This window comes from Salminus brasiliensis, chromosome 22 (assembly GCF_030463535.1).
Source record: "Salminus brasiliensis chromosome 22, fSalBra1.hap2, whole genome shotgun sequence".
Taxonomy (NCBI): domain Eukaryota; kingdom Metazoa; phylum Chordata; class Actinopteri; order Characiformes; family Bryconidae; genus Salminus; species Salminus brasiliensis.
In genome coordinates this window covers 6,638,526-6,710,614 of record NC_132899.1, presented here as the reverse complement: position 1 = coordinate 6,710,614, position 72,089 = coordinate 6,638,526, and the positions used below count along the sequence as shown (strand labels likewise).

The 72,089-nt window shown below is 41.8% G+C and overlaps 3 protein-coding genes across 21 annotated transcripts in view; 1 reads left to right on the top strand and 2 right to left on the bottom strand.

Annotated features, from left to right (window-relative positions):
• The window catches only part of jakmip3 (Janus kinase and microtubule interacting protein 3), an 82,006-nt gene extending 67,895 nt beyond the window's left edge, over positions 1-14,111 (bottom strand). For all 17 annotated transcript variants that reach the window (XM_072666857.1, XM_072666853.1, XM_072666854.1 and 14 more), the window contains exons 1-2: positions 13,697-14,111; positions 1,236-1,469 (exon numbers count right to left, since the gene is read on the bottom strand). In XM_072666857.1, the coding sequence (XP_072522958.1) occupies positions 1,236-1,364 (129 nt within the window). In that variant the 5' untranslated portion in view covers positions 1,365-1,469; positions 13,697-14,111. The remainder of the gene's footprint in view (positions 1-1,235; positions 1,470-13,696) is intronic.
• A 4,605-nt stretch (positions 14,112-18,716) lies between these two features.
• On the top strand, positions 18,717-45,257 carry ppp2r2d (protein phosphatase 2, regulatory subunit B, delta). Of its 3 annotated transcripts, none has more exons than XM_072667130.1 (10): positions 18,717-18,938; positions 19,282-19,356; positions 34,228-34,325; positions 35,300-35,465; positions 36,380-36,492; positions 38,156-38,333; positions 38,917-39,081; positions 40,914-41,083; positions 42,061-42,152; positions 42,335-45,257. In XM_072667130.1, the coding sequence occupies exons 1-10, from the start codon at positions 18,932-18,934 to the stop codon at positions 42,612-42,614; spliced, it is 1,344 nt and encodes a 447-aa protein (XP_072523231.1). In that variant the 5' UTR covers positions 18,717-18,931; the 3' UTR covers positions 42,615-45,257. The 3 variants fall into 3 exon arrangements, 2 of the variants coding, with proteins under 2 accessions (XP_072523231.1, XP_072523230.1); XR_011978202.1 differs by lacking the exon at positions 18,717-18,938 and having other exon boundaries at positions 18,974-19,356; positions 42,335-43,646; positions 43,769-45,257; XM_072667129.1 differs by lacking the exon at positions 18,717-18,938 and having other exon boundaries at positions 18,974-19,356.
• A 2,665-nt stretch (positions 45,258-47,922) lies between these two features.
• Positions 47,923-59,796, bottom strand: bnip3 (BCL2 interacting protein 3). Its single transcript, XM_072667566.1, has 6 exons — positions 59,558-59,796; positions 56,809-56,977; positions 55,058-55,136; positions 54,642-54,748; positions 53,251-53,400; positions 47,923-51,728 (listed from the first exon to the last, which is right to left on the bottom strand). Exons 1-6 carry the CDS (start codon positions 59,598-59,600, stop codon positions 51,683-51,685), a joined length of 594 nt encoding a protein of 197 aa, XP_072523667.1. The 5' UTR covers positions 59,601-59,796; the 3' UTR covers positions 47,923-51,682.
• Between the last annotated feature and the right edge of the window lie 12,293 nt (positions 59,797-72,089).

The window sequence follows — 72,089 nt, the reverse complement described above, 5'->3', positions numbered from 1 at the left end:
TCTTAGACATGTCACACTTAGCGTTCACTGCGACTCCAAATAGCGTCTTACTCCACTTCTGCCCGTCTCTGCTAGAGACACGAAATGCTCCAACATCCCTGCACCGTCCCCAAAGAAAACCCTTCACACATCTAGTGACAGAGACATGTATGTAATAGAGCGGGACAAACCAAAGCGCTCACTAGCTGTCAATCAGAATCCAGGCTGAAATGGAACCAGGCCAGAGTGCTTGTCTACAGGCTTTCCACCATGATCTAATAACTTCTGTCAATGCTAATGGATCACAGCAGTGGACTCATAGCAGCACAGTCCTTCAATCAAACACAGAAGGCCATAATATAGGAAGGAGTAATTAATAATCATGAGAAATCATAGAGAAATCAATCGCAGCGGTCAGGAAGGTTCTAAACATGAGTGAATGAGTTAATTCTATCTGATCGTAGTCAGATCTGGTCTGGTTACGGTCTGACGTATTGACTGATTCCTCTAGTTAAGCCCACTGCACTTGAGTTTAGGCTGTTTAGCTATCTGGTGGCTATTGAAATGGTAATACGGAAACATATGGCGGTATAAATTATCCACAGACCTTAAAGAGTAGAAAAAAATGCTGCCTTCACAGGCTAATCACATGCTAATCACATGCTAATCGGACAGTACTACTAACTCCTGGTGATGTTGATATTATGGGCACGTCACATTCAAGTGTTGTGGGAGCAATATGAAAAATGGCAGATGCAACATCAGCTAATATAATGTTAACTTGTGCAGCGCTAGCAGAGTAGCCAATTTGCTATGGATAGAATGGACACCTTGAAGGTCAACTTTAAGGTAAAATTATCCCAGAATTTCCCAAATCCACATTGGTGAAGTAAAAAGCATTGACAATCTGCTTCCAATAGCACCAATTCTTACTTGTCCTCCCTCTACTGGTGGAAATTGTAATTCACTTTTACTCCACTGCAGTAAATAACAAATTATGCACTGAGCACCCCCTTTTGGTATATGTGAAAGTTACAAGCTGAGAGACCCAGAAGCAGTGGCTGAAGGTAAAGCAGCATGTGGACTGAGGTGGTAGAGTAATACTACAGGATTTTACACTAATATGACTCGGGTTACGCAGTGTTTCACAGCAGATGTTCTGGAGAGAGGCCTCATCCCGCAGTTCCACCAAAGTTCAATAGTGCAGTTAGTAGCACCGGAGTGCCAATGACAGAGATGCCATTCTTTCTACCTACCTTGTTCTTCTCCTGCTGCAGTTCGATTTGAATGTCCGTAAGTTTAGCCCTCAGCTCCTCATTGGCTGCCTGCAGGGCTGCCATGGCATCAGGCCCTTTTCCCCGCCCACTGGGGGTCTTCTTAGACATGGTGGGTGGTGCTCCTTGGAACACGCCCTCCCCAGGAATGTCCTGAGCTTGTGAACGATCACGGTCTTCTTTCGCTCAGTGTCCAGCTACATCTTCCCAACTCACCTACAGTTCAGAGACAGGCAGAGGGTTTAGACAGGTCAGTAAAGGAAGGAATGCCCAAAGTTGCAGAGGACCCCACAGGACTGATCACCACAGAGCGGGTGTTATTTGGGTGGTGGGTCATTCTCAGCACTGCAGTGACACTGATTGACATGGTGGGGGTGGTGTGTTAGTAGTGTGTGTTGCGCTGGTGGTACGAGTGGATCAGACACAGCATTGATGCTAAAGTGGAGTTTAAACACTGTGTCCACTCAGTGTCCTTTTTTTAGATAATCCTTCATAATTGGTCACAGGACGGCGTCCTTTCTGATTGGTGGACTATCCTCAGTCCTGCAGTGACACTGAGGTGTTTAAAAACTCCAGCAGCACTGCTGTGTCTGATCCACTCATACCAGCGCAACACAGACTACGAACACACCACCCAAATAATGGGGTGAAAGGCAGCTAACAAAGTATGCAGAGAAGCAGATGGATACAGTCTGGAACTATACACCTACACAGTGCTCCTATGTGATAAGTGGAGCTGATAAAATGACGAGGGCAATGAGTGTAGAAGCAAGGAGGTGGTGTTAGTGTTATGGCTGATCGGTGTAGAAGTGTAGCTCTTCCACATTGGATAGTAAAGCTTTGGTTCCCCACTCCAGCATAAATCAAATCCACCCTAGTGTCTGAGAGGCAACTCTTGTGGAAATGCCTTGGAATCAGTGAGGCTCCAGAACACACACTTATCCCCCAACTAAACGCTGTACGGTTCAAGTGGTTCAGCTAAACAGAGCCAAGTCCTTCCTCCCTCAGCCACTAAATCTCTTTACACGCGTCCCTCTCTCTTGCCACACTGCTCTCAGTCATGTATTCATATCAACCAGGCTCAGATACTTCGATCATATACACATATGGACATTCACATAGAACCTTATGAGCCACCGCATTAGATCCCATAACCCAGTTCATGCAAGCTGTCTTGCTCAAATTTGGGCTGGAGTTCTGGGCAGCTGATGGGCCTTGAAGCCAGGCTAAGCTAAGGCTGAGCATGAGCTGGAAGAGGAGGAGGAGCTGGGGTGGTCTTGGGGTGCGAATTTTCATCACGAGAAGGTGAGGGAAGAGGAACGTTTTTATAGAGCATGTAATAATGGAGAGGCAAATGGGAAATGTGAGGCAACAGGTGCTAGCTATATAGAAGTTGAGTCTTTGGCTCAATCCTATATAATACTGGCATATTTAGATTGTATCTACATTGATTTGTGATAGTCTGGACAGCCAAAAACCACAACTGACATCTAATATTTGCAAATCGGATACAAACCACATTTGGAGGTGGTTTAAAATGGATTATAGTCGGATTTGGACGGATGCGTCTCAGTCTGGATGCTCTGGACGCTTAAACTGGATTTCAAAGTTTCTACTGAGTCACTTGCAATGCAGTAGACAACGACCACGTCAAACCCAGAGCGACCTCCATCTCTCCTACTTCTGTGTATGAAAGCAGCTCGTTAGCGCCTGCGTTGTTAGCCCAGCAACCCATTGAGATAGGTTTGCAATGTCCGGACACGCACAATCCGATCTGATCACTTGCAAATAACAGTGCAGACAGTCTTCTCGCCAGATCACCAGAGGTTTGCCTGCAGTCTGAAGATAGCTTTAAAGTCATTAAGAGGTTTACAGCCCATTCTTCTGTAGCTAACCTCCCTGGAAGTGGACGGAAAAGAAGACATTATTGCGAAGAATTTTATAACGAAGAATTCTTCATAGGGTGTGCTACCCACTATTAAGTGGAGTGTGCCAATACATTTGACCAGTCCATTTCTGCATGTGTGTGTGAAATGATATAGATTTTGTCCTCAGCTGTTTTGCTGAGAAATAAAGATGTGAATACTGCAGCCTTTGTAACTTCTGTTCTGGTAGAAGAGATTCACTTTCTAAAAAAAGAGAAGGAGAGCCAATCACTTTGCCCATGCCCATGTGTAGGCCACAAAATGCACTTATAACCTCAACACAAGATTGTACAATGCTTTAGACCTTCCATGTTACTTATGCATGGTATCCATTACAAAAAACAAGTCTCATTAAAGGCAACCATTAAAAACTACTAAAAGGACTCAAATTTCATGACATTTTCTTTCTATGTCTGCAATTATAAAGACATTACTGTCAATCACTCCATTAGAAACATCATGAACGTTTGCCTGGAAAAGTGATTTACCAGGCACTGCAAAGCAAGTCTTTGGCCATCAACATGGTTGAATTGCCAACTCTGTCTGCCTCCAGCATCATTCGCAGCAGGTACCGGACGTCAATTTGATGTCAGAAAGGACTCTAATGTGAAACAGACGTTTAATTTAAATCGAAAATAAAAATCAGGATTACATTAAAACACAACGTTCTACAAACTTTGAATTTTGGTTGGAAATCAAAGTCACATATCCATCAAAAACTAACACTGGGTTGCCATGAAGCTCAAATGTTAGACAGATGTTGAATTTTAGTTGGAAATCAAAGTCCCATATTCCAAAAAACAACAATAGTTTCACGTCAAGCTCTAACGTTAGACAGACATTGCATTTTATTCAAAAATCAAAATCACATTCGTCAAAACATAACATTGAGTTGACATTAAGCTCCAACGTTAGACAGATGTTACATTTTAGTTGGAAATCGAAGTCACATATCTATCATAAAACAACATTGGGTTGACATTAAGCTAAAACATTAGACAGACGTAAAATTTTTGATGGAAATCGAAGTCACATATCCGTCATAAAACAACATTGTGTTGACATCAAGCTCAAACATTAGACAGATGTTAAATTTTAGTTGGGAATCAATGTCACGTATCCATCATAAAACAACATTGGCTTGACATTAAGCTAAAACATTAGACAGACGTTAAATTCTAGTCCACATCTACATCCATTAAAAACTATATATTTTTACGTCAAGCTCCAACGTTAGACAGACATTGAATTATATTTGGAAATCAAAGTCACATATTCATCAAAAAACAACACGGGGTTGACACCAAGCTCCAACATTAGACAGATGTTAAATTTTATTAACCTAACACCATGACTTACCAACAACATATCAACGTCTGACTACATCACGTGTGTGGATGTTATGAAGTTTAGCAGACGTTGGCTTTTGGTTATCATACCTCACAACTAAAAGTTGGTATTTCACATAAATATGGCGTCAGCATGGGATGTTTGAAAGATGCTGATTTTTGGATACTTAACATCACAATGTAAAACCAACAAAAGATTAACGTCAGCTGTCGGCACTATTCTACGCCAAACTGATACTGGCATTAGAAGACTTCCTGACATTGAATTCTGGTCACCTGACGTCACAACCTACATCTAACCAGATAACAACCCGTCTACGTTGGTGGGCTGCCAGGATACACCATTAAATGATCAGCCCTGTGCTTGATGTAGGAACTCTCTTCAACAGGACCACGTCTGTAAATCATGTAATCTGTATGATCGAAGTTAAAGTCAAGCCAAGTTCAGATGGGAACATGGTGGAGAGAGAAGAAAGTATGTGAATAAGGGTGTGTATGTATGTGTGTGTGTGAGAGAGATTAATTGCATGTTCCAACAATACAAGTTGGTCTGAAATGCATTGTTCAGCACTGCACTATGTGAACAGTGGCTCATTAGTCTTGCCATATGGACAATACCCTGAAAACATGAAGGACTATTTATTATCTCAAAATGAGAATTAATTGCTGTTCACGTATTAATGGGACGTCTCACTGTTTAGCAAAAACATACTTTCTTTAGGTTAAGAAGTTATTACTGTAATGTGAAGCGTAGAAGGTGAATATCTAATATCTAATATCTGAAGCTAACATAACATCAGCATCAGTAAAGTTTCTTTGTGTTCAAGTGACTTCCCAAACAGCATGAAGCATATCGCCACTGTCCCGCCAAAACCTTGTATCTCCATTTTTGTATTTTCCATTTTTCACTTTTTGACATAATTTGTATCTGGCATCTGAATCTGCCAAAATGGCTTGGAATAAAATCTTTTCATATTGACCTCCATTGAAGGTTTAAAAGTTTTTTTTCCTTCTGTAAAGTTGCTGTTTTGGAGATATAAGGTTTTTGTGCTTGGTGTACTGGTCAACCAGCACCAAACATAAACCCACGATTTATGCTGGTATACGCCTTTTTCAGTAAGGTAAGAAGCAAACCGACATTGAAGAACTAGCACAAATTCCAAATGAGACTCACTGCTTGACTGGGAATAGTCCCCCAACCAGAAATACCCAGCAAACAGCTGTGGGGAGCATCCTGTGACCACTGTAGAAGAACTAGAGGATGAACCCACCAACAAAGGACCACGTCCAGGTACATGGCCAGAGTACATAAACAAATGACTACATTTTGGGAGGAGGAACATACCATCTCTACCTTGTTCACATGTCTACGACAGCTCTCCACATCCCTCCATCACCACCCAGCCATCTATCATTCCTGGCTCTACACAGGACTGGCTTCCTACCACAAAGCAGAAGCCACCCTAGCCCAAAGTCGTCTGAGTTCTCCCCCATCTCTTACAGTCTTCCCCCACATCACTGTGAGCTGAATACACAGCAACTTGGTTGTAGGTTCAACACTCAGGTCTGCTAAGCTGCCACTGTTGAGCCCTTAAGCAAGGGCCTGTTACCCTCTCTGCTCCAGAGGTGCTGTAGTATGGCTGACCCTGAGATCTGACCTTTCTAAAGCTGGGATATGCAAAACTCATCAATCATGTTTTTAATCATCAATCAGATTTGAAACAAATCTTTTACTTTGACTAATTTGCCTGTTCAGTGAAGTCAGTGAAGTCAGGAGGAGAACTGTTCTGCCGAAGCCGTTGGGGAGATATTCTGCACATTGCCCTGCCCCTCTCTGTCTGCTGTCATTTTGTGGTTGTAGTAGATGTGACTTCTCTCTTTCACACCCTAACCTCTGACAGTGTAAGAAAAGAGAGCTGTTTGCCAAACGTGAGCTGAATTTTAACCAGTCAGTCGGGGCATGCAGCCACGCAGCCACCCAGCCACCCGGTTCTGAGAAACACAGCCACATCACTATCCCCCCAGACATAACAGAGAGTGTCTGATTAAGGGAAATGCTTCTTTTTCAATAGGATGTAAAGTAGAGTGTCAGTAGCAGGTAATGCACACATTAAGCCTGGCCGTAGATTCAATTACACAATTAATGGGACTTGTTTTTCACTCATTTCCAAAGACCAGGCTTAACGTCTTCTAACTAACCTGGCTTTAGTCTTTAGTCTGCACCGGTGACTGTAGAAAACATGGACGCTGTGGTTCCATTTCCTTCCGTTCTATAGAAATCAAGCCAAAACTGTCCGCCATGTTGCCAGATTTGCAACCAGAGCCTGTGCAGTAAAACTAAATCTGCATCTTTAACACAAGCGGTTCTATCTTCCACCCTGTGCAAGGCACGTCGCGATGCTAAATGGATCTTCTACCCGGCCAACAGCTTATTTTCACACCTTCCGCCTGCCTCGTTTAAATAGCACCAGTGCTTGTGGATATATCTATGCCGATGGGCGTGGTGGTCTACAAATGAGGGCTGTTCAGGTCAATTTCTGGTGTATTGCTGCGTCTTGCCAACGAAAAACACAAGAGCTCCACTGAGCGAAAACAACCTAGGCAGACGTCAACAGTCAGACATTTGTTGCTATCTTGGTAGTGAATTGTCAACACAGGCGTGTGTCCAATGTGGGTTCACCCCCGCTTTGCCCCACTATAATAGAAATCCACCAAAGTCAGACCGCACCTGACTCTTAAAGGGAACGGTGAGTGACACGCCCAGCAATCCTACCACAGCGTTAGCATCAGTATCGTGCCATTAGCATCGCTACTGTGGCATTAGAATCACTACCGTGGCAGCTGCCAACCTTGCAAGCATTTTGTGTAGCAACCCCCTTACAACTACTAAGCAACTCCATAGCAACCACCTAGTGACTACTTAATAAAACTGTAGCAACCACCCGGGATACCACAGCAGCCCTCTAGCAACTACTAGCCATGCCATAGTATCCAGCTGTTATGTCATTGCAAATGCCATCAAATCAACCACCTAGCAACACCACAGCAAGCACATTAAAGCACTCATCAAGCAACTACTTAGCAACATCCATAGGAACCACCGGGTATATCATAGCAACTACCTAGCAACACCCTTACAACCACTATGCAACCCCATAGCAACCCCCTAACGGCCACTTAGCAAAACCACTGCAACCATTGTGAGCATTGCTATCGCCTCGGCCTCGCCCGGCATCACTACCGCAATGTTAGAAACGCTATCAAACTGCCAGCCTCGCCAACCATCGCTACTGTGACGTTAGTCACAAGCCATGTTAATGGGGTCCTGGGCTCTTCTATAAACTAGCAGATATGTGATCTACATGTAAAGGCTCTGAGGGCAAGGCTTACGTCCTTCATCAGGCAGGGCCACATGAAACCTAACAGAGGTCATTTTATGCCACAGAACCTTTTTCACAATGCCGAGCAGATATTTCAGTCCCAAACTCCACATTGTTGAAATGCCATTGACCATTTTATGCAGCCAGTGACAGTCCAGCAAAACTAGGCTGGCCTGGGTTTTCTTGTTTCTGAGCGAGAACAACTGTATTCTTCAGTGAACCTTTTAAGAGTAAAGAGATACGCTTTTTTAAAGTACTGCCCCTGACCAACTCACATTGCGGCTAGAGACTCCTGTTATTCCCATTACACCATTCATTCTCGCTCTCTGGGTGCAAATTACCACCACCACTTTGCTATAAAGCTCTATAAAACCTGGGTCTAATGGCAGCCTGACAGAGTCTAAGAGCACAAGGAGTCACTAATAACATGAAAATGACTATTGACTCACACCTTTACTGTAGCCACAGCCTTGATCCCTGGGCCAAAGCTGCTTGAATGGAGACACCAGTGCACGTAACCAGGAGCTGATTACTGCTTTAAGGGAACACCGCTAAGTGCTGGCTGAAGAGTCAGTAAAAGGGAACGGAGCTTTAGTGCAGCTGCCTCAGGCTGCTGATGGAACTGCCCCTGTTGTGTCTTTTTTGACGGTTCATGGTGTGTAACAAAAAGTACAGATCACTTCATGGAGCCGGCAGTGCGATGGAGCTGCTGTGAGAGGGGCTTTGTCTGCACCAGCATAAAGCATTCTGTCAAGTGCAAAACACACAACAGAGAGCTGTCATAGTATGCGCCTAACAGCTCAACAGCTCTGCAACTACGCCATTAGACCAGCATGCCATCGCTGACCTGCAAAATCCCCAAATCTCCATTGTTGTCATTTTTCACTTTTTGACATGATGTGAATCGGGCGGTTGTACTTTATACTGTGTCTGAATTTCATGATGAACGGACCAATAGAAATGCTCAAAAATGACTCTGAACAAAAGCTAACTCCATTGACTCCCATTGAAAGTTAAGAAGGTTTTTTCCTCCTCCTGTAAAGTTGCTATTTTGCAGATACCAGGTCTGTGTGAAACAATGGCAATACAAAGGCCTGCGCAGGTTTAGCCTAGTCTTGGGACACCACTGGAACCTATGTTGGCCACTAGCAACCACCATAGCATCTGCCTAGCAACCACCTAGCAACACCCTTACAACCATTAGGCAACTCCATAGCAACCACCTAGCAATTCTCTAGCCATGTCATGGCAGCAACCAGCTGTTGTACAATAGCAATGTCTAGTACCCACCTAGCAACACCACAGCAAGTAACACTATAACACCTGTCTAGCACACTAACCATCTGATATACCATAGAAACTACTTAGCAACACCCTTACAGCCACTAGGCAACTCCATTGCAACCACCTAGTGGCCAATTAGCAACTCACTTGCCATGCCATAGTGGCAACACGCTGTTACCATACCATAGCAAATGCCTAGCAACCACCTAGCAACACCCTTACAACCACTAGGCCACTCCATAGCAACCACCTGGGATACCATAGCAACCACCTAGCAATCATCTAGCCATGCCGTAGCAGCAACCAGCTGTTGTACAACATCAAATGCCTAGCGCCCACCTAGCAACACCACAGCAAGCAACACTACAGCACCTGTATAGTAACTACTTAGTAACATCATAGCAACCACCTGGTATACCATAGCAACCACCAAGAAACACCTTTACAACCATTAGGCAACTACATAGCAACCACCTAGCCATGGCATAGTGGCAACCAGCTGTTATACTATAGCAAATGCCTAGCACCCACCTAGCAACACCACAGCAAGTAACAACTTCGTGATATCATAGCAACCACCTGGTATACCATAGCAACCACCAAGAAACACCCTTACAACCACTAGGCAACTCCATAACAACCACCTAGTGCCCACTTAGCAACCCCCTAGCCATGGCATAGTGGCAACCAGCTGTTATACCATAGCAAATGCCTAGCACCCACCTAACACCACCCTAGCAAACAACACTATAGCACCTCCCTAGCAATTACTTCGCAAACATCACAGCAACCACCTATGCAACCACCCATGATTGTTATCATTCAATTTATTTATTTATTTATTTTATTATATTTATATTTTTACTGTATATAACTTTATTACGCTCTTTGTTGAAACAAAAGAAGCAATTCCCAGACGTCTGGAGAGAGTGCATCTACCCATCATCCCATCAGGCCATCTCACAGCAACAGTGACGAAGGACAGTCATCAGCTCCGCCCAATTGAACTGGATACATTTTGTGGGTCATTGGCTGAGATGAAGAGGAGATTCCTCCGGGCAGTTCAAAGACAGGTCTGGAGTACGACTCTATTACTTACAAGAGTCTGGAGTCATACCTCACTGAGCCTCTAGTAGACTTTAAGTACCAAATACAGACAAACAGAGGTCACTCCACATTAACTCCTGTCTGTACTGCGCTGTTAAGAGGACATTCATGACGGAAAGGGCTGCGTTGGTCAGAGGAGGCCTGAGAGTGCTCAATATACAAAATGAACCAAGAGCAACATCTGTACAGTGTCTCTGAATTATATTATTATTATTATTATTATTATTATTATTATTGTCATGTCTAGCCAAATAAATCCCACAGTGGTATGCATTCTAGGATCAGTGTTAGTCATCATCAGAGAATCTGGACACAGGGCTAAATTAACCCTTTAATCACGTCTATGCACTGTGACTCAGCATGTTTTGCTTTTGAGGCAAGGCAGGAGTGAGCTGAGTGTTTCCCATTTATAATTCAGATTGCAGTACAGTGAGTTACAGTTGTGAAACAGCATCATTAACAACCAATCATGCAAGGTTGCTCCAGGATGATCATCCCTGGGGGGCAGGCAATTGATTAGCTGGCACGGTTCCCCATTCAGATTCATTGATTATGATGAAGCAATGTGGGCATTCGCTGCTGCTGTGTGTTATATAAGAGGCAAACCTAGTGTTACTATGCATCCCAGTTCTAACATACCTGCCTCGAGGTAGTCTGACTCTACTTTTTAAAGACCATTTTGGCTGAACCTGGGTGTGTTCTGGTCAGGAAAGCTTTAAAACTGACCACTCACACTTATTAGTACAAATACACTAGCAACACCCAACCAACCATATGCGGTACCACAACAACCACCTAGGCACAATACCCTCCACATAGGACACTACAGCAACCACTGGGGATACCATACCAACTGTGTAGCAACCACAGCAACCATTTATCAACACCAAAGTAGCAACCTGAGTTACTATAGCAACCGTCTAGCAAGCCTATAGCCATCACCTGGGATACCATAGCAACTGCCAAGCAACCACCTAATGACACCCCTTGCAACCAGCTAGCAAAGGTACAACATCCGTCTACCAACCACTCAGCAACCCAATAAGAACCACCTGGGATATCATAGCAACTGCCTAGCAACCACCTAAAGACACCCTAGCAACTAACTAGCAACACTACAACATCTGTCTACCAACCACTCAGCAACCCCATAAGACCCACTCTGAGACCATAGCTCTTGCCAGACAACACTATAGCCACTATAGCAATAAAAACCACATAGCAACACCATATCACTCATCTAACATTCACTTGAGAACACAACACCATAAGAACGGCCTGGGATACCATATCAACCATCTAGTAACAGCTAAAGCAGTTTAAGACTGGCTTAAGCATTGCTGAGAAACCTGAGAGCTCCCTCAGTTTTAAGACACATGTGAAACAGGTACAGGCAGGAGACGGAAACATCTAAAGACACTAATCAACAGCACCACCCAAAATTATTCACATTTCCATCATAGCCTTTAGTGGAACCCAAACAAGCCTGTGACCTAACCAGAAGATTGAGAATTGAGGAGATTGAAAATCAGACATCAGCGAATCAGACGCCTTAAGCCTAACACAAGCAGGGCAAACCCAGGACACAGTCCTAAATCATGCAATGCCGCCCTGCTCTCAGAAACAGGAGGAAGCAACACGCAGGTCTGAGAGAAGAGAAGCCTGAGAGCGATTCCTGCAAACCTAATCATAAGCAACCATCTGGACACAGTAGCAACTACCTGAGATACCATAGCAACTGCCTAGCAACCACTTAGCAACACTAAAGCAATACTCTGGAATACTATAACAACTGCCTAGCAACCATTTAGCAACACCAAAGCAATCCTCTGGAATACCACATCAGCCACCTAGAAAGCCCATAGGAACCACCCAGGATACAATAGCAACTGTCTAGCAACACCCTAGCAATGCTATATCACTTATCTAGCAGCTGCTTAGTGACACCATAGCAACCACCTGGGAGACCAGAGCAGCCACATAGCAACCCCATAACAATCACCTGTGATAACATATGAACTGCCTAGCATCACCCTATCAACCCCATAAGAATCACTTGGAATACCATTAGCACCTGCCTAGCAACACCCTAGCAGGCCCACAAGAATCACCAGGGATTCCACAGCAACTGCCAAGCAGCCACCTAGAAACACTATATCATCCATCTAGCCACTGCTTAGCAACACCATAGCAACCACATGGAATACCAGAGTAACCACATCGCAACCCCATAAGAACCACCTCGGATTCCATAGAAACTTACTAGCAACCACCTAGCAACACCCTGGCAACCTTCTAAAAATAACCTGGGGTACCATATCAACTGCCTAGCAACACCCTAGCAACCCCAAAAGAATCACCTGGAATACCACAGCAACAGCCCAGCAACACGCTAGCAACACCACAGCAGCAACTGCAACACTATAACACTCATCTAGCACCTACTTAGCAACACTATAGCAACCACTTGGAATACCATAGCAACAGCCCAGCAACACGCTAGCAACACCACAGCAGCAACAGCAACACTATAACACTCATCTAGCACCTATTTAGCAACACTATAGCAACCACTTGGAATACCATAGCAACAGCCTAGCAGCCACCTAGCAACACCAAATCAACCCCCAGAGAGACCATAGCAACTGCCCAGCAACCACCTAGTAACACCAACGCAGTGTAAAACTTTAAGGATTGCTGTTGTAGGAGCTTTGTATTTAGAACAGAGCTGCTAGGTGTAATATGGGGGTTATACACTGTGATAAGCACAGCTCACAGTTTGCCTCATTTGCCTCATTTGCGGCAAATCTCCAGACATCACACTTAAACATCTAAAGGTACTAAGCACTAATAAGTATTACTAGAGGGCAGCCTAAACTTGCCCCAGACATGCCTACGACTAAACCTGAACTCTTATAAAGCTTATAAATGCATCTTCAGCCTGACACCTGCAGGACAGACCCAGGACGCAATCCTTGAGCATGGAATGCTGTCCCTCGGTTAGAGAAAGCAGGAAACAACACCAAGGACAGGTGAAGTGAACATGCCCCAGCTCTGCTCTCACTGTAATTAGAGTCTAAAAATAAGCCTGAATGATATTACTGCAAACCAAATCAGCAGGCAGGCTTAGTGCAAAACCGACATTTGACCACGATCTTCCCTTCTTGCCGGCATGCTGCCTCTCCTATTGACAAGTTGCTGACAAACAGCCCAGCAGGCCCTGACGGAGATCATTAGCAGGTAATCCCAGCCTCTCCAAACACACCGAACCCTTCCTGATCCCTCCTATCAGAGCCGGAGGGAAATGAGCAGCCCTGCTGAGGACCACTGATGGATGGATGGATGGATGGATGCAGGTTGGAATGGATGCAGAAGGGAAACAGAGGGATGAAACCAACCATAAGAGCACGATCCGGGGTAGTGCTGTGCTGCTGCTTCTTCTTATTCTGTATGTTGTTGCTGCTGCTGCTGCTGCTGCTTCAGTCTGCGTGCTGCGGCCGGGCGGCCGCCGGATCCTCCGTCATGCTGTGTGAGTCGTGGCACACGCTCTGAAATGAGAACGGATGTGCTGTCATGCCCAGTGTTTCATGCAGGCGACTGAGCATCTCCCCACCTCAGTCCTCCTCTCATCTCATGTCATCCCTGAAACGGTGGCGGATGGCAAGAAAAAACAGGGATCCGGCTTCAGCAGAGAGGCAGCCGGGAATGATTCATCAGAAACGGCAGCAGAGGGGAAAACAGGAGGACGGGAGAGATAGGAGCTCTGCTGGGAGAGCAGCAGTTTTAGAGGGCGAGGGAGGCTGTCAGAGAGAGAGAGGGAGAGAGGGAGAGAGAGAGAGAGAGAGAGAGAGAGGGAGAGAGAGAGAGAGAGGGAAGGGCTGGGTGCTTACCATGAACACACCCCCAACCCTGATGGAGCGAGGGATGAAGCTGGCAGCAGAGTGGAGGAGAGGAGAAGGGAGGAGGAGGAGGAGGAGGAGGAGGAAGAAGAGGCAGTCACAGCACACACACACACACACACACACACACACACACACATACACACACACAGGAGCTTAACAGTATGATGCGGAACTGGGATGCTCCGTGCTGTGAGCTTGGCTCCAGTCGTCTCTTGGGGCCGCCAATAAATATGTGTGTGCTTGTGATAGAGAGAGGTAGAGTGAGAGAGAGTGAGAGAGAGTGAGAGAGAAAGAGAGAGAGAGAGAGAACCTGTAGCTGTCCTGCCACCTGCTGGCCACCAGTCTGTAACTGCAGCTCCATCCCAGAGATGAAAACACATCACACACCAAATTCCTCCTTCATACAAAGGAGGAACAGTTAAAAAGACATGCCTCTAAAGCCCCACACGAGCAGGCCCATACCTGAAGCTGGAGGACATCTACAGTGCTAATGTGCTGCAGCTACCTCAGACAGGGTGGTGTCAGGACTCCCAAACTGTGTTGCAAAGCTGAGCAACATGAGATACATCAGTAAAACCCCCTCGGTACTCCTCCACTCCAGCAGGGGGGGTCATGAAAAGCTGAACTGAAACACAGGCATAACAGCATGTGAACCAAAGTGAACCAAACTGCATTTGTGTAGAAGTTTAAAGTGTTGATTTAATGAAATATGCATCAAAATCACCAGAAATCTGACTATTATGACCAAACTGCTGTGAAGGAAATGGGGTATTATGCTCAATTTATGGTTAGGACACAGTTTACAGTTGGGCAGTGTTCATAAGGCTGCCTCTACTGTACATGTACTGTACAAGCCTTTCATAACAGTTGACATAGTCCTTAATTAATACTTATTCCCCCAAAGGGTCATTTGCCATCTCAAAAAATCTTTTATACATTTTCAAAATTTGTTTAGAAATGTTTATTGTCCATTTTTGATGTTTTTCACTTTCACTTTTTAACTTCTACTAAAAGTTCTTAAAAGGTCTTAATCTTTACAATCTCCTGTGAGGTAGCAGGTTTGTGCATTTGGCAGGTGCTCTTTACACTGCATCAATACTTCCATGATAACTGGACCAATAGAAATGCTCCAAAATGGCTTGGAATGCAATCTTTTTTTACATTGACTTCCATTGAAAGCTAAGAAATAGCGATGATAACAGTCAAGCTAATACTAATGTGGGGCTCACATAGGTGGAACATGGGTTAAATGGGCTAGGTGGGTTCCAGGTGGGCATGGGCATGTTACTCAGACCCAATTAGGCTTCCCAAATGGGCCCCATTGTTACAGCCTACCTTAATCTCACACGGGTCTCATCTAGGCCTTAGGTGGACAACCCAATAGGGCCCATGTTTAACCCTTTCAGGTCCCACCATGGACTCTGGTGTGGCCAACATGGTTCCCAGGTGGGCTACCCATGCAGGTCCCACATGGGCAGGTTAACTGGGAAGTAGGTGCCATGTACCCTTACAGACACTGCCCTTACCTTATTACCTCATAGTTAATGAACAGTTACTTATAGGAAGGCTTTTTGTATGCCATGATGTCCCATTACTATTGCAATACAAGCATCAGACGAGAGCTCTGAGGTGGATGGTGTTTGGTGTTAGCTGTTAAGGGTAATTCTTCTGAATATCACACCACCTTAAACAGTGTAGAGTTACACTCCGCTGACGTACAGCCCCGTCTGAGCCCCTGATTGAACTGCTGCAGCTTTGCTTCATATATTACTTAGATATTACAGAGATAACAAAAATGACAATATTCAATATCTCTGATGTTGCTAGCTATAGGCAGGAACACTAAATGGACAAAAGTATTGGGACGTCTACATATGCATTGTTTCCTCTGAAATCAAGGGTATTAAAAAAGCTTGTTTTGTTGGAGGAACTGTCTCTACTGTCCAGAGAAGAAGGCTTTCTGCTAGATAGCACTCATCCAACATCTTCCCATTACTAATGCGTAGTGCTCTACATGCATGTATTAGAAGGGGTGTCCAGCAGGCAGCACTAAAATAATTGCAGTGTGTGCCGCACAGCTCCAGGGGCCTAAGGTTGCAGGTTCAGCCCTCGCTCTGGTCTCTGGAGTTTGGTGTGTTCTCTCTGTGGCCACACAGGCTTCCTCTGGGTATTCTGGCTTCTTTCCACCTCCTCAATACACACAGTAGATGAATACGCTATGCCAAATTCTAGGGTATGCTCTATGTGTACGTGTACGGATGTGTCAAGTCAAGTCAAGTGGGTTTTATTGTCATTTCAACTACATACAGAGTACACAGTGAAACGAAACAACGCTCCTCCAGGACCATGGTGCAACAGACAGTGCATACAAGACACAAGTGCAACACAAACAAACAAGTGCGTACAGACAACACAACACAGTACAGACCAGAGAATAATAAATAATTGCCGGTAGTGTGCAAATTGTGCAATGTGTAATAAATAGAGTCCAGTGAGGTAGTAAAGTAAAGTTATTAGTGCAATGCTTTGTGCAAAAATGCTTCCCCTTTTTTCCTGGGGTAAATGGTTGGAGAGAGAGAGAGAGAGAGAGAGAGAGAGAGAGAGAGAGAGAGAGAGAGAGAGTGAACATGTATCAGAAAGATATTAGTTCAGAAGTTGAGTTGTGTTGAAGAGTCTGATGGCTTGGTGGAAGAAGCTGTTGCAGAGTCTGGTCGTGTTGGTCGTGTGGTACCCTGCAATAGACTGGTGCCCTGTCCATTAAGCCTAATGATTCCAGGTAGGCCCTGGACTCATGATAACCCTGTCTGTACACAGCACCACTATGTCGTATTTACTGGTGGGAAACTCACTAAGCTGATAGATATATATGTAGTTTTTTTCTATGACCCCCGACTTTGACCTCAACCCTACAGAAAATATGTGGACTGTGTTTAAAAGTCTGGTCTGTTGCTCCTATTAAAGCAACAGTACATAAAATGTCCATAAAACCACATTTACTGCCATATTACAGGCATAATATGATACATGGCTCCGGTTCATTAGTTTGCTAGCTACTTACTTTACTTACTGGGTATTCTGAATAAGGGGAATTTAACCAGAGAACTGAGATTAACCCGAATGTTTGTCACTAGGGGGCGCTACCGAGCGAGCCCAGAGGAGTACGGGGAGTATGCACTAATTTAATAAATCTTTATTTCTTTATCGTAATAATGTACATGTTTAACATGAACGTGTATTTCCGCTCTAGATGCGCAAGATTACAACGTTGTCAGCGTTTAAATACCTCTCTAAGGCGGGGGATTACATTTTTACGAATTTCATCATTCAAAGAATACTGGGTGAAAAATAAGCTACGAAAAATAATTCGACTACAGGTACATTTAAAAAAGTGTAATTATAAATATGGTCACATTGCAGCTCAAAAAAGAGATCCCTACTCTTACTGTGTTCGTTTCTAATGGACTAAGCGAGCTTGTTTTCATGAGGTGCTGCTTTCGTTGACGCTCCTCATGACTTTTTCTTTCTCTTTTAATGACACACAGGGAGCTAGTCGAGTAACAGCGCCCCCATTGGAGTCGAATCTTCAGCTACATTTCCTGGCGTGCAGTAATAGGCATTTACTAATGGAAATATCAAATAACTTTACCGAGTCCATGTAGGTGCACAAGGTTGACCGCAGGACTCTTTATTGTGTTGCCTAAACCGTTCGTATGTGCAGTAATAGCATAAAATAAAAATTAAAAAAGAAAGAGAAATTAGTAAAACACAAATAACTATTATTTGTTTTATTTCCATAGTACTATTTTCATTTGCTTTTATTAATAATAATAATAAATTAATATCTAACTAGATTTTTCTGTTTTTTCCCACTGTCCTATTATTTTGCTTTCATCCTTAATATTATTTTTATAATTATTATTATTATTCATGTAATTTTCTTACTTAAGTTCATATTTTCAAATAATAATAATAATAATTATTATTATTATTATCTGATTATGTTTTTCTGTTTTTCCCACCGTCCTATTATCTTGCTTTCATCCTCTATTATTATTACTATTATTCATGTAATTTTCTTATTTAAGTTCATATTTTCATATAATAATAAAATTAATAATTATAGTAATTATTATTATCTGATTACATTTTTCTGTTTTTCCCACCGTCCTACTATTTTGCTTTCATCCTCTATTATTATTTTAATAATTATTATTATTATTCATGTAATTTTCTTACTTAAGTTCATATTTTCATATAATAATAATAATAATAATAATTATTATTATTATTATCTGATTACGTTTTTCTGTTTTTCCCACCGTCCTATTATCTTGCTTTCATCCTCTATTATTATTAATATTATTCATGTAATTTTCTTACTTCATATCTTAGTTCATATTTTCATATAATATAATAATAATAATAATAATAATAATAATAATTACAATTGTTATTAGTATTACGACGCTGCTCGCGCACCCCCCCCTTTCGGGTCGGGAGTGACGTCACGGCATCATGTCGACTGGCCGCGTGCGCCATCTTGAGAGGAATAAGAAATCTCGGGCGATGCGCGCGGCGCGCTGAGGCTGCGCTGATCGGACCCGACCGGACCGGAGCGGAGCGCTTCTCCACGGTTTGGGCCGCGCTGCGATTCCCCGATAAGGGCTGACAGGCGGTACTAGCGGGTCGGAGAGAGCCACGGCGACGGCGCATCTGCTGCGGAGCGACGCGATGGCAGGTTAGGGCTGCGAAAGTTTGTAGGCGGAGGGGAAGAGGAGGTGGAGAGGAGAGCGCGAGCAGAGGAGACAGGAGGGAGCGCGCGCGAGAGAGAGAGAGAGAGAGAGAGGGAGGAGGAGGAGAGCAAGTCACCGCTACCCTGCTGCCACCAGCGCGGCCTACCCGGGCTGCACTGCAACTTTACCCCGCCGGACCTCCCTCTCTCTCTCTCCCCGTTCAGCAAGCGCGCATGCACGCACGCATGCATGCACGCACGCACGCACAAACACACACAATCACCGTTTATAATCACAGTGCATTGAAATGTGACTCTTCTATCTCTCTCTTTGCGCCCCCCACCGCAGGGGTCGGAGGAGGGAACGATTTCCAGTGGTGTTTCTCCCAGGTGAAGGGGGCCATAGACGAGGATGTGGCGGAAGGTAAGCGCGTGCGTCTGCAACTAGCTAGCTAAGTGCGTGCTGGTTGCTTTTGTGCCGACTCCTCACGCGCGTGCTGCTTTAGCGTCAAAACCCCGGTGCAGGCATATGACTTAGCTTTAGCACGTCAGCTAACAGGGGAGCGAGCATGCTAGGCGGCTAACGGGCTAGCAAGCCGCTGCTGACTCGCGTGCCTGCCTAGCATTAGCTTAGCATGCGAGGGCGGCCAGGGGAAGTAGGGACGGTGCAGAGCTGTTTAGGCCATGCATGTTTGTTTTCCCGTCTTTCTTCTGCGCGAGCTGGAGTGTGAAATAACCCGCCCGGCTTGTTGAGCGAGTGCGCCTTTACGCACAGGCCGCCTTTACGCACGAGCCTAGCTCCAGCCTCAAGGGTGTGTGCGTGCAGGAGATCTGGAGGGAAAGGGAAGGGATGATTCAGTGCCCTGTTAGACTCACCGAGAGTCTTGCAGAGGGCTGTAGAGCAGCTGCAGTGATGAGGTGGAGAATTAGCTGAGGAGTTCATTGATGACTCGTGTTCAGGATGACTAGAAGTCAGGATTTGTTGCATTTATTGGTTTGTTTTGCACAGTAATGATGCAAATACTGTACCTCTATATTTGGGATGCATGCACACACATACACACACACACTGCCACGCAGACATGCACTCCTGTAGACCACTGGTTCTCCAGCTGTGGTACCACTGCTGCTGGTACATGAAGCAATCCTAGGTGGTACCTCAGATGACCTCAGAAAATTTGCTGCCTGAACTGAAACATGAGCAACAGACATCTGCAATGTTTTCACCTGTATTTGACAGTTTTTTAAAACAACATTATGGGATTTAGTGCTTAATAATATAGTGAAGGATAGGGGACACGTACTTCACCGCGTGGTCTCGCACGCTTACCGACCCGTGGTGATTTCGGAGCTTTCCGGGATGGCACAGAATTCAGTTTTCTTGGTGCCTTCTGTTCAGTGATGGAAACACTGGCAACGTAGTGAATCCAGGACAGAAAGCTGGATCTAAATAGTTCTGGGGATTATGATATTTGATCAAAATCGTGGTAAATTTGATAAGTGATGCAAGCGAGCGTATCGTGAATATCGTCACTGCTTAAGAAACACAGACCAACTGCAGGTTTCGTTACGGAGAGTGTAATTAGTGCTGCTGAATTAGATGAACTGCAGCCGAATTGGAGTAGAAGTCATTGTACTCGGTACAGGAGAGTATCTGAACAGCAGTTTTTTTTTTAAGAATTTGCTGCTCCTGATGCATTTTGTCCATATTTTAAAATATTCAAATAAAAAAGCTAAATATGCATCATGAAATTGTCTGAAATATCAAGATTATATCAGTAGTTTACCATATAATGTGTACACACATTTGTATACGCAAGGACCCATCCTCTAATGATGAGGCAGCTTATACGCAGCTCTAGAGCTGGCTAATTAATCTAAAAATGAATATTATTATTATTTTTTACATTCTGTTCATTCCCCCCCCCACTGTGTATTAATGTTCTCTTCCCTAAATACATACTACTGCGCGTGTAGTCACGGGACTCTTCCCATTGAGTTTACAACGTGGAAACAACGTGGAGGAGAAAGGTAAAATGTTAATTTAGCTGGGAAACTGATTAAAGGTCATTGTTTCCAGCATACACCCAGTCTATGATTTAGTTTAGGATTCTTTGTCTTATTCTTAAATAAAATTAAAACATTTTTCTTAATTAAATTTTCAGTCTGTGCTCTAAAAAGACTGCAGTAATGACGGATTGATCTATTTAAAGCGACATGTACCTTTTTTACCTTAAAATAACAGCTTCAGAGTTACGTTGATGCTCCACTGACCTGTAAAATGTTGAGGAGTGTCTCGGTCATTGCCAGTCCAGGCTTGGCTCGCTGCTAACTGCACTATGGAAGTTTGGTGGAGCTGCGTTAGACCTCCACCACCTGTAGCCCGAGTCCTGTTTGTGTAAAATCCCACCTCAGTCCACATGATTCTTTCACTTTCAGCGATTGTTCTGTGTCTCTCAGCTTGTCCAGAAAGGCATGTGTAAAGCATGTCCTCCTTGAGTGCAGATTACACTTCCTGATGTACAGTGAAGTGCCAGTTATCGCATACTGCTGCTTTAATGTTTTGGCCTAGTTCTCCTAGTTTACTGTGTTTAAACAAGCCACTGTTTTGTCTACAGGGATAGACGTAGTGTTTCCTAGTACATTGCACATTTTTTACAAAATATATCATTAATATTATACTAATATTAAGCTTTTCCGAGCATTTTCTGGAGGATAGGGTCAGTGCTTAAACAGCACTACTGAATGTTTCCTTACTAAGAGAGTAATTAGTCCTGTTTAATTGGACAGAGTGCATTCATTTAGAATAAGGGTGTGTTTATACACGTAGTTTGGTTCTAAGCAATAAATTGATACATTATTACTAATCAGTCCTGGTTTCCTTTGTATTCTTATTAATATATTTATCAAAAGGGACAGAAAGATGACGCATGACGCACATATAACCGACAGCTGCAAGTAGAGTAGAGCATCAAGTTAAAGGGTGTGTCTGCGGGTCCTGCGTGATCCAAGCAATAACTATCACTAGTGGAAACTAGTGGATCCATAAACCGGTCTTATTCAGTTCAGCTCGTCTCTCGATCGCTGAAAAGTGGCGGAAACAGCAAAGTCGTGGCTTTTAAAAGCGCTGCTGGTTAGATGGGGTAAGTAGTGTATTTGCTATGGTATGTGCACCATGTCTGTAGGTTACTCTGGGAATCGGGTTCAGTGAATGCAGCAGGTCCTGTGGATATCGGGATCAATATCTGGGCCTAGTTTCTGATTGGTCTGTCTCTATATATTATAATATATATAGTGTCTGTTTGAAAATCGAATATCAGTTCGCAGCATTGATTTTGAATTGGTAGTCGACGTTCAGGCTGCACAGTGCATCAGTATTCAGCATCATTGCAGAATGGGCATGCGCAGTGGTCACATTGCGGGACAAGCGATGCCATGTAGGGCAATTTTAATTAAATGTAAAGTTTTTATGCAGCTTAATGCAAAAGAAACCTCTGCCCTGTTCATTTTACATGACCTTTCTACAAGAGATTTTTTTTGTTGATAAAATCTATAAACTTTTAGATAGAGTTGGTTAAGACGAGTGATTAATCCAGGAATAACCAGTTTATACTGATGAGTTATACATATGCTGTTCCAAACCTGGTTAGTGCGCCCCCTAGAGGTACATAATTCAGAATAGCGAGGCTGGTTATCTGCCCAATATCTGTTAGATCACTGACTTCTGGTGAAGTCACCAGTAGTACCCCCAACCACCAATATCATTCAGCCCTAGAAAACATGTGAAGATGGGGAAAAGTGGTTTATTTTGTGGTGTTTAAACCCCTGACTGCTAGATGGCACTGTTACACTCAACAGATTCAAGAGTTCCATGACAGTTTTTCTCAAATTTGGTAAGAAACAAAAATATCGCCTTGCTTTTACAGTATGTATCGAATCAGAGCCCCTTTATTGTGATATTCATGGTATCGCCAGGTTCATACCAAATTCACAGCCCTGTTGCCTGTTGTTTTGAGCCTTTCCTGCTATTGTGTTGTGTTCTGTTCTGCTTGGCTGTGTTGTAATGTACTCATACAAAGTCATGTTACTGGCTTGAACTTCCACTTTTCAAGAAAACCCCATCACTGCTGTGTTTTACGCTGGGCTGAGTGTTGTAATCTGGCTGCTTAGGGCTGTTTAGTCATGGTATTACCAACAGCCAATGCGAAACACTGGTGCAGTAGCCTGTACTATATACTATATATACTGTGATCTGCTTGGGGCAAAAAAAGTTTTCTAAGGAACGTTGGGTCCGTTTTTCTGTTTTATGGATAAACGGTAAAGTGCCTGTTTTTTTTATTATAATTTTTTATTTGATAAAATCTATAAACTTTCAGACATTATCCTCAGAGTTGGGTTAAGACAAGTGTTTAATCCAGGAATACACATTTTATACGGATAAGTTCCACTTGGCTGTTCCAAATCTGGTTAGTGCGCCCCCTAGAGGTTAAAATTCACACAGTTCTGCTGTGTATGTAACTCCCTAACGCCTTGGAGAAGATCTTTCCCTCGGTTACGTGGTGGAGGGCAGCGACCGTCCCAGTGTTGAAACTACCACTGGTTGCAACAGTGATGTTTATAGCAGAACTGCCTCTGATTGGGTGCTTTGTGCCCTGCCCACTCCTCTTTAAGCCCCGCCTCCGATGCCTGTCTTTGGTCGGTCGGTCTGTGGGTAAAGCCATGGCAGTGTTTGCAGGTCTAATGCTGGGTGTGGATATTTGATTGTGTGATGGGTTGTTTAGTTTTATGTAAAATTTGATGTTTTATGCAGTAATTTTGTTGCTGTGAGACCTAAACGCTTAAGGCTTGTTTATGGAGGTCTCGTTGTTCAGCTCTAGTCCAGGACATTTGTGTTTGTTCAGTAGATTGTTGCGATCACAGCAACTTTACAGGAGAAGGAAATAACCTTTTTAACTTTCAATGGAAGTCAGTGTAAAAAGATTTGATTGTCATTTTGGAGCATTTCTATTGGTCCATTCATCATGAAATTTAGACACAATGTAAAGAACAACTGGCAGATTAACGTTAGATAACGTTTTTGCCCAGTAAAGTTTTTATTTATTTATTTATTTTTATATAAAGAGTGGCGGTTTGAGTGGCACCTGTTGAGAACCTCACTCCACTCTGGGCTGTGGGGGGCACCCATTGAGACCCTCTCTCACTCACACTGTGTGTGTTTGTATGGAGACACAGTTACTCAGTCTTCTCTCTCTTGCTCTGTAGGGTTGTCCTGTAAGGTCATTGCAGTGAGCCGTTGTTTGCATGCGTGTCTAGAGCTTCAGTTTAAACTAAAGTGTGAGGCTTTTATTGTGTCTAGCTGTGAGGTCATGAGGACAGCACGGAGTCGATACTGGGCCCAGACTGGTAGGAAAACTTGGGGGAAATTAGCCAGTTTTATTTTTAAGACTGGTTTGCTGCGAAATGCTCAGTTTTAGAGACATCTGTCGAGTCTAAGAGTTCTAAGAGTTTATTGCCTCTAAAAGCTCCATCGCTGAAAGTTGTCTGGTGTCTGAAACGTGCTGAACAATATCTTCAAGGGAAGATGGAGGGCTAGTTTATTTATAGGGGTATTTTTTTATCCATTCACAGCAGGACAGCTGTTCGGCGTTTTATGGCTGAGTAGTAGACTAAGGACAGACGTTTGTCTTGCAAAAACCTCACCAGATATTTTTTCCCTTTTGCAGGAAAAACTGCAAACCTTAAGTTTCAATGGAGGTGTGGTGAGGCAAGGTAGCCCATGACCAGTATGAATACGTATGAATAAGGTAGGAGGTATTACATGTAGTATTATTGTAAACAAGTTGCTTGTACATACCTTTAAATCCTGCTGCAGTGAGTGTTGGAGTTAAAAGGGAGGCAGAGGGAGCCAGGGCACCTTATCCTTTTTGGCCGGATCCACCTTCAGGGAGGGAGGGGGTTCTGGTGTCCGTCGAACCTGTGTGGCAGAAGGAAGGGAAGTAAATGCATGTGTAGAAATAAGTGATTGGTTATGTATTGACTAATGTAATAGCGGTGTGTGTGTCTCTGTGGTTTTAATATAACAGCAAAGGGCCGTCACCCCTCTAAGGAGGTATTGGTTTAGCTGGGGGCGGGGCTTAGCCTAAATGTTCAGCTAAATGTTCAGCAGGTGTGTTCAGTTGAGGTGTGTGGGTAAGAGAGAGAGAGCGCGAGAGAGAGAATGTTTGGTGAAGTGGTATATGTTACACACCAATACATGACGTCTGATTAAATGTGGTGAAATCTGGTGTTTGTCTGGTACGTTGTTGGTGGTACTTGGTGTATATTTTAGTTAGTTAGGGCTGGGCGATATGGTAAAAATACTGTATCACAATATTTATATATTTATATAAAAGACTTTCATGATCGCAGACTAAATACACTAGTGACAGATTCTTATAAACTACTATTCAGATTCTCTCCTGTACTGAATACAGTGATTTATACTCAACATCTGCTGAACTGCATCTAATTAAACCAGTCTAATCACACTGTTAGTAATGAAACCTGAAGCTGATCAGTGTTTATTAAGCCCAGTATCCTCCATATGCTTAGAAAAACTTATGACGATAACTTATCACAGTACTATGTTGCCCAGCTCTAAGCACAGTATATATTGCAGGGGAAAAAATGTTCAAAATAACTTGAATTTTGGAAATAACAAAATAACACACAAAAAAACAATGATATATATGTATATATATATATTTTTAAATAATACATTTAATACGTATATTTTTTGCTTTTTTCTTTTAAATAAATTATTTATATATATATATATATATATATGTATTTTTTTTGTTGTTTTTTAGTTGTTTTTGGTGTAGTGTGGCCCTAATTTCAAGTCATTTTACACACAATGTACACTTTTGTACAGCACAAAAGTACAGAACAAATACCAGATTATGTCAATGTGGAAAATTATAGGACATGGTGCGTACTTCACTTTGTATTCAGTGTGTTTTGTTGTTGGGTTTTTTTTGTGTTTTTATTTATTTATTTATTTTTATTTATTTATTTATTTAAATCAACACAGGGGTATATAAAGACATGTAGGTGACACTTAAAGCTCAGGGCCCGGCACTTTCCTCAGTGTGTGATCGGCTGACTGCTGATCTATGCTGATCCAGCCTGCGTTGAACCGGCACCCTTCAGTTTGACCTGTTGACCTTCAGATCACTGCCTGAAGTGTTTGTGTACATATCGCAGTGCCTGGCAGGCCTGTAGTTTAGGGTAAAGCTGTGCTGAGCAGATGTTCAGGGAAGGCTTCCCTGTGATCCAGTGTTTCTAAGCTGTTTTCTGTTAAACAGGGTTTCAACAGGGTGCTGATGTGTTACGCAGGCTGTCTCACTGTTGGTGCTTCATTGCGTTCTTTGCATGTAAACATCATGTGGTGCTGGGCTGAGCGATACATACACACGTGAATCTGGATTCATTGTAGGTTCGCCACTTGTTCTTTCCGATACCAGATTTTGAGTTAATTAGCTGATTAGAGTGTGGCACCAGGTGTCTTCAATATTTAACATTTTCACAATATTATAATTTTGAGATACTGAATTTGAGGTTTTCATTAGTTGTCAGTTATAACCATCAAAATTAAAAAAGAAATAACACCTGAAATATCAGTCTGTGTGTAATAAATGGATATAATATACAACTTTCACTTTTAGAATGGAATTACTGAAATAAATCAACTTTTTCATGATATTGTAATTTTATTTTTATCGGGGTTGTTTTGGTAACCCTCCACCCCACTGTTGGCATGCCTACCCGTTTTTGCATGTTTTCCTGAGTCCTGCAGTATCCCCAGTAGTAAGCCCTGCAGTGGAAGCGCTCTTTCAGAGGCACACTGTAGCCCGGAAACCAAGCCTCACGATTTGATTGGTGAAGAATTACAGCCCTTCATCAAAGCTGGAGCGTGTTCGTCTTTCCCATGGCTCGAAAAGTGGAAGTGAGAGAAACTGCTGCTGGTGGGCGGCCAAGCTGTTTCCAAAGCGGTTTTCCCTGCAAACCGAGTTTCTGAGCACAGACTTCCGGTTTCCTCTCTTTCTTTAGTTTTGGAGGCGCTGGTGGCTTTTTAAAAAAAAAAAATTATTGACCTTTTCTTGCTGGTTTTAGGTATTGGTGCTGAAACCAGTGCATTTCATAACAGAAACCCTCTATTTATTTATTTATTTATTTATTTATAAAATTGTAAAGAACATCACACTTCCAATAAAATTAGATGCGTTTTTTTTCTTTCTTTTTTTTTTTTATAGGAGTGTTTACGGCTTCAGCGGTTATGTGGTTGACTGTCTGTTGGCAGTCTACGTCTGTGCTTAACCCTCTGGAGTCTGCAAACGTGCCGGTGTTTCAACTCTAACTGACGTTTCTGTTCATATCTGTGTGATAATCCTGCTCAGAAAGACCGCTCAGGCGTTTACTGGAGCTGTAGACTCCGCCCTTTCTACTGCACCTCATCGCCGTATCATACGCGGTGTCTCTCTTCCGGAGTTATGAGGCTGTTAAGACGAGTCGAGATACGGGTCTCTGCCTCTGTGTCTTAACTAGTGGATTTGTGCGTGTCCTCTGCCTCTCATCTGTAACTGGTGGACTTGCGTGTCCCTCAGTGGGTTTGTGTGAAACGTACCAATGGGACCAGCGGCCTCTTGCCGTTCGCACACCAGTTCATTCGGACATGGCACTGCTTTTGTGAGGCTCGGACTCGGTAAATCTTTCAAGCACGCTGAAACAGTTTGTCCACATGAGTCTGTTTTTACAAGTTTAGGGTCAGAGATCTCTTCACACGCTGCTCTAGGTCGCATGAGGTCTCCTTATGTAAGGAGCTGAGATTGTTCTGAGCATGTTGATATAAAACATGTGGGGCTCATCTTATATGCAGGTGTCTTAAACGGCCAATTTAAGAAGATGTGCACTAAAACTGAGAGAATGTCCTTATAGACTTCAGAGGGATAAACTTATTCGGGGGGGCACGATATAAAGCTTCAATGTCCATGTAAGTCCTTCCAGCAGATACTGTGCACTTAAAAGTTGCACTCGGGTATTTTTGGATGCTTTGTTGCGCATTAAATGGGTCCCATTAAAGTCTCATTATACAGGATGTGATGTCCCCCCAGATAGATTAAATTCCATGTCTGAATCATGTTTGCATCCAGGTTAAAATCTATTATTAATGTTTTGCAGAACAGCTCAGATTCCTGGAAATAAGGAGTAAACTGCCAAAAAAAAGTTTGTGGACATCCCTTCTAATATATGCATTGTGCAAATGTACACATACACAGCTTGTCTAGTCCCTGTAGAGAAGTACTGCCAACAGAATAGGATTCGCCAGGCGTGGGCTAGAGGGGTATAAAATCCCCCAGCATGGGATGAGGTGAAGTGGGGATCATCCGATATCACTGATGCTTTTTCACTAAATGCCATCAAATCCTCACAGCAGTGCTCCAGAATGTAGAAGAAAGCCTATAATAGTGAATAAGGAGGTGTCCCAATACTTTTGTCCGGATAACGTACTAGGCGTTGACCTGTTAAATATCAGCTGGTATACCATTGCTATTGCTCAAAAATCTCATATCTTCAAAAATGGAAATTTGACAGAACTTTGGAGCATTTCTATTGGTCCAAACTGCCAGATTTACATAATGTACAAAAGAAAATGAATAAAATTGTCGGCCATGTAAAGCTGAACCATTGCTTCTGCCCCCTCTAACATTGTTGGTGGTGTCACTCACCACTCCCACTAGTGCTGGGTTGTTTACATCGGCAGGAAAGTGCTGCTGTCAATCATGGCGCAGTCAGACACGCCCCCACACAGCAGCTCTGAATCCCTGCAGCCTCTTTACCCTTATTAATTCTATTAATCTACATACAGACTCTTCTGCAGCTCATTCTCACCAATGCAACAGCCCTAGATGTTTTCTGTTGTCGTCCTCTGCCACACCCCCAGCACTCTCGCGCACACCCTGTCCCTCGCTCTGTCTCTTTCGCGCGTGCGCTCTCCTCTTCTCTCTCTTCTAGTATCTATATTTATAGCTCTGTTGACGTTGGCGTAATGTCACTGTAGCCACTGCAGATCCCTCCGAGGGGGGTCTCCTCGTCTCTCGCTCACGTGGGGGGGGGGTCCCCTCCTACCTGTCCAACATGGCCGAGCGTCTCTCCTCTCGCGCGCTCGCCTCTGCAGACGAGACGGGGCTTCTGCTGCTGCTGCGACTTCTTCTCCCAGGCACTTAAATCTCCCCCTGCTGCTGCTGACAGCCACAGGCTTTAAAGCCAGCTATAATGGCCTCTCGCTGCGCTTCAGGATGGGTACGTCTCCGTTTCTCAGCCTCCCTTTCCAGCCTAGTGGAGGTGGGCATGGTTTGTGTGTTTGTGTGGTGGGAGATTATTAATTTAGGTGCCCCCTCTCCCTTCTCCATGTGGGGCGTCACATGATAACCTCTCGCTCGTGTTTGGAGGGATGCTCTAAATTTAACTCCACGCAGGAGGAGATATCAGTGATGTAACGTAGGGATCGGTGTATGTAGAGCGCCTTCGAGCGGAGCACTAGCCCGTGCTGGGGCGGGTCATCCGTCTTTGCCTTGGCAGCGCTCTGCAGGCTAGTAACCTTCAGTGCCACTGGATTCACTGCCTGTGGTGTTTGTGATGCAGTGCTGTGCTGTAATGTGGGCTTGCCTCAGGTCTACAGTTTCTTTCTTTTTTTTTTTTTTTATAAATATCCCTCTGAATCCCCCCTCCTCCGTCTGAGAGTTGTGCTGACATGGCAGAACGGGAAAGATCGGGTTGGTTAATGACTACACCACTCTGTTCGCGGTTTGCTTAGTCATTAAATTAAACATTGGCACTGAGGAGCGACCGCCACGCGCCAGGTGGTCCCATTCGTCTGCATCGGTCAGAAAGCAGGAGACGAGAGGCAGCAGCAGTAATTGGGCGACTTGCAGGTTTGCAGACCCTCCCGTCAAAACACTGTGACGCAAGTGACTGCCAGAGCCTGCGAGACTGCTAGAATAATGGCATCACTACGCTCTCCAGCATGGGTATGTGCACGGTCCATTCAGCGGAGTCGGGGGTTTGTAGGGGTGGGTGTAGGGGTAGGAAGTAGTTGCGGTTTGATGGATTTGCACTTTTTTAGGTTGTTTTTAATGGCTATACTACTGTTCAAGCCCTCAGGCGGTCTCTGATCTGATCCGATCTCGGTGTGTGTATAAATAATCCAGTCCCACAGTTTAGATCAGATGAGCTGCTGATTAATGGGTTCAGTGAAGTCCCTTTATGTAAAGCATCAGTTTCTATAATCAGACATTCTGGCTAGCAGCATGACCAGGATTCGAACCAGCGATCCTCTGATCATAGAGACAGTGCCTTAGTCCGCTGGACTGCTCGGGCCCCCAGTCGGTATGTTCATAGATCAGACGAGCTGCTGATTAATGGGTTCAGTAAAATCCCTTTATTTTAGTATCAGTTTCTATAATCAGACTTTCTGGACTGACTGATTTAGTTTAGTCGAGACTTTTCTTAAAATGATGTTTTATAGTGTTTAATATCTGATAATCCAGACTGACTCTCCTCCCTGACCAATCAGCTCCCAGCTCCTTTACATCACTGCAGTCTAATCACCTCCTGTGTGTGTGTGTGTGTGTGTGTGTGTGTGTGTGTGTGTGTGTGTGTGTGTGTGTGTGTGTGTGGTGGTACACACTCTGGACTGGTATCTGTAGTTGTTGGTCTACTGGTGTCTAATGACTGGTGTATAGTGGGTGAATGTGCTGTAAGTTTAGGGTTTCTATAGTGTGTGTGTGTATTAGCATTAGTGTTAGCCTCCACTCGGTTCTGAATGGGCTCTTCAATGCTGGTTTATGAACAGAGAATGGCGAGTGAGCGGTTCTCTGGTTCTCCCGCTGGTAAAACAGAGCGTTTCAGTGAGTTTTATAAAGGATCAGATATTCTGATCTGTTCTCATGTTCCACTGTAAAATAGCTCCACCCTCAGTCTCTGAGCTCCGTTCACTGAGCAGTCAGCAGCGTGGTGCGGCAGACATGCAGGGTCACACATGTTTTGAACTTCAACCATGGTGAACTAGCCACGTTGGAGGAACTTCCAGACGTGGTAACCGCCCTCCTGTTGGCTGCACTGAAGCCCACTGAAGAATTTTGAGGAAAACTGAAGGCCCAGTGAGCGCTCTGTTAAACGGTGCTAGTGGTGCCTGGAGTATTGGTAGTAATGGGGGAGCTACGAATGGGGGTGGGTTGACTGTACCAAGTATAGAGAAAAAGGGAAAAATGCGACAAATTATTATTCAATTAATAATTAAGAAATGGTAAATATCTAAATTCACCTTTTTTTTATTTTTTATTTATTTATTTTTTTTTATTGGACAAACCTGAAATTTTATTGAATATTTTTGTGCCAATTTGACCACATTTATCTCTAACTGGCATCTGTTAACTCCACCTGTAGGGTAAGTTGGGACGTTTGCACTCATGTTGCTTTCAGACGAGTTGTTCGTGCTGGGTTGTGTCCGGATATCCCCAGCTTAAAGTTCCACTGGTGTTCCTGCAGAATTTCAGCCCAGCTTTGCCTTTTCTGCAGGTGCCACGGCTTCCTTGTATTCCTCAGGTAAACAATCTACCCAAATATTCAGAAGTATTGACTTCGGACTGCGTCGATTCCCACATTACCAAGCGCTCATTCATGAGGTGCGGACGTATCGACATCTTGAACACAGCCAAGTGCCTCAGTGGACTCGTTGGTGAAGAGCACCGATATAAAAAATGAACTTCGGAATCTCTGCTGAACCCTGGATGAAGATTAATACCTGCAGACGAGTCCAGTACGCTTTTATAGATGAGGGCGTAAGCGAGAGTGTGGCCTCTCTGCTATGCTGAATGATGTCTTGGCCAGTAAATCGACTGGTAGGACCGTCGTGACTGTAGGAGTTTGGCTTCCTGTGGTAGAAACGAAGGGCTTGTACGTGGTGGAGAATACGGGTCATACGAAGTGGAGTTAACGAAATAATTCACTTTAGAATTTAAAGTATTTGTGCTCATATGGTAGAGGTCTCTTCCAGCTGGGATCAGTGAAGATCACTTTTCATTATTAGTCACATGAACAGACATTAATATTAGTGCTGATGGGGTGGGGGGTGGGGGGCCTTTTACTAAAAGCTGAAAGTTACTCAGTAATTCAGAAAATAATTTGCACTGAATAATTTATACTGGATACTGAGTCATTCATTAGATGCTAAATGTGTAGAAGATACTGAATAATTTACTAATTTTATAATTGAATAAATGCTGAATTATTGAATGATGTATACTGGATTACTGAATAATTCATAGTGGTGACTAAATAAATCAGTTATTAAATATATACAAGGTATTGAACAACTTTTAGTTTCTGAGCAATGTTTACTAAACGCTTAAAAAAAAAGTTACTCAGTAATTCAGAAAATAATTTCATTCTAATTTCATAATTTCATAGAATCATTCTAATGCTAAATGTATAGTAGATACTGAATAATTTACTAATTTTATAATTGAAAAAATGCTGAATTCAATTCATTTGATGCTAAATGTATACTAGATACTGAATAATTCACAGTAGATACTGAATCATTCTCTTGAATTGAATAAATGCTGAATTACTTAATTTATACTGGATTATTAAATAATTTACTGGATTCCTGAATAATTCATAATGTATGCTACATACGGAATAGCTAATAGAATGCATGGTAAATGCTGAAAATTGTTACTACACAATTTACAGTAGATACTAAACTGCTTTATACTGGGTTACTGAACAATTCATATTACATACTAATTGTACACTAGATACTGAATAACTCGTAGTTACTAAGAATGTATACTAAATACTGAGAAAATAACAATTGAAAGTAGATACTGAATAATTCACACTGTGTACTAAATTATCTAACATGGATACTGAATAATTCAGTGCTTACTAAACAATTCTATTACTTTCAACCGTTTAAACAAGACTAAACAATTAATGAGTATTAGGTCTTAACCAATTGAACTGTGTGAACGGTGTATTGTGAGATTAAGTCCCGTTGTACTGGAGTAACATGCTAATTTTACCTCTGCTGGAGCAGTGTAGTCATGGCTGTAGGTCGTGCCAGAATTAGCTGGGGTCATTCATCTTTGCCCCTTTGCTGCTTTGGAGGACTGGGTTAAGGTGCTCTGCTCAGGCTTGTAGAAGATTCTCAGCTCTGTTGTCCATCCAGCACCTCTGAGCTGCTCCTTGAAGACAGTGATGTGCATTAACCCGACATCGCCCAAACCTTTTGTTCTGTAGGATTGTAACCATTAATAGGTAAGTATTTAAGTTAAGTATTTACAGCAGTCGTGTAAAGGTGCATTAGTGATGATCACCACCCCACCTAATCATCCCCAACTGCCCAACTTACCCTAAAAAAAAAAATTGGACAGAGCTCCATCCATCCATCCATCCATCCACCATTCCAAAGAATACAGCTCAATGCTGTGGGGCTTCATACCCCTGGCATTAGGCGGCATAGTGCCTATACGGTCACGTTTATCTGCTGCAGAGCGTCCTATCCTATTGGCAGTACTTCTCTACAGGGACTAAACTAGCTGTGTGTATTTGTGTGTCAGCAATGGGTGCAACTTAACATAGCAGAATGCATTCATTAGAACCAGGTGTCCACAAACTTTTGGACATGGTGTGTATATATTTGGTACTAATGTAAATAAGGCTGTTCGCCAGTGTTGCTAAACCTCAGCACACAGGCTATAGGTGCAGCTGTGCCAGTGATGCTTGTAGACGTTCGTTTGCAGACAGTGGGCTGAACATTCGGGGAACTATCTTGATTTGAGATCGGTCAACGCTGCTGATTTCTCCTAGGATTTGTTTTGGTATAAATACCCTCCTGTTACACTAGGAGTGAAAGCTTGGTGAAGTATTAGGCCGGTTACGTATGACTGCTGAGCGCTGGCCGCTCTGCTTCAGGAACAGGGAGTCGTGCTTGCTGTGCTCCTCTGGCTTGCCCTCCACGTAGGAGTGGAGTGAAGTGGAGTTGGGGAGTGGGTAGTAGAAGCCGATGTAGACTGAATAAAAATACAGTGTGTAGTAGTGTGTGTGTGTGTGTGTGATGAATGCTGTACAAGTGAACCAGTAAATAATCTTGTGTATTGCTTAGACTGTTAGAAAACAGACTGTTCTACCATCTGTTGGTCACCTAACTGGGTCACTAATGAGCTTTTTCCTTGTTTGTGTTTTCCAGCGGACATTATCTCAACAGTTGAATTTAACTACTCTGGGGAATTACTAGCTACAGGAGACAAAGGTGGAAGAGTCGTCATATTTCAGCGAGAACAAGAGGTAAGCTCAAAGTAAAGTAGTTTAAATAAAAAGGGGAAAAATCACGAGTATCGGTCAGTGGTGTAACGGATCACAAAACTCTCTTCAGATCATATAAAAAGACAAACTGAGACAAGTGTGAGACTGTAATTTTAACTTTCAGTCTAAATGTATTTTGTTACTGATTAGTTTGAATTAGGGACTTATTTTGACACCGTTTCTATTGGAGACATATTTTTATACGGCCTGTTTGTTTAATATATAATTATTTTTAGTCTGTTTGTTTGTATTGGTGACTTTTTTTTGACCTGGCCTGTTTGTTTATATTAAACTTTTATTTTGACAATCTGCTAGTTTGTATTGGCGACTTGTTTTGGCGTGGCCTGTTTGTCAAAATAAAAGTTTAATATAAACAATCTGTTTGTATTGGTGACTTTTATTTTGACAGACTTCCTTTATATTAATGACTTATTTTGGCAGGGTCAGTTTTATTATTAGTGACTCATTTTGATGCTGCCTGTTCGTTCGTTTGTATTGGTGAATTTTATTTTGACTCAGCCTGTTGGTTTGTATTAAACTTTTGACATTGTGTTAATGACTTTTGATATGGTCTGTATAAGTGACTTAATTGGACAGTCTATTAATTTGTATTAGTGACTTTTATTTTGACAATCTGTTTCTTTGTAAGAAACAAAGGTTTGGAACAGTGTTTCAAATGAAAAGCCCCCCTGGTTGGGGGGGATTTCAGCAGAACAAAGGCTCTTTTTTTTCTTCTATTGTTTAACGGCTGCCTCAACTTCCTGTAATTGGTCCGAACCATCTAAAAAGTGTGTTACACCATGGTTCAGTTGGTGCGGACCGAGACCACCTCTTCTGGTCTCACCAAATTTTGTACCTTCACACTTGCTTTTCTGGTGGTAGGTGTGAAGGCACCTTGCTGTTCTTTCAAGGCTCCCTTTTTAAAAGTAACCCCAATGTCTTTTACCCCCTTTTAGAGTAAAAATCGCCAACTCTCTAGAGGAGAGTACAACGTGTACAGCACTTTCCAGAGTCATGAACCGGAATTCGATTATTTGAAAAGTTTAGAAATTGAGGAGAAAATCAATAAAATCAGATGGCTGCCCCAACAGAACGCTGCTCACTTCCTGCTCTCCACGAACGGTAAGAGGTCTTACTTTCCTTAAGTTTCTGAAGCTGAAGACAGTTCATCAGCTGTTGATGGTCTTCTCAGTGCTGTGAATAGGGATGCACCGATACCAGAATTTCAAGTCTCTGCCGATACAGAGAACCGATACAGAGACCAGCTCTGACTTTAACACTGGAGTATAAACGGCTGTAAAGCCTGATCTGTATAGAGCTCCACTTTTTAAGGGTTGTACTTTTTATATCTGATCCCACATAAGATCTAATAAGCTTGAAATGTTTAGTGTTTACTGGTTGAGAAACGGCACATTTATAAAGTGTCAGAGCTGAAAAAATACAAATGGCCACAATGCAGAAACTCGTGCAGCTCGGGAAACGTAATCTTGCTAAGCTTCACCAAACAGCTTTTTAATTAGTGCTTAAAATTGACATTTTAGAGCAGTGAAAAAACACCAGTTTAGAAACAGAGTACTTCTGCAGCAATTTCACCCTTCAGGTTCACGTCTCTGTGTAAAAAGCTCCTAAACTTCAGTGTTTCCTTTAAAAACAAGCTGCTGAAACTCAACTATTGGTTTCAGACCCAAAAAACACCACATGGAGACACAAAGTGCTAAAAGTTCCATTAAACGTCTGTTTAATGGTAATAACTGTTTATGACTGGCTGTTACTGGTTGTTTAAAGGTTTGGCTTCATAATAAAGTTTATAATGATTAATAAATAAAAATAAGAATAAATGTAGGGCGTCCGTAAGCTTCATGGTATCGGTGCTCTCTATTGCGGGTACGGATGCTGCACACACTGGCTGTAGGTGCCAGTATCAGCACCGATGTCTCACCCTTAGCTGATCATTGTCTGTCTCTTTTCCTGTACTCTAAGGAGACCTGACAGTTCTGGCCTGTAATTCTTACCCTGTTGTTTTTCCTCTGAAAAAGATAAAACCATAAAGCTGTGGAAGATCAGCGAAAGGGACAAACGAGCGGAGGGCTACAACCTGAAAGATGAAGACGGACGTCTGAGAGATCCGTTTAGAATCACAACACTAAGGGCAAGTTCATCCGTCCCACTCGCGTCACCACGCTCCCTTCGGACTCGGTTTCCTGTCTCCTGTCTCTGTTTGTGTGGAAGCGTAGAAAGAATTCTTGCCAGAAGACAATGGGCAGCGCGGACCGCTGACGTTAAATGATGAACCGCCTTCTGGCCTTTTGGTTCAAGCATATACCTTCAAGTATTGTGTGGGGAAGTTACGTAATGTTTAAAATGTAGGAGTTCTCAGCCAGAGGTGAGCCAGATGGCAGCTGTCGTCTAGGCTTTTCTACCCCACCGTCTACCATCAACCATGAACACTGTTAGAAATCCGGCGTCCAGGAGACAGATTCAGGAGTCAGGAGACTGGATCTTCAGTTTTGATGAGTTTATTGATACACACAGAGATGTACAACTCGATCGGTCACGGTCAACCCAGTGTGATTAGGGGTATTTTGAGAGGGCCTTATATACATTGGAAATTGTGGGAGGAGAAAGGTTGATGAGGAGTTTAAGGAGGGGTAGGAGGGGGATGAAGGATAGGTCACTTGGAGTATCAACAATAGGGGGTGATAGTTATCACTTTAAAGAGGGGTAGGAGGTGGGTGAAGTTGAGGGGGGTTGATGGTATACAAAGAGAGAGAGTGACCACTTTAGGCCGGCAGACGAAGGGTAACAAAAGGTGAGACAAAGGATTAAGATAACCATTTGATAACAAGTTGAAACCACATGAAAGTAATGTTAGAAAGGGCCATATTTTCTCTCAACACGATGGAAACTCCAGTGTCCTCTGCCTTTTTAATTCAGCATTAGCCACATTAACGCGTTTGATGTAGCCGTTGTTTCATCTAGGCCGGTCATGCTAGCTCTTATTTTGGACACATTTTGTTCTAAAAAGAATTACTATGAACGATATTGTCTTTGTTTGCCTCTGATACAGAAATTTAGTAGTAAAGATATCAATATCACGATTAATAAACATTGTACCTTAATTATGATTAATGAATGATTATATAGGATGTTGGCTTAGCATTTAAGGGGCTCCTCCATGTTGCCTCCATTGTTGCTTCCATGTCTGCAGACTGGATGGTGGGATGAGTCACATGCAGTAGTATGTTTTTAAGGGGACAGTATATAAACACATACAGTGGGAAAGAGTTTAAATAAAAATAATTGACGATATTGATTTTTGAATTTTTTTCTTCATTTTGCAGAATATTTAAATAAGTAATAAATTAAATATTTTAATTCTAGATTTAAATGTTCAGGCTTCTCCTCCAACAGGGAGATAAGAGTCCTTTATTAGTCATACAGTGGGGAAATTCAGTGTCACAGCAGCAAAGGGATAGCAAGACACTCATATGCAAAAACGTAGATAAATGACCAATATATATTCAATATAAATAATAGAAGTAAAAAAATAAATAAAAATAAATAAAAACAATATTATTTACAGGTAATTGCAAATTGACCCTTAATTGCACATATGGGGGGGGGGGGGGGGGGGGGGGGGTGTAAACACAGAGGGCAATATTGAGCTCAGGGAAAATGAGGTCCTGTCTTTGTTTTACGAGAAGTCATTAAGTAAACGTAATTATCGTGACTGGTCCTCAGCTGAAATCGAAATGTCTTCATTGCCATAAAAGCCTAACGTTTGAGTGTTTGCCGCTGTCTGTCGTCCACAGGTGCCTGTGGTGATGCCGATGGACCTGATGGTGGAAGCTAGCCCACGCAGGATATTTGCAAATGCGCACACGTATCACATCAACTCCATTTCAGTAAATAGCGATCATGAAACATACCTTTCTGCAGATGACCTAAGAATAAACCTATGGCACTTAGAAATCACAGATAGAAGTTTTAGTATCCTTTTTCAAGTCCCAAGTCTGTCCACCCACAACGAACCTGTGAATGTCGCGTTTGCTCGTTTGGTTGTGAAACACTTTGGTTTATGAGGAGTTCTTTATCCCTTATGTTCTGAAGCGAGGTCTATAGCCGGTCTCTGAAACCTCCACTACACTTTCATTAAAACTGAAACTGCTGGGAACCTTTTTTTCCCCCCCCTTTTCTATTGAGGTCTCCAGTTCAGCTCCCAACACATGGGGATAGAGCAAAAATGTGGACGGTCTGGGGTCCCTGAGGACCAGTTTGAGAACCACTAGCTTAGCTTGTGCATGTCTGGGGTCGGCATCATTCAAAAATCCCTCCTCTTCAAAATGCTATGATTTTTGCTGTGAGGAGCTGAATAATGCAAATCTGTTAATTAGCTCTGATCTTTAGAGCCAGAGTTGTCAATTAATAAATCTTTGATCTTTTATTAATGCATAAAGCCTGTGCACAACTATATATTTATTCATTCATTTATTGATTGATTGATTGGTTGGTTGTTGTGACCGTTTTTGGCCCTTGGTTGGTGTTGCTTTCCTTCACTGCTTCCCTCCTCCAGACATTGTAGATATAAAGCCTGCCAACATGGAGGAGCTGACGGAGGTGATCACGGCTGCAGAGTGCCACCCTCACCAGTGCAACGTGTTTGTGTACAGCAGCAGCAAGGGCACCATCCGTCTCTGCGACATGCGGGCGGCAGCCCTCTGCGATAGACATAGCAAATGTGAGTAGACCAAACATGCACTCATGTGACATTGTTGCTCTCGCGCACACATGCTTTCTCACTCTTTTTACTCACACTTGCTCTCGCACATGCTATCGCACTCTTGCTCGTTCTTGTTTTCCCTCTTCTGCACTGTTTTAAAATGTTTTTTTTAATAAAAGCTCACTTGCGCACTCGCGCTTTCTTTCTCTTACACACGCTCTTACACTCTCTTGTGATCGAGCTTTCTTGCGCTCACACATTCTCACTTCTGTGCGCTCCCACTTTTTCTTTCTCTTACACACTTGCAGTCACGCTGCTCTCTCGCACTCTTGTCCGCTCTTACTCTCTTCTTTTTTTTGCTCTTTCATTCTCTTTTGCCCTCACCCACGAGCTTTCGCACTCCTGCACTTTTTTCCCCCTCTCTCTCTCTCCTGCTTTCTCGCATGCTCTCAAGCTCTTTTATTTATTTAATTATTTTTTTATATTTACACTTTCTTTTTTGACGCTCTCGCTCTTCTGCACCTGCGCTCTCTTTTTCTCACTTGCCTTTTCCCACACATTCTTGTGAGCTCTTACTCTTTTGCTCTCGCATGTCTCTCTCTTTAGCGCTCTCATTTCCTTCATTCTTAGACTTTTGATTTCTTGCTCTCGCTCTTCTGCAATTGCATGCTCTCCCTTACTTCTCACTTGTGCTCTCTCTCTCTCTCTCTCTCTCTCACATATGTAACAGAACGCAGTATGACCACGTTGATGGTTTCTTTCAATGCAGCGCCGCTAACATGCTCACGGTCGGCTATGCTATGTTATTTTTGCAGTGTTTAGTGGGACAAAACGCTGTGCCCATTTTTGAAGTGGGTTCAGTATATTTTTGGAACAGAGACCCTAAACTTTCCATCCAGAGTCCTTAAGGACGTTTAAAAGGGAAAAGAGGCTCGTCATCCTGTGATGGTCTGCTCTTTTTTTTTTTTTTTTTTTTTTTTTTTTTTTGGATCTCAACACCAGAACCCAGCTCTCTTGATCACATGAGGCCGTGAGCTCTGGCTGCTTCAGTGTAGTTCTGAAGTGAGGAGACTGTTTGTTTTCTGTTTAATGTCAGCAAGTCTCTGTTGCGTAATCACTGGATTATGCAATTAATCTGGTTTGTTCGCTGTGGGTCAAGAAAACACAAATGGTGTCCTTTTTTTCCCCCCTCAGTCTCAAGCAGCAGAAATGCACACAGGTCACATTTTTCCATTGATGTAGAAAACACACTGCTTCTTTGCACTATAATTAACCTGATATTACAGTGTGATGCAAGGTCATCCACAGACATGCAGGGTGCACTATTGAAGTGTGGGTACATTTTAAGGATGGAAAGAATTGACTCATTGATTTACTGTTATTACACTGTTTAAGCCATTTAAACCATGAGCAAAGTGGACTTTTTCCACAGTTTGTCTGTTACTAAACGTTTTGACTAATAATTAATTTACAAAAAAAATTAGAGAGGTTTGATGCATCATACTACCTTCTCCATGCTTCCTGCCAGAGGGAGTGATGTCACTGAGTGCAGGTCACGTGTTTTTGTTAAAGATAAAAATCTATATATTAATAATAATGATATGTTTTTTTTGAATGTATGTGTGTGTATATTAATAAATAAAACCTTTATTAATTAATAAAACTTAAACTTTTTTTTTTGCGTTGAGAACATTGGGACAGAGTTAAATGTAATTTCAGTGGTTCGTCTATGCAGGTGACTCTCTAACTGTTGATATTAGCACAAATCCCTGAAAATTAGACTTAATTATTTCAAAATTATTATTATTTTTTAATTTGAAAACTTGTCTGTTCCTGTCCACCCACCAAAGTTTTCGAAGAACCCGAAGATCCGAGCAGCAGGTCGTTCTTCTCAGAAATCATCTCCTCCATATCTGACGTCAAGTTCAGCCACAGTGGCAGATACATGATGACCCGAGACTACCTTTCCGTGAAGGTGTGGGACCTCAACATGGAGAACCGGCCTGTAGAGACCTACCAGGTACTGAACGGCAAACGTGCAACAACACCAAACACATCCTGAACATGGCAGCATACTAGGATCAGCGGATTCCTGGACAGGGTGGATTTAAGGCCAATTTGTTGGTATTTGTTGCCCAAGTTGGACATTTCACAAGTAAGGTTATACACCTATCAGCCAAAACATTAAAACCGCTAACAGGTGAAGTGAATAACACTGATCATCTGGATCCAGTGTCACTATCAAGAGGTGGGATTTTTATTTATTTATTTATTTACATTTACAGCATTTAGCATAGGTGGGCCAATGTAGTGTTAGGAGTTTTACCCAAGGACTCTTATTGGTGTAGCACAGCATAGTAACCCAGACTGGGAATCGAACCCCAGTCTCCCACATGGTGTAATTGCTCACTGGCAGGTAGAGGTGTTATCTGTTGCGCCACACCAACCACACGTCTACATAATAGCACGTGAACAGCAACACTAAACTGGGATGGCCAGATGACTGGATAGGAATATCTCCAGAACATCAGGCAGGCAAAATAATCAGCCATAACATTAACACCACCCTTGTGCCGCAGCAACAAATCTTCTCCGTTCGAAGCATGGGGACTCCCCAAGACCTCTGGAGGTGTCCTGAGGTATCTGCCAACAAGACTAACGTTAGCAGCAGATCCTGTAAGTTATGAGATGGGCCCTGCATGAGCCTAATGAGTCTTAGATGCCCCTTAGCCTGTGCCCCCTGAGCCTGTACTTTCTTGGAATCCTCCTGCTGCCTAATATATCCACCCCCTGACAGATGCCACGGTAGATCACTTCACCTGTCAGTGGTGGTGGTGATCTGGGCGATTGGTGTATACAGAAGTATCTTCAACCTGCAGAACGTCCTGTACAAAAACACAGAGGCTAACATTCCAGTTAGTTCCAAGTTTCAGGTTGTGAGGCGTGCGAGATGATCTGTGGCGGTTGCTTACTAAGTTCCTGACATTGTGTTTGTAGGTACATGAATACCTACGTAGCAAGCTGTGCTCGCTGTATGAGAACGACTGCATTTTTGACAAGTTCGAGTGCTGCTGGAACGGATCGGACAGGTACGAGATTTAACGTCTTCTTATCATAAGAGACATAGTAGCTAAACCTGCTTACATAAAGGTGCTACAAATGGTCCTTTATAACTGGTGTCATAGAAGCACCATTATATTAGCTTTCAATTCAGCTTTATTTGTATAGGTTGTCACAGGGCTCTTCTCTTATTGTCCTTTACCTTCTACAGTGCCATTATGACCGGCTCCTACAACAACTTCTTCAGGATGTTTGACCGGAACACGCGCCGAGACATCACACTGGAGGCGTCCCGGGAGAACAGCAAACCGCGCGCCACGCTCAAACCGCGCAAGGTTTGCACCGGAGGCAAGAGGAAGAAGGACGAGATCAGCGTGGACAGCCTGGACTTCAACAAGAAGATCCTCCACACCGCCTGGCACCCGAAGGAGAACGTCATAGCGGTGGCTGCCACCAACAACCTGTATATATTCCAGGACAAAATTAACTAAGAAAAGAAAAGTATGGTGGGGAAACAGCAGAGAAAATCCAAACCGAGAAATACCCCCACCTTAACACCCCCCTACCCCCCCCTCTCTCTCTCTCGGCACAGGACAAAGGACACACGATAAACAAACAGACAGAGAAACATAATAAATCTCGTACTTTCCATAGCCTAGTCAAGAGAAGCCGCAGCCTTGTTTCTTGTTCTCCTAACAGAAGAATCGATGCACTCAAATTTTGTGGTTGTTTGGTTCTTTCACGCTTAGCGAGGGAACCCAGAGCGCGATTCTGTTGCTCACGCCCCGTCAAGAGGGGCATAGTCAGGAACCCTTAAAAAAAACAAACAAACAAAAAACATTAAGTAAAAAAATGTCAAAATTGCCCCTTCAAAAACCAGGAGAAGGCCAACACCACCCACCCTTATCCACCTCCCCACCACCACCACCACAGCCCCGCCGAGCAGAATCAACAAGCAGCACTCAACACAGAGGCCAAATCAACCTTTCAGCGGTCACCAACGTCTTCGATCAGTCTTTTCTGTTCTTTTTTTCAGTCTGAGCCTTAGTTTTTTTTTTTTTTTTTTTTTTGGTTAGTTTGTTTTTGTCGACCAAGACCGTTGAAGACCCAAGGAAACGAGCGTCCCATTGTCTCCTCTTTGTCAGAACCACCATAATCTGTCTGTCGCCTGGGAGCCCTGGGCTTTCTGGGCTTTTTTTTTTTTTTTTTTGGGTTTATATTTGGGGGGGGGGGGCTTGTCAATGCCCGTCAACATTCCTCCCCTTGGCCTCAATCCCAGGCCTGGGTGTTTTACCTTTTAAGCACTTAACCACAGGTCTCCATTTTGGTCAGTGGACAGATTGCAGATCTTCGTTTCTTCGTTTTTGTTTTGTTTTTCGTTTGATTTCTCATGAATAGTAACATCTACTCACTGACTGTGTCTATATAAATATATATACATATAACCACACCGTCTGGTGTCAAAACCACTTAATAAAAGTAACAAAACTACAAAGAGGAAGCGTTTTTTACATTACGAGCAGGTATGTATGAGGTTTATTTGAGTATTATTATTATTTTTCTCTTTTTAATGACTTTTTTTTTGGTTTTGTTTTTTTTGTTAGTTAGATTTTTTCTTCTGTATTTGCATGTAATCTGCGCTAAGTGGGTTTGGAGCGCGCCAGTAATGAAATGTGAAGTCATCCTGCTGATCTCTAAGCCAGCTGCTTAAAGGGGAGGAGATCCGCCTAAAACGTGTGGCTAAATCGACGCTGCTGCATTCCCCCGGACCTCGGCAGAGAAGACTCTCCTTGCTTCTGTGGTTCGCAGTCGCCCACTTTCCTGTGAGCCTGTGAGGCAGGAACGCCAAGGGGCCACTGTCTGGCGAGGCAGAACCCCTCCAAGCAAGAATGCTGAGCTTTACCCTGATCCTGAGGTGGAAGTGCCTCCGTAAGCAGCTGGTTCGGAAACGATTCTGTATAGTACTACTTGAAGCTGCAGTTGCTGCACTGTACAATTGAGGACATTTGGCCATTTTAAGTGTCAGTATTGCCGTCGACCCTCCAAAGTCCAGCTTTGGGCGTATATCTGTTTTTGAAAAGGGATGCTGCAGCCTTAAATCTCTCTGTATGACTATAGCGGGGAATCCCATACTGATTCTCTATAGTAACCATTAAATATTAAATGCTATCGTTAACACAACCCCCAACGCCACACCCTCATCACCAGTCTTTACCCACAATCCTTATTCCCATCGTTCCCTATGCGTTAATGCATTACTCCAGTCCATCGTTGCATATCGTGTCGCTGTTGGGCAAAAATCCTGCATCTCCAAACCGAAAAATTGCGATTTTACAGGAGGAGAAAAAAATAACAGCTGAACTTTCAATGGAAGTCAATTAGGAGCATTTCTATTGGTCCATTCATGGTGAGATTTGGATACAATGTAAAGAACAACTGTTTCTTGATTCCTAATGTGTCAAAAAGGAAAAAAAAAAAAAAGACCAAAATGGAGATGCACGTTTGTTTGCGGGACAGTGACTGTACGTACTTGCTGCTACAGTATGTGTGGCTTCGTGTTCGGACACTAATCAAGTGGTCAGTGACGAGAAACGTAAAACGCTTTCAAAACCCTGATCCATCAAAGCGGAGTCGAGTGCCTCTTCTAAAGCTTTTTCTCCAGTCAGATCTGGAAGTCAGATGCGGAGCGGCCCGTGTGCTGATTTGAGGCCCAGGACCCGCGCAGGTTGCTGAGTAAACACAGCAAGACTGTAAGACTTAACTTTTGTGTGTAAAATCAAAACCTTAGTCTCGTGTCAAGGCATCGGTTTATCGGAGACAAGACGTGCGGATCGTGCGCTGCTACATTTTGACAGGCAGCGACAAAACCTTGTGATCCAAGAAGTAAAATTTAAGAAATATAAATTAAAAGGAGGGGAAAAAAATGACAAACTTAACTGAACGGTTGAAAAAGTACAAAGTTGTATAGCTGATTGTGACGCTCTATACATTCGGGAACGGTCAGGTCAAAGGGACGCACTCTCTCTGGCCTTCTTCCTTGTTAAAAAATGATGATGATGCTAACATTGTGGAAGTGTACACTTGTTTGATTATTTTTGACCAAAGTTAAATAAATTTTAATTGTGTTTACCTGAGTTTGGGACGCTGCTCGCCACTTATTACGTCTGTTTAATGAGGGCTAAGAGAGCTGTTTATTTTATTTGCTTGTTTGTTAAATAACTGACATAAAAATAAAGGTGCTAGAAAGGCTTCTTTGTGTGATGCCATAGGAGAACCATTTTTGCGAGACATGAGGAATAAGTGTGTAAAGAACCTTTACATCCGCTTTATTATTATTATTATTTATCTGTAGTTTAGGGATGTTTATAGGAAAGAACTTGCTGATATTTAATACTGTGATACTGTAAGAAAGGAGGTGTGTGTGTACATACAGTGGGGAAAAAAAAAAGTATTTAGTCAGTCACCAATTGTGCAAGTTCTCCCACTTAAAAAGATGAGGCTGTAATTGACATCATAGGTAGATCTCAACTATGAGAGACAAAATGAGAAAAAAAAAAAAAAATTCTCTGAATTTTAAAGAATTTATTTGCAAATAATGGAGGAAAATAAGTATTTGGTCAATAACAAAAGTTCATCTCAATACTTTGTTATATATCCTTTGTTGGCAATGACAGAGGTCAAACGTTTTCTGTAGGTCTTCACAAGGTTGGCACACACCGCTGCTGGTATGTTGGCCCATTCCTCCATGCAGATCTCCTCTAGAGCAGTGATGTTTTGGGGCTGTCGGCGGGCAACACAGACTTCCAACTCCCTCCAAAGGTTTTCTACGGAGTTGAGATCTGGAGACTGGCTAGACCACTCCAGGACCTTGAAATGCTTCTTACGAAGCCACTCCTTTGTTGCCCTGGCAGTGTGCTTGGGATCATTGTCATGCTGAAAGACCCAGCCACGTTTCATCTTCAATGCCCTTGCTGGTGGAAGGAGGTTTGCACTCAAAATCTCACAATACATGCCCCCATTCATTCTTTCATGTACACGGACCAGTCGTCCTAGTCCCTTTGCAGAGAAACAGCCCCAAAGCATGATGTTGCCACCCCCATGCTTCACAGTTGGTATGGTGTTCTTTAGATGCAACAAGTTGTGTTTGTACCAAACAGTTCTACTTTGGTTTCATCTGACCTTAAGACATTCTCCCAATACTCCTCCAAACAATCCAAACTTCAGACGTGCCCGGATATGTACTGGCTCAAGCAGGGGAAGTGTGTTACTGAAGGTAACGCCTTTGTAACGTTGGTCCAGCTTTCTGCAGGTCATTCACTAGGTCCTCCCGTGTGGTTCTGGGATTTTTGCTCACCGTTCTTGTGATCATTTTGACCCCACGGGCTGAGATCTTGCGTGGAGCCCCTGATCGAGGGAGATTAGCGGTGGTCTTGTAGGTCTCCCATTTTCTGATTATTGCTCCCACAGTAGATTTGCTTGCCTATTGCAGATTCAGTCTTCCCAGCCTGGTGCAGGTCTACAGTTCTGTTTCTGGTGTCCTTCGACAGCTCTTTGGTCTTCACCATAGTGGAGTTTGGAGTGTGACTGTTTGAGGTTGTGGGCAGGTGTCTTTTATACACATTTCGCTGTACAGTGACAAATACGTGCACCTTTACCTTTTATACTGTTAACCAGTTCAAACAGGTGCCATTAATACAGGTAATGAGTGGAGGACAGAGAAGCCTCTTAAAGAAGAAGTTACAGGTCTGTGACAGCCAGAAATCTTGCTTGTTTGTAGGTGACCAAATACTTATTTTCTACCATTATTTGCAAATAAATTCTTTAAAAATCAGACAATGTGATTTTCAGAATTCTTTTTCTCATTTTGTCTCTCATAGTTTAGATCTACCTATGATGTCAATTACAGGCCTCTCTTATCTTTTTAAGTGGGAGAACTTGCACAATTGGTGACTAAATACTTTTTTCCCCTATTGTGTGTATGTGTATATGTATGTATGTATATATGTGTGTGTCAATATGTATATATAATGTGTGTGTTAATGCATTAATCTCTTAACGCAAATTAATCATCTTACCAAGTTTGGGCCTAACTTCCTGCTCTAGGTCTCTCTCTCTTTACTGAGCCTTGTGACGTAAAAGTGCTTTTATTTAGCGATGTAAACCCAGCGTCGCTACTGTTGAGCTCAGAGGGAAAATTACACTTTTTTTATGCTGAAATATTATGAAGTAAATAGAAAAACTCACTATATATATATATATATATATATATATATATATATATATATATATATATATATATATATATAAAAACACAAACACACAGCTGAACTTATCTTGGCTTACTTCAGCCCAATGACAGATCATCCACTTGTCCACTTAAAAGTTGGTGAAGCATTTTCTCTATTAAAGCTTCTGTGTTCGAGCTTCATGTTCCTCTAGACCGTTTATTAGGAATTAACATTTATTTGTTCTCCCCCTTATAGGATGTGCTAACTTGCAGTTTAACATTTATATATAGTCAATGTTATATACAGATTTTATATATATATATTCTGTATAAAAAGTTGACTATCCAATTAGAACAGAACAAAGTACAACACTTTACAAATTGATTTACAAATCAATACTGTGTTTTAGAAAATCGGTACTGCAGAACATCGCAATACTTATTGATTTTCTTTATTGATCTCACGCAACTCTACCAAAATGGTTCTTTATGGAACCAATAACGGAACGATTAGTCGCACCTTTTAATTTAAAAAAATGTGTAGCTTAGAGTCCAAGCAGCACAAGAAAACAGTTTGTTTGTTTGTTTATTTGATTCCCACTTTTAATACAAAACCAGAACTGCCACGAACACTGAACATTATCTACACACTACAAAACATGCAAAAAAAATTTCAAATCACACAGGGATTCCCTTTATCTCCTTGCCTTATTCCAGTGAACAGTCGTCATCACAGCAGCTAAGGCAATCTAACAACTGCAGCTAGTTTTTAGATGAAGTGATGAGCTTCAGAAGATTCCAGAAATCGTTACTAGGCTTCAGTTCAGTACAATGTAAGGCATACGTCTAAAAGGGGAGCGTCGGGAACGTCGCAAGTAGTTCGGAGTGGTTTGGTGGGAAATGCTTCATTGTAGAGAAATGTACAGTCTTATTACTTCACAGTGCTGCTGCCTGCAACCAGGGGTCGCGATGTGTACAACCCACGTGTGGCTACTGCACTCGCTTTCCAAAACCCCCAGTGAACCTGCACACGTCTGTGTGTTGAATTATGGTAAAATAATCCGCAAAATCAGCTGTTAGCTCACCATATAATAGTGTTAAACTTTACCCACGTCTGGTTACTGTCGCCATCACTGTAAACGGTGCTGACTGTGAATTTCTCTTTAATGGAGAACTGCATGTGAAAACCACTCTGAACAACTTCACATCCCACCCAATTAATCTGCAGAGTGTTTGAAAAATGGGTGAAATTCCTCTTTAAATAGAGGACGGGTTCCTCTGGGTGTAGTTTCATGCTTTCTTTTTCTTTTAACAGAAAAAATGAGATTTTTGACAACGTGGGGTAGATTCTGCATTTGGAGATCCAAGCTGTCAAATAACGAACGCTGTCTCACTCCTTTCACTGAGGACGAGTGAGTGAGTGGTTTTCCTCTGCGGTTTTAGTACCTGTGCAATGCCTACCCTGTTTAGATATATGTATGTATGCTTGTCTGGCCAGTTAATGGTACACCTTAACTTCGTACGAGATGCTTACCTGAGAGAAACGTCACAACAACAGTCTGCCCTTGTAGTCCTGCAGTGCCACAATCACACGTCAAAAGTATTTGGTGGAGATACCATTTTTTTCTTCTCTCTAAAGCTAAAGGCTAACTCTAAATCTGCGAGTCTACTGGAATACATGTTCGATACTCTTTATAATCTAGATATTGTCACAATGATTCCTCTGGACTTTGTTCTGTATCTGTTTACAAAATAACCTCTATGAGCTTTAAGGTGTCTCCAGAGCACTTGACTTCTACATGGGTATTTAAAAACTGACCATTCATTACTGTACTCGTGATGCAGACGTCCCCGAAGACCATGAGCACTCCTCGGGTGCCTTTATTTACAAGCCTGTGCTTTCACGGTGCGAAAAGAACCGTAACCTGAAATACTGACCGCTGTTCTGAGCAGAAGTTCGCCAGATAGCCTAGATGAACAATGCAGGGTTTTTCAGCCGAATCTCTGTAAAGCTGTAGCATACGGTCACACACCATGGACTAACTGACCTGTAGTTGGTGAAAAGAGGAGAAAACAAAGGGCAGTTGCTGAATTTATACAGCGAAATATTAAGGCGAACTGTATTTCGCAAGAAAACTTGTAGGTGTAGTGTTGAGCAGCATGGTCTCCGTACTGACCTCTGTGTTGAGTAGTATATAAGCTTTGAGGGATTGTTTGGATCCAAGTCTATTCAAAGTAGCTAAGGATATTTTTGAGTAAACAGTGAAGTTCTTTTGTAAGTTGTTCTAGATAAGAAGCGTCTGTTGAACTGAATTATTCTATTGAAATTTAATTAAATTAATCTTAAAATCTTATAGTTCAATAATTCAGGTCAGCAGATGCAACATTTGCACAGTACTGTGTTTTTTTTAAATAATGTTGATAGATTTTTTTGAACCCCCTTTGGTGCTGCCAAATAACCCACCCCTTTGTAGCTCCCCTAACACTAGCAATGCTCCCGACACCTCCCCCCGCCCTCCAAACTGCCGTCAAGTTGGTCCTGCTAGGCAGCCGACACAGTCTTAAAAAGGGGCCGGGTCCCCACTTACACCACGCCAGTTAACAGACGCCTGTACCGGCCAACAAGAGTAATGATCTACCCACCCCGACAGAGCACGGCCTATTGTGCTCTCTCAGACTCTGGATGCTGATGGCAAAGCGGCATGGCTCCCCAGGGCCATAGTGGCAGAGCATTGGACTGCCAAGCCACTCTGAGATTTCACTCTGTAGGATTTCACTATATGGAATATCGCTACGGTCACTACGGTGTAGTTTTCTTGTTGCCCTTGTGTGTTTCTGTAAGGTGCTCCGGCCTTTCCGCATCTTATTTTGACTCATAATAGCATGTTGAATCGGACAAGGACTGTCTCTGCATTGTTGGGCAGCTGTAAGAGGGTAAATGGGGAAACATTAAGTGTGCTAATGTTTATAATTTACTGCTTAACACACTGCATGCTGTACCAACTACCTTGGGGTATGAACCTGTGCCCTATTCACTATCCCCTACATGCGAAAATCTAGATCACTTCATAGGGCTCTACTGTTATAGGGAACGGAATTGCACAAGGTAGTGAACGAGTCTGCAGTGCTGCATAAACAATCTGAATGCTGGTCTGCCTCAGAGAAGCTGCACAGATGTATAATAACTAAATAATGTGATGGATTCTGGGTAATCCATGTCTGTTTAGTGTACATGGCTTGTACATTGTGTATGACTGTGAATTTTGGGATTGCACTTTATAGTGAACAGGGCACAGTTTCAGACACAGCATAGGTCAGTCTTATGCATTTGGAGGAGGCTGTTGCTTTTATCCTGCTGTACTGAACTCGGATTGAATCACGAGATCCAAACTGAGGTGTGAATCTCGTGAACGATCACTCAGTGTTCTGTTTAGAGTAAAACGGCTGAAACTAAACATCAATATAATTCATTCTGACCTTTTTAAACTGAATTTAAGCTCCAGAATCACTGTGGATTGGATTGAAAGTGCTAACTACTTCATTTGAATAACTGTAGGCTGTACCGACTCCTGCAAGTGGTGCTATCTGACAGTAGGGTAGACAAAAGACTTCCTCAGCGAAGCCCCAAAAGCCTGAAGATCTGTATTTTATATTACTGTCCTGTTTTTCAGATGTTTATTTAGCATCTGCCCAGGGTCTTCTCGCTCACCTCAGGTTTATCTCACTAGGTTTTCACATCAACAGCCCAATAAGGATGTAGCAGCTGGAGATTATGCTGAAAAACACTGGACTATTCCCTAAAGCCAATGTCAAGTCTAGCCCGCCATGTAGAAGGCCAGGTATTAACCATCCTCACTTCTGACTTACTAAGCCATCCTAACATCCTTTGTTAAATAGCCTCTCATAGTGTCCGTAGTCTTGGTCTACTCCTTGTTTATGTCCTATGTCTTGGTGTCACATTAGTTTCACATGCTTTCTGGTCACATTACCAGTGTTTCTGTGTAAATAGTCTTTATATCTGCACGAGAAAAGACGAAAGAATGAAAATGGAGCACATGAACGCTACTCAGCCACCGCCGCCGCCGCCGCCTAAAACCCCCCAAATGGCCTCCCTCGTAGAATGATGGAGCAGCCTGAGCTTTAAGAGCGGCTCAAGGATGAACTATGGGAAGGAGCCAGAGGAATACACGAGGGGGAACAACGGCAGTGCGGCACTCGGCCAGTACGAGGAAACGGGTCATGTGATCCCGACCTATTTGTATCTACTGAAACACAGATTCAAGACAAAGCAGCAGAGATGGTGAAGGTGCATATATGAGTGTGCGGTTTCCTTCAGAGCGTGCCATGGGAGGTAGGGATGCGCCTTCCGATGTACACTCTAAATGAAACGGAAGAAAGAGAGGAGAAAAAACATAAAAATAAAGTTAGATTGACCCTTTGAACCCTAGACTTATTTCTGAGGTTTCATTTTAAGACTGATTACTTATTAACTACTCAATCAATTATTCAGTATCCAGTATAAATTAAGGACCAATTTTAAATTATTCAATATCCAATTTGAATTATACATTATAAATGATATTCCATGAATTATTGAGTATCTCCCAAGAATTCATCATCTACCAAGAATTAGTTAGTAAATTAAATATATAATATATATCACATTTTAAAAAAATGCAATGAAATTCAATTATATAGCTTATAAATCTCAATTCATATCTTATATGAATTACTCTGGATCCACTATAAATTAAGGACAAATTTTGAATGATTCAGTATCCAATGTGAATTACACATTATAAATGATATGCCATGAATTATTCAGTATCTCCCAAGAATTAGTCAGTAAATGTAATATATAATTTTATATTACATTTTTTACATTTGAAATAAAATTCAATTATATAGCTTTTAAATCTCAATTCAAATCATATATGAATTATTCAGGATCCACTATAAATTAAGGACCAATTTTGAATGATTCAGTATCCAATGTGAATTACACATTATAAATGATCTCCCAATAATTATTCAGGATCCACCACTAATTATCCACTAGGAATTATTCATCATCTACTAAGAATTAGTCAGTATCCACTAGGAAGGATTTAGTATTTTCTATTAATTATTCAGTATCTACAAATATTAAGCAGTATCCACTATGAATTATGTAACACGACTTATTCAGTACTCACTGTGACTTATTCAGTAACCATTATAAAACTGTTATAAAACTGTTGGAAGACTGCATCTCCCACCTCTTCGCTTACTGCTACATGTATGATGCAATCGTATTTGTTAATAACGTCTTCTGCGTATCCGGGATTGGAGTAAAATAAATAATATTGGGCCTTGGAAAAGGAGAGCAGTGCAGATTGTCTTACATGACGTTGCATGTCCTACGATGTGACCACTGCGTATGCACACACTGCGATTACGCTGCTGAAACTCTATACTGTACAGCCCTAGGATACAGTAACACATACTGCAAGGGGGGCAAGGACTGGGAATGCCAGTGCTGTAGTGCGTGGATTAACTGTGCGCACTGAGCTGTTCCTAGAGCTCATGTCTTTCAGAGAAAGCTCCTGTACTTCCTCCATGTTTACCATGCCAACTTTAGAAACAGCCGCTAAACCTGCGGCCGGGACACGAGTCCCTGTTAGCTGTGAACAGCCCTGTCATGCTAAAAACAGGCTGCCATGCATTCCAGCACGTCCACCACTGGGGCCGAGTCAAAAATAGCACACTGACCAGACCCTCTGTGTGTATGAGTTAATATTATACTGTACTAAAGTGAGAAACACTGAAAAGGGACTAAACGACAGTAACCCAACACTTTCCTTCATTTTTCCCGCTGGTCATTTCACCAGCTGGGCTGCTGTGTGGTGACCTGCACTTACCCCAGCCCCACAGCAAGGATGTGGGAGATGACAAGAGACGGGAGGAAGACTTTGAGGAACTCGGCAGAGAAGATTCCTCCCTTCTTCATGACGCTAGTGTTCCTGATGCTCAGCGTGCTGGAGCGTTTGGGCTGCTTCAGTAAGAACTCTCTGGAAAGAAGACAGCCAGTACAAGTCATTTAAACAACCCGTGCCCTACAGTTACCTCCGCACGTTAACAAGCTGCGTTATACATAGACGACCATATAGTCACTGCACTGAAACTCACTGCTGTGTACACTGCAGTTGAGCAATACTGTGTTTCTCACGTTATCAGACTTCTGCATTTCAACATCATTATATTACAACACTGAAACATAGATCATTGCTGTCACACAAAAACATTGGATCTCCATTTTTGCCATTTTTCACTTTTTGACATAATGTGAATCTGGCAGTTGTTCTCTCTGTTGCATATGTTACAAAAATTCATGATAAACGGACCAATAGAAATACTCCAAAATACAATATCAATAAAATAAATAAAAGAATAAAATCTTTTTACATTGAATTCTATTGAAAGTGAGAGTTTTTTTTCCTTCTTCTGTAAAGTTGCTGTTTCTACGTGACAGCAACAATATATTGTGTAAATTATTTGATTTGATTTCAATTTAAAACAGTACATCATTGCTGTCAAATCAAAACCCCCATTATTTTCCTTGTTTTAAGCATTTTAAAAAGCTTTATGTATGTATGTATGTATCAGTAATGAAAAGACTAATAGAAAGGGTCCAAAGATACTTCATTAATTAAAACACAACATAAAATCTTCTAACCCAAACCAATTAATCACGATTATCACATTACTTTATGAAGTTAATCACATATCAAATTGCATTTGTTTGACCCTAAAGTGCTTTCTGAAATTGCTACACGAGTGGACAAAATAAGCTAAATCAGAAACTTTATTGTTTTTAAAATGTCTTATTTTAATTCAAAAGAATGACATGAAAGCAGAGTCTTGTTGCAGTTGCTCCTCTAAAAAAACACAAACTTTTTTTTTTTGCTGTTGCTTTTGTTAGTTTGCTCCTCACTGATTTATCCATAGGTTTGCAAGCCCTGCAGATCCAGAGCAGTCTGCTGTTTTCAAAGCCATTTATGAGAGCTATTTTTGCAGATTCTTTGCAGAATTATAAATGTGTTCATTTGACCGTCCTAATTAACATTATTTCTTTCCCCTATACTTTCAGATACGAGGCTTTGTTGCGACAGTGCTGATAAATGGGCTAGTGTAAATATTGAATACATGCTTCTACACTTTAGCAATGCAACTTTTATTAGTCATTTATTAGTATTTTTAGTATTGTCATCATTGTGAAAGTCTACTAAGCGCTGAATATTGCTTGATTTACTTGGGTGGTATGTTTTCCAGTCGGCTCGACCAGTCCCATATCCAGTCAGCATTTTTCTTCATCAGGTTGTCTACCTCTCTTCTCCTCTCCTGGTAGTCCTCATCAGACTAGAACCAAAACAAGACAAGGTACATATAGTAAGCACACTTTCCTCTCTGAGACAAAGCTAGGAGCATTTGCTTGTTATTTTGATTCAATACAGAAATCTAAGAAGACCAGAAATCAAATAGACATCTGTCCTGCTTTGTGAAGTATCAGTATAATCGCTGTAATTAATTTCTATCTTTGGCCCATGGACTACGTCCCATGCAGGTCTGGAGCACCATAGTGCCGTCCACCTTGCAGAATGGGATCCAACCTGACTGTCCCACACACTTACTGAGCTTTGTATATCTTGTTACAAGACTAAAGTATACCTGTGAGCTGTTCTTTTCTCCTGAGCTGTGAACATCTGAGCCTCTGCACAAGTGCAAAGGAGTCTGGGATCTTGGAGGACTGAGGAGGTAAAAGAGAGAAGACCATTTGCAGTCCCTTAGAGACCACGTATCAATAGTAGTTTTGTAAATGTGCTAAAACTCTCTCCTTTTAGTTGTATAGTTTAGTGCTAGTTGTATTTATGCACAGCAAATCCTTAAAGGCACATATGTGTTGATATTAATTTATGACTTAAAATGAATCAAAGCAATAAAGAAATTCAGTAATGGTTTCAGTATTAGTTTATTAGTGCATACAGTAAATTAATATTGTCAAAAGAAAACTCTGTAAATGTTGTTGTATAATTTTATTTATTACACGATTACAAGATCTACTTTAGGTTGTGTAAAGAGTTCATGATGGTCTTTAAAAATGGCACAAAAGTATTAGTAATAAAAGCTTGTTATATTAACCGAATATTTAAGCATGTATTTTTTTTCTCGTATAAGTAGCACGGTAGGTATCACGTTCGCCTAAAAAGTCCCTGGTTTGGAATTACGCGAAAACACGACCCTCTGGGATCAATAAAGAAATAATTTGATCTTTTAAAAAGTTGGAGATACAAAGCTTTGTTACAACAGCAATGATGTATCATTATATAAGCTCCCCAAACAAAAAAATGGTCACCTTGCATGTTTAAGGTGGTAGTAACTTCAGGCTTCTGCAGATGGCGCTGTACAAGAATCATCAGGCTATAAATACCTGCGGGGTGTGCGACTGGATTCATAGATTGAGAAGAGGTGGCACAGTGCAGTGTCTCGTTGGTAGATGTTAATGATTGGCAGAAAGGAGCGACTGCATTTGGGTGTGGCCAAAGACCACAGTGTGAAGTAGCTGAATCTGCAAGTGTATGGAAGCATACGGTCATACTGGTCTACCAGCAGTGGCAGAAATCCCAGTCTACAGGAAATACTCCTCAGAATTGTGTGCGAAACTGATGGACAGGGACCGCTGGCTGGTTTCACAGCTTGTGAAAATTGCATTGCTTCCAGACCTGAAGTGCTCCTAGAAGTCAACGCAGGTCCTTCACCATCAAAAACCCTCTGCAGGGAATTGCAGACCATCAACATATGGAGCAGAGTGACAGAGTGTAGACTGGGACTGCATTGCGACCCATTTTCCACACATCCCACCAGACACACACTGCACTGTACCACCTCTTCTCAATCTATGAATCCCGTCACACACCCCGCAGGTATTTATAGCCTGATCATCTTTGTGCAGCGCCATCTGAAGGAGCCCAAAGTTACAATCCCCTTAAACACACAGGGTGACAAAACTTGTCCAGGGAGCTTGTAATTATTGCATATTCCTGTTGCTATCATAGAAAACCTTGATTTTTAACCTAATGTGAATCTGGCAGTTGTTTAATACATCGTGTCAAATTTAAGGATAAATGGACCAATTGAAGTCCTCCAAAATGATTTCGAATAATCTTTAATAATCTTTTTAGAACGTTTGAAAGTTACGTTTCTTTTCCCTTCTCTTGTAAAATTGTCAATTTGGAGATGCAAGGTTTGGGTGTGACAGCAACGATATAAGTTTCTTGGCTACGTTAAGAGATACTCATGATAATGTCCTATAAAACTAAGATTTCATACTCAACCGACACAAATTAGTTTACTACGTTTTGAAATGGCTGAAATGATCTGTTTCTATGTATCGACTAACCAGTTATAATGCAGAGACTGACCTATCACAGGGTAGACTTCCCCTGGAGCTGCTCCTGCCAGACTCATGCTGAGCATCCAGCAGCATCTTCTCCATGTCTCCGCTGGGAGCGGCGCCAGCAGCCTGTTCCTCTACTGCTGCTTTGGGAGCTCCTCCACCTCCATTATTGAAGTGCAGCTCCACCCAAGAGCCTAAAGTCAAACAGACAAACATATTCAAACTCAGAAACCTCGCCATACCCACAGCGGAGGTATAGTCACACTCAGGCTGGTGTTTATTGTTCCCAAGCTGGTTAATCATTCTTAGAAGAAACATATCTCAGCATCCAATCTGTCCAGCGTCACCTAAACACTGCTACCATTACATGATAACCCACAGAGGCTTTAACTTTAAGGAGCAGAATGGGCATGCACCTGTCAGACCTCCTTCTGGAAGTGTGCAGTGCTTTGTAGCAAGGGTTTTGTAGCCATAGCACTGCATCCTAAAAACCATACTTACAATCACACCTGACAGGTCTATAATGTGTACACACAGCTGTTATGAAAGGTTGTACCACTTTAAGACATCTTCAGAGGCATATATCCTATATATCTGCCACAAAGGGTTATAACTTTCTATTATAGATCCATAGAGGTCTATGTGCTTTTTACAAAGGGTTTTACCATTCCATTAAATATCTATAGTAGTGCATATGCTGTCATATATATATAAAATGGTATATATAAATGGTTATAATATTCCATAACAGCGCTATAAACTTCTATAATGCATATATAGCTGTTATGAAAGGTTACACCACTCCATGACAAATCATTAGAGGTAAATATACCTGCCATGGTATATATGCTTTTCATGAATGGCTTCACCATTCCATAACAGGTCTATAGTGGTGCATATACTGTCATAAATGTAATAGAAATGTAATGTAAAGAGTTATAATGTTCCATATATTATGCTTATATGATTGTTATCAAAACATATAACCTTCTATAACAGATCTATAGAGGCCTATATTGTCTATATGCCTGCCATGAAGGCTTATAACATTTCATGACAGAGCTACAGTGGTCCATATACTGTGTATTGTGTATATACTATTTGTGAAGGGATGTAACATTCTAGCACAGACCTATAGAGCTATATATTATTTATAAGCTTGTTAAGAAAGGTTATATTTATATTTATTTATTTCTATGGCATTTAGCTGATGCTCTTATCCAGAGCGACTTACAAGGTTACTGGTATTACAGAGGTGGGCCAATGCAGTGTTAGGAGTCTTGCCCAAGGACTCTTATTGGTGTAGCACAGCATAGTCACCCAGACCGGGAATCGAACCCCAGTCTCCCACATGGTGTGGTAGCTCACTGGCAGGTAGTGGTGTTATCTGTTGTGCCACACCAAAGAGTTATAAAGAGTTATAACTCTTTATAACAGCTATATAGAGATATTTGTCAATTTATCTGCTGCAAATTGTTTTAAGAGTCTATAACATCTTATATACCTGTTGTGAGGGGTTCTAACATCCCATGCCAGAGATCTGCATTGTTTATATGCCCATCATGAAGGGTTATAACCTTCCTTGAAAGATGTATAGAGGCCTATACCGTCTGTGTGCCTGTCATGAAGGGCTATGGTATTCTATGATAGCTCTATACAGATCTGTTCACCTACATGCCTACATATTATCTACCGCCAATTAAGGGTAGACGTAGATGTCTACTGACCTGCTATTCAGGTTTCTAACATGCTATGACAGGTCATAAAGGGTTAGGACCTCTCCGTACGTGTACACAGAGTCACGGCAAGTCATGACAGGGCTGTAAAGGTGTATAGACCTTTAATTACAGGCACTGTGCCAGAATGACCACTAAGTGCTGGGTATGTGCCGCAGGTGAGGCTCAGGGATTACAGCCATCAGACTAACAGAGGACAGGTTTACATGAGGTATAAACAGCCATCCTGAAACCTTTAAATAGCGCGTGATCACTCATTGTGCCCTCGGCCTAAGGTCGTTTGTTTATCCTACTCAACAGCCAATACGATTCACGCTGGTGTTTGGCCCCGCCCACTGTCACTTACATCATGGGCTAAGGCAGGCGCGTGAACGGTGGGCGGATTTGTTTATTTATATACGTCCCATGTTGTTATTGTTATGGTCGACATGACGTGGATCGCAAAGCAGCGGGTCACATTTATTTACGCGTGGCCCGACAAAAAAAAAAAAAATAAAATAAATAAATAAAAGTCCTCAGATATTTAATTTAAATTTTTTTTAATTTTATTTTATTATATATTTATTTATTTTGGTGCCATTTTGTCGTCGTTGTTGTTGTTGTTATTGACATGATGTCAATCAGAAATCAGCTGATTACAATTTACTCGCATTTACACGAGTGGTAGAAAAAATAAAAGTCCCCCCGATTTAATTTAATTTATTTTTTTATATAATTGTAATGATCACAGTTGTTCACTGCGTCATCATAACATGCGGATCACTCCTTTAATCGACGAATATACATGTTTTTAGCACCTAAACCGGTTTCAAACATGTGGAAATATGAACCATATTCGAGATATGATAATATTAAACTGCCCTACATTTATTTTTAATCTTCCACCAAAATCACCTCAAGGCATAAAATGAGGCGTTAAGTACATTAAAACACGTGCTGATGAAAAGGTAAATACAGCTGACTGCTGCTGCTGTTGTGGTGGTGGTGGTGGTGGGGGTAGTGGTGGTCCATCGCCAGCCCGCGCTCAGCCGACGTTACCTTGCAGGTTCTCCTCGGGGATGTTTGGCTTCTCCGTGGACATGGCAGGAGGGCCTCGGTGGAAACTGGGTACGGTCACTGGCACGAAGCGGAGCTGAACGGCTCTCCGAGGCGCATCGGTCGCTTCCCTCCCGAACGAATGAGCGTGTCTCCGGGGCGGTTTTCGTCTCGCGCGTGGCTTCGTGTGTTTGGGTGGACACGCAGCTCCATGAACACACTGATGAATCACGGCGCTGACGTCATCCTCTTCTGACCAATAGGCTGCGGCGGACGGGCCCAAACAGGCAGAGCCACGACAACAACAGTCCGGCGGGCCTGCAGAGGGGTTGCCAGATTGGGACAAACCCACTGTACGACGACAACAACAACAACAACACGAATTAATTTAATTAAAAGTATGAAAATATATATTTATTATTACATTTATTGCTAATTATTAAATTATATTATTACTATTAAATTAATTAATTAAGGAAATTAAGGAAAATGAAGATGCTATTTACTTAATTTTTTATTATTATACTGTATTATTATTATATTATTATATATTTTATACTATTCATTGACAACAGAGTACATTTAGATACATTTTACAAGCTATATAAAGTTTTTATTTTATTAATAGGGTTTACTTTAAATGTCTGAAGTATTTTAGAAAAGGATTAAAATTTAAATGTTCCTTTGTAAATACATTTGTATTTAATTATCAAATAACTGATCACCTTTATATCTGATCAACTTTACAGTTTACAGTTATTAGTTTTCTTATGTTCAACAAGTTTACAGAGACCACAGCTTTGTTCATCATTCATCATTTATCCAATTTGTAAGTTTTAACAATTTTTATATTTTACTAATGATGCTATTTTTACACGCATCTGAAATTCAGGTTTATTTTTATTAAAAACTGATTCCAAACATATGAATGATGCTTTACTGTCTACTGTTTCCTGTAGACTACAGCAGTGTATATATTTACACTACACCAACACAGGTTTATTAGAAACATAACACTAGTGTAACTTCACTATTAACCCTTTTACTTACAGAGTGCTCAATAAAACCATTCCTAAAGATTATATAAACCATTTAAACTTGGAAAGAAACAACTTCAACTGGTTCTTGGGATGGGGATTGTTCTGTATAGAACTACCTTTATTAAAGAACCCTTAAAGAACCTACTTTAAGGATGGATTTAGATGCTGATTGTTCTCTATTGTAATGATCAGTTGTGCCTTACACAGAAAGGCTTATATGCTAAATACTATATATATATATATATATATATATATATATATATATATATATATATATATATATATATATATGAGCTTAAACAGCTTACACACATACACACACACACACACACACACACACACACACACACACTCTGTGACTGAATCTGTATACTGTATACTCGGCTACACTGTGTTCAGGTTACTGGCCTGAAGCCCTGCTGTAAATTAAAGGTGACTGGCGTCACACACTTGTGTTAGTCTTACTATCTGCAAAAATAGATACCCTAACACATCTGAGTTTTACACATTGTTCAGATGAGAGACACAGAGAGAGAGAGAGGGAGAGAGAGACCCTGACTATTGCATTCAACTCTGTGCTTTTGTGAATTTGCCACAGGGAGGTGCTAAACAGTCATCCCAGGCCCTCAGTGCTGATGGAAACCTTCTTGTTTAAGGTCCTTTCAAGAATCTGTTTGACCTAAATAGACTGTTCTAGATAGCACCAAATACATACCATTCTTTCATTCATTCAACTTCCTGTCTGCTTCTTCCTGGTCAGGGCCACAACAGGTCTTGCTCCTACCCAGAAACACTCAAGCAGACAGTAATACGCTCTCAAAAGAGCGCCAGTTCATCACAATTCTACCTCTAAGGACAATCTAGCCTTGCCTTCTCACCTACTGTGTGTTTTCTGGAGATAGGACTAAACCGGAGCACCCGGACGAAACTCAAAATAGTTCAAATAGTAATGTGGGGTGGGCCTACAAGAGGACCCCTACATTTTAACTAGGTAGTTTACGTCTACATTGAAGGCATTTAGCAGAGGCTCTTATCCGGAGCGAATTACAAAAGTGCTTCACTGTTTACTCAGAAAATATAATTAAGCTAGTTTGTATAGACTAGGATCCACAGATACCTCTAAGCTTAGACACTACTAAATACAGAAGTCAGTATGAAGACCATGATACTCTACATGCACTACACTTCAGCAAAGTGCTCTCGGAAGAGGAGGGTCTTCAGTTGATGATTGAAGACAGCGAGCGACTCTGCTGTTCGGACCACCCAGAGGAGGTTCGTTCCACCACTTCGGGCCCAAGCCAGGATTAATAAAACCAGAAATTCAACAACAACAAAAAAACTATACTTAAACAGCATTACTTTAATTAGAAGTACTTTTATTATTAGTACTGTATGACTAGAGTTTCTACAAACTGGTGGGGCTATTCTTTGGTAATAGAAGTCTCTTAATAATAACTCTTTGGACCCGCCGGCGGCCCATAGGCTGTTTACCAAGCCGTAATTCATTCATTAAAGACATGCATTTGAAAAGAGTGACTGCGTATGTTGGGTAATTTGAAGTTACAGCATTGGTGAAGCATCCATATTGCCCCTTACTGTCTCCTTCCATGTGCGGTGTAGGGCTTAAATGCATTCCAGTCGTTACATAAGCAATATCGGTGCATACCATGCTTATTATCTGCTTTTATATGCTCTTTATATGCAACAGAAACCCAGCTAAATAATGATAAAGATGCTGCCTAACACTTTATTTGGCTCCCAAAACAATTGCTCACGCTTTCTTACAGTATGATTTAAAGAGCTTTGTATGCTGCTGTTATAAAACATGAATGATGGATGAAGACCTCTGTGGGAAAGCTTGTTTCTGTACCGGCTCTGTGAGTGCATTTTCATTCAGGCCGCAAGTTTCGTGGTGTAAATTCTGATGTAGACTGTCTGGAGTCTCAGTTCCCAGACGTATTTATATATTGTTGCTGATATAATGAATAAAACAACAGATTACACTATTGGATAACGGCTGCTGTCTATTACTTTGTTGGCTTGGTGGTAAGCATGCTTGCCTCTTACAGTTGGAGTCGTGGGTTCAAGCCCCTATCTGGGTGGAGTTTCCATGTTCTCCCCCTGTTTGTGTGGGTTTGCTCTTGGGAATCTGGTTTTCTCCCACAGTCTCAGAAAACATGAAGATCAGGTGAACTGGTTACTGGTTACCAGTAAATAAGTGTGTGTCTGTATGCCCATCTATAGATAGATAGGCACCCTGTCCTAGGTGAACCCCCCCATGTGCCCAATGCAGTCCTCCCGGTGGACGGTCGTTTCCACTTCTCGCTGGTGTGTGTTTGGAAAGGATTGTGTAGGTTGTTCGTTCATTATTTGTTCATATATGTCATAAATATTTGCTTCTGATCCTGTAAAACGAACTTTTACAGCTATACAAGGTAGGCACAGCATGCTGTTCTCAAAAATATTGTCACAAATTCCATCTTCTGGGCTTACAGGGTATTGCGCATAGTACGGCCATGGGCCCTGGTTCTGTTTGTGAGCCAGGCTCCTCCTAAGCTCCACCTCACCACATGACTTAAGTCAAGCTGTACCTGCCTATCTGTAATCAGACCTCTGTCTGCTGCGATGATGAGCACCGTTTTACCCCAAATAAAGACAGTCTGCATTTCCAATCTGCCTCGTTCCCATTGTTACACATCTCACAGTGAGTGGTTAGCTGCTATCACTGCCTGGACCTGCTGCTGCACCTCCGTATATGTCTTACCACTGCTGCTAATGCTTAATATGCACATCATTATACAAGGAGTATAATTATAATTAGAGTCCGTGGATATGGTCTGATAACAGTCTGCATGTTGAAAATTGCTTATCCACAGAATATTAGCTCTATATAATAAGGCAATGGAGTGCAGTCTAGAGAAATAACAGCACGACTGTGATGAAGCACAGTTTCACAAGAACACACGACCTTCAGTGATCTATAACATTTTGGAAAATCAATAAGGTAAGAAATAAATCAATTTAGCCATAAACAAGCAATTTAATATGTTAATGTTGTAATATGTAATATGTAATATGTTGTATTAAATGTTAGCATTTCCCTCCGCCAAATGATGGTTAGCTTGCTGCTACTCACAGTACACTCACTGCACAGCCTGCAATTTCCCTCTCCCTCAGCTCCTGACAGACGTCTGACAGACAACAGCATCAGAATACATCAGAAGTTCCTGAGAGCAAACGGCAGATTAGTATGATCTGATGGTGACTAGGTGGACCAGGAATGCAGACTTTCTGGAGATGCAGATAGCCTAAGGGTAAAGGGTCAGAAGCTTCAGGGTCAGTCAGATATGTCTGATATTGTTGCAACTGCCTAGATCGTAAAAGTCATAAAGATTGACCATCTGTTTAAAGAATGCACACTGTTGCCCCTCCCTAAAGCTGTAAACCTATAACTATAAAGCTGTGTAGTGAGATACAATACTTCGGGTTAATTTGGGGGGGGGGGGGGGGGGGACTTGGGGGACTTGGGGAGCTTGGGGTTGAGCTGCCTGCAGAACGGATCATGGACTAAGAGCTCCGGATCAGACTTCATTTCTGCACCCCTAAGTATCTCAGCTTACCACTGGAGCAGGTCTCAGTTTCAGCTGTGAAGAGAAGCCTTGGAGCTGCAGGTTTGACTGCAGGTGGAGTGGCAGTAAAAAAAAAAGTCATTGCTAAGTCATTGCTTGTCTAAAAATCAGGCTGGTCTGGGCCAGTGGAGTACTGAAAGGGAAAGCATCCCTCAAAGCGAGAGTTAGAAACCTTGAGAGGAACCAAGACCCAAAAGGGGAACCCATCCTCCTCTGGTCCAAACTGTAAAGCCCAACATGACTGCATGTGTTTGTAGGGGTGTCCAAAACGCTGTTAGCCGGCTCAGTGTATTCTGGGACTCACAGACGGATTTTGTCAGCTGGTAAATGAGATGTAACTCTCTAAAATCAGTGCAATCTACAATCTTCAGTTCTTGGGAAACAGGCTGAGGTTGAGAAAATCGGCTCACAAGACCGTTCAGACTGCGAGACAAGCAACCTCAATTTCTGACATCAGAAATCCATTCAGTCTATGATCTGAGGATGGCTGGTTCGAAGCCCGGGTCATGCTGCTTGCCATCAACAGCCAGAGTCAGAGAGAGCACAATTAGTCTAGCTCTTACAGGGGTAGGTTGATGTGATCTCTCTTTACTGGCCTCGTGCACAGGTCATGTGCTCCAGTTTGCATGGGCTAAGCTCTGCCCTTCACCAGCATCTCCTCATCTCTAGCATGCAGGTGCTGTTCGTATTTGGACTGAGTTGTACCTGTCTGCCTGACCTCTGCCTGTCCTGACAATGAGTATAGCTTTAGCCCTAATCAAGTCCCTCAAGTGCCAGTCAAGTCCCCACATCACTCCTAGTGAGACACAGTTGGTCAGCACAGGCGTCTGTTAGCTGTTGTATTGGAGCTGAGGAGCCATGCTTTCCTCCTAGTCATGCTGCATCAGCGGCGCTGGCTGGATTCACATGTATCAGAGGAGATGTGCTAGTCTTGCCCCTCTCAGCGTTGGGGGCATTGCTAGTGATGGGGGGAGTTCACATGAATGGGGACTGGATAATTGGCCTTCCAAATTGGGTAGAAAAATGGGGTCAAATTAGAAATAAACTGATATAGAAATCCATTCGGTCCTCCGACTGCTCACTGGGAGCTCATTTGGGCAGTTAATCGGGTATGGCTTCCCCACTATCGTTTTCACACTACAGGTCAAACATCCGCCAGTCGAGCTAAAATTTGGACTGATCCTGAAACTCAGATGACTACGACCAAATCAAGCTTACAAATGGGCTAAAATCATGCAGTGTGTGTCTGGCCTAATGTGAGAGTAAGCCATGAGTTATGAGAATGGGAGTGGTCAATGCTAAAGAGGATGAAGCCATGCCTTAAGTCCATGCAGGACTCTATCCAGCATCATCCTGCTGTAAAATCCCAATCGGTGCTCAGGTAGATAAGTTTACAGGTTACGAAAAGACGTTCTGCGCTGAATGTACTAGATGATACTAGAAATATCTATACAGGTTCTAAATGTAGTAATTCAACACTCAAAACTCTACTGCCTCTACATTTACTGCCTCTACATTTACTGTCTCTATATTTACTTCTGGGAATAACTGCATTTGTAAAATAGACTGGATTCAGTGCTTTCTCAGCGCAGGTCATCTCCAGATGTGCGTCTGAAATTCAGACCCTGCCCATAAACTCAGGAAAATGACTCCACGTACAATCAACTGTCAGGCGTATCATGACACCAGTTCCTAAAGTGGTCACACAAACTAACAGCCGGATCAAAGAGTCAGTGTTGAATTTGAAGGAATGGACTGTGGTCTTGTTAAATTACAGCGCTGAACCAGCAGATGGCGGCATCTGGTCAGAAATGTGCTGATCGGTAACAAACCAGCACACTTAAGACCATCACTAAACCAAAGGCAAATGGAACTCACATTATTTGGGGATCTGAACAGCAATGAAACTATAAAACCTGGATGGTGATATGGTTGGCTTTTCACAATAAAGCTGGTAGAGCTGTAGTAAAAACATCTGGCATGTTTTGTAGAAATACCTTAGATCTCCAAAATGGCAACTTTACAGGAGACGGAAAGAACCTTCACAACTTTCAATGGACGTCAATGTAAAAAGATTTTATTCATAGTTTATTTAAGATTTTAGTCATAATGGAGCATTTCTATTGGTCCATGCATTGTGTGATTTTAACATAACAAAGAATAACATATGCAGAAGTCAAACAGTGAAAAGGGAGATACAAGGTTTTTAGCCTGGTCTGTAGTCAGTTTCCAAAAGCTTTATACATTCCTCCTGCACTTAAAGGGCACTGATTAAAAAATATGATCCTGCATAAATAAATGGTTATGGTCATTTAAAGTGTTTTTAATGCATTTTATTATTATTATTATTATTATTATTAATAACAATAATAATATTTTGTTCCAAGACAAAATGGTTCTTGATGAAATTCGTTGTGTGTATATATATATATATATATATATATATATATATATATACATACACACACACACACACACACACACAAACACACATTACATTGCTGCTGTCTAATGAAAAATATGTAATTTGTCATCAAACTTGTATCTCTATTTTTGATCGTTTTTTATTTTCTCCATGGTTTGACCCTGTAGCTGCTCTGTAAGTGTGTAAATAATGCTGGATAAATGGACCAATAAGAATGTTCTAAATTAATTTGAATAAGACTCTTTTATATTGACGTCCATTCAGAGTAAAGAACATTTTTGCCTTCTCCTGTAAAGTCACCATTCTGGAGATACATGTTTTTCATTGGACAGCGATGATAAATAAATAATTTAGAATTTGTGTCCCAGTTTAGACGGCCAATTACCCAACCCACTTGTCAGGATCATCCCAATCACTTGCAATGCTCCCAGCAGTAGGAAGGTTGAAGAGTACCACGTTTCCTCTGATACATGTGTAGTCAGCCACAAACCTTCGAACTGTCACTAATGCATCATCACTGTGCTGCCGACATCCCCAGCTATGATACATCAGGTTACAGGCACCTGTCCCAGCCAGCAGCACACTGAGAGTGATGTGGAAAGGGAGCGTGGCCAATTGTGCTCTCTCAGTCTCCAGCTGCCAATGACAAATAGCATGATCCAGGATTCGAACCAGCAATCCCCAGGTCCTCAATTTAATCATCAACAGATCAACAGTAAAAACTCAGAGAATACCTAATTCTAGAGTCATTCTTAGAGTCATTTGTGTTTTTAGAAATGATGATCTCTGGTTTTCACTGTAAACAAACAGTATCACTATAAGAAGTAGGTAAGATCCTCTATAATTCACCATATCCCATCAAACCAGTCTGCATCCCAATGTTTACACCTCAACCGTAGAAATATGCAGTATTGCTAAAACCGTTGGAACTCCCCTTTAAGACGACTGGGCTGAGGCAGCCTTAGCCAGCCCTCGGGGGAGCAGGAGACAGTAGTGTTATCTAATGTTTGCCACCGGTGCTGCATCTCTTAATGAAACCTAAACTCTGAAAATGAGAGTGCTGCTTTCCAGCACCGTGGGGAGCCACGCATGCTTTTAAGAGCGATAAGCAAAATGAAATTAGCTTGAAAATCGCAACCGGAAAAATGCCTGGCGTCTAAAAAGATGGAATAAAATCCCCCTCCTTACCTGCAGTCACTGTGATTTCAGTTTACAGCCAAACCAGACTCAACCTGAATTACAGCACTTAACGCTGGAGCGTAATAGGAGCAAATACAAAGGCCTCGTTAGTGTACACTTTCCCAGGTGTGCTGTGTTCATCCTTGTATAAAGATCCAAATGTCTGTTTCTTTCTTTTATACAGTGGCTTATTAAAAAAAGGTGTCATTACAGTAAAACACATTTGCTCTAGAAGGACATCTATAACCATTATGATCAAACAGTTAAGGTTGAGCCTAGTCTCCATATTTAAACAGAAATGTACAATTAGAACTAATTTCCTCTCAAAAAGAAAAAGTGTGTAACCATAAATCATTTTTTTGGAGTTTTCAGCAGTTAACTAGCACAGCATTTACAGTGAGTCCAAGAAGTATTTGATCCCTTGCTGATTTTCTTCGTTGGCCCACTAATAAAGACATGATCATTCTATACTTTTAATGGTAGATGTATTCTTACATGGAGAGACAGAATATTAAAAAGAAAATCCAGAAAATAAATCTAAGGAATATATATTAATTGATTTGTATTTCATGGAGTGAAATAAGTATTTGATCCCTTAGTATTCATTAGCAGTTCTGGCTTTTACAGACCAGTTAGACACTCCCAATCAACTTGTTACCTGACCTGAAGCCACCTGTTCTCACTAATCACTTGTGTGAAAAACACCTGTCCACAGAATCAGACAGATCACACAGATTTCAAGTCTCCAACATGGGTAAAACCAAAGAGCTGTCACAGGACCTCAGAGTCAGAATTGTTGACCTTCACAAAGCTGGAATGGGCTACAAAAAGATTAGTAAGGTGTTGGATGTGAAAGTAACAACTATTGGTGCAATTATCAGAAAGTTTAAAGAGTATAACATGACAATCAACAGACCTCGGCCCGGTGCTCCAAAGAAGATTTCGCCTCGTGGGGTGGCAATGATGCTGAGAACAGTCAGAAATCGTCCTGCAACCACTCGGCAGGAGTTAGCAAATGACCTGAAGGCAGCTGGGACCACAGTTTGCAAGGAAACAATTGGCAACACTTTGCGCAACAATGGATTCACATCCTGCAGTGCCCGAAAGGTACCCCTGCTGAAGAGAGCACATGTGGAGGCGCGCCTCAAGTATGCCAATGATCATTTGAAAGATGAACCAAGTTATTGGGAGAAGGTTTTGTGGTCAGACGAGACCAAAATTGAACTTTTTGGCCTCAACTCCACCCGCCATGTGTGGAGGAAGAAAAATGCTGCCTATGACCCCAAGAACACTGTGCCCACCGTCAAGCATGGAGGTGGAAGCATAATGTTTTGGGGGTGTTTCTCTGCCAAGGGTACAGGGCTACTTCACCGCATCACTGGGAAGATGGATGGAGCCATGTACCGCACAATCCTGAGGGACAACCTCCTCCCCTCTGCCAGGGATCTGAAAATGGGCCGTGGTTGGGTCTTCCAACATGATAACGACCCTAAACATACAGCAAAGGCAACAAAGGATTGGCTCAAGAAAAATCACATTAAGGTCATGGAGTGGCCCAGCCAGTCGCCAGACCTCAATCCGATCGAAAATCTATGGAGGGAGCTGAAGGTCAGAGTTGCCAAGCGACAGCCCACCAACCTTCATGATTTAGAGAGGATCTGCAAAGAAGAGTGGGCCAAAATTCCCCCTGGTGTGTGTGCTAAACTTGTGGTTAACTACAACAAACGTCTCACCGCTGTGCTTGCAAACAAAGGCTTTGCCACTAAGTATTGAGTGTGTTTGGCAAGAGGGATCAAATACTTATTTTCCTCATTGAAATACAAATTAATTAAAATATATTCTTTAAAATTATATTCTGGATTTTTGTCTTGATATTCTGTCTCTCCATGTTAGAATATATCTACCATTAAAAGTGCAGAAGGATAGTGTCTTTATTAGTGGGCAAACAAAGAAAATCAGCAAGGGATCAAATACTTCTTGGACTCACTGTATAGCATTGCATAAATGTTGATTGGAGAAAAAATGGTTCAGAATTTCATGAAAACAACACCTGTCCAACTGTTAATCATAAGGGTGGATGGATCAGGCCTTGGGCTTGTGTTGCAGCCAGTGGCACTGGAAACATTTAACTAGTAGAGAGAGGAATGGATTAAATTAAATACCAGCAGGTTCTGGAAACAAACAAACATCATCTGTAAAAAGCTAAAGAAAAAACAATGATGGCTTCTTCTGGAAACAACTGTCAAAAGTTCTGTGAAAAAGCTGAAGATGAAAAGAGGATGGGAATTTACAACAGGATAATGATCCTAAACACACCTCAGAATCACACCTACACTACCTCAAAAATAAAAGCTTTAATAAGCTTTAATAAAGCTTTAGTTTAGTATAGTTAAAGTTTAGTATAGTCTCCATATTTAATTATAAATGTACAATTTTATATTTAAATTAATCTAAATTAAATTATGTAACCATAAATCCCAGCATGGAACAAATGGGTGCAGAATTTCATTTAAAGAACACCTGTCCAACTGTTAATCATAAGGGTGGATGGGTCAGGCCTTGGCCTTGTGTTGCAGCCAGTGGCACTGGAAACATTTCACTAGTAGAGGGAGGAATGAAATAAATTAAAAAACAGCACACTCGGGAAGCAACTGTCAAAAGTTCTGTGAAAAAGCTGAAGATGAAAAGAGGATGGGAATTTACAGCAGGATAATGATCCTAAACACACTTCACACAGTGGACTACCTCAAGAATCTTTAAACTGCATTACAGTAAAACACACTTACTATAATGTAACAGCCAATAAGACTTTTCTTTAAAATCAAATCAAACAGTTAAAGTTTAGTATAGTCTCCATATTTAATTCTATATTTAATTCTCAATTTAAAAAATCTCAATTAAATTATGTCATAATAAATTCCAGCATTCCATAAATGTTAATTGGAGAAAAAAAAGTGGGCAGAATTTTATGAGAAGAAGACCTCTCCAACTGTTAATCATAAGGGTGGATGGGTCAGGCCTTGGGCTTGTGTTGCAGCCAGTGGCATGAGAAACATGTTATTGGTAGAGAAAAGAATGGATTCAATTAAATACCAGCAAATTCCAGAAGCTGAGGATTAAAAAGGAGGATGGCTTTTACCAGAGGGTAATGATCCTAAACACACCCAAACATCCTCAGTGTAATTTATCTCACAAGCTTTCTTTCTAGCATAAAAGGGCATTACAGTAACACACATCCAAAATGCAGCAGCCATTAAGATTTTTCTCTCAAAACAGTTAATATTGAGCCTAGTCTCCAAATTTAATCATAAACACAATTCTATTGAATTTAACCTCAAAATTAAAGTGGTCTGCGTAATCCACCATAAATCAATGTTTGGAGTTTTTGGCTCTTAACTACCCCCAACCTTTATAGCGCTCCATAAATGCAGGTAGGGCAGGTAGACCACAGACTAGTACTCATGGGCTTATTTTTCATTTTGTCCATGTACTTTCTCCTCAGACATGGACCATTTTTCACACATGGCCTACGGGCTAAGGGTTGAATAGCTCTGAAATCATTTCTTTTGTCAAGGATTGATTTGTTTGTTTGTTTTGCTCCTTTCCTTTTTCTTTGATACAGTGTAATTATGCGCATATTGGCAATGCATCAAGTCCAACTGCTGCTTAAATGTCATCACAGTTTCATTAATGAGTATATCTATTATCAATACATACATTAAGGGCCCAAATCCTACATAATACTTGTATTTTATATATTGTTTCTCTAAGGTTTACTTATATGTGGGTTTTATGAACCAACCAGAGTCATAATTCATATTTTACAGGATCATTTTTTCAGCGTCTCTTTACCTCTCAGAATGAAACAGGCTGCTTTTGGTTTTGCACTTTTAAGACAAATAAGATTTCTATGTAAATGACCCCTGTTCTGATTGGCTGACCTGCAATGTACATTGTGTAAAAAACTGGTCTGGTCTAAAAAGTCTATTTTTAACGTTCAGCATGAATAGGTGGAGCCAAGCTGTTGTAATTTGAATAAGCAAATGTATGTTAATTTGTATTGGTATTTCATGATATCACAAAAACGATTCATTAGGGACGGCCTGGTGATGCAAATTTCAGAACTCTATAAATAGCCTGACTCCTTAAACCTTGCCCTAGCGATCAGCAGCTATGGCCTCTTCTAACCAGCTTCTTAACACTGTGAAAATGAAAAATGAGAAGTTTGAGACAAAAGTAAAGTGTTAACTTAATTTTGGGAG

Bases quoted from the DNA above. Each gene is read 5' to 3' on its own strand.
- ppp2r2d (XM_072667129.1), top strand. From the start codon at position 19,167: ATGCACGCACGCATGCATGCACGCACGCACGCACAAACACACACAATC. The intron at 19,357-34,227 runs GTAAGCGCGTGC...TGTGTTTTCCAG, and splicing joins AGACGAGGATGTGGCGGAAG to CGGACATTATCTCAACAGTT. The intron at 41,084-42,060 runs GTACTGAACGGC...TTGTGTTTGTAG, and splicing joins GGCCTGTAGAGACCTACCAG to GTACATGAATACCTACGTAG.
- bnip3 (XM_072667566.1), bottom strand. From the start codon at position 59,600: ATGTCCACGGAGAAGCCAAACATCCCCGAGGAGAACCTGCAAG. The intron at 54,749-55,057 runs GTATACTTTAGT...TTTTGGTTCTAG, and splicing joins GAGAAAAGAACAGCTCACAG to TCTGATGAGGACTACCAGGA. The intron at 51,729-53,250 runs GTAAGTGCAGGT...CGTTTCATTTAG, and splicing joins ATCCTTGCTGTGGGGCTGGG to AGTGTACATCGGAAGGCGCA.